At 36.1% G+C, this 72089-nt stretch overlaps 1 long non-coding RNA gene across 1 annotated transcript; it reads left to right on the forward strand.

The window, feature by feature from the left end:
- The first annotated feature begins 12342 nt into the window (after positions 1-12342).
- LOC115945916 (uncharacterized) lies at positions 12343-51549 on the forward strand. The gene is made up of 7 exons (XR_004080104.2): positions 12343-12373; positions 32874-33032; positions 34033-34172; positions 34269-34497; positions 44322-44439; positions 45357-45431; positions 50902-51549. It is a non-coding gene; the product is annotated as an uncharacterized lncRNA (long non-coding RNA).
- Positions 51550-72089: the final 20540 nt, after the last annotated feature.

The raw sequence follows: 72089 nt of genomic DNA on the forward strand, positions 1-72089 counted from the left end.
CCTGACTGGAAGGTGGTTCAATGAGTCAGTCTGTATTTTCAAGCACAGACCAACAAACCTGGCAAGTGATTATTCAAGCCAATGGGGTTTATATTTTTATAGCTGTCATACATTCAGTGCTTTTATGTCTAGCTACATCTGTTATCCTTTTCATATCCCTAGTAAAGCTCTGATCCAAGAGCCTTTGGAGATCATTTGATGATTTACAGGCATGTGTGCATGTTCATTAATGAAGTTCTACATTTCCTAAAATAAAAGAAGCTCCATCAATTTCATGTTGCGACTCAGATGTCACACTCTCATTAAAACACATTTGCATTATTGAAAGACATAACTGCCACAAGAAAAAGCATTGTTAGAACTATTGTCAGAGAATATAGTTTTGAATTTAAATTGTGTAATGTCCAGCACAATTTCATAGGTTAGTGTTCAATCATACAAAAAAAGGGAAAACCTGAATTTCAGATGTTCTCTTACAACACCATTCCTGTCAGACATACAAAGGAAATTTCTTGCTGGACAGGCTTTAGATTATACTAAGATAGTATTAAATGCCCTTGTCCCAAAAGGGTGAAAGTAAGTTTTAACAGATTTTGGTCAATCATACTGCTTCAAGCCTTATTTCTTCTCTTACTTAGTGAGGAAAAAACTAAAATTAAAATCCAGGGACAGAGGAAAAAGAAAAGCAGTTTGTGCTGCTGCTTTCTGCTATAAAATTACGGATTATGAATTTTAAGTTTTGTTAAATTAAACACAATTAAGTTGTGGAGTAATTTTACCTCTTTCCTTACAGGAGTTTTAGATAGTCATACAGTATAACAAAACCATCTTGCATAACATTTCCGTGTTTCTGCCTATTCAGAATTTAGTCATTCTGGAAACAAGATTCAGTGGCTTTGTTTTCCCAGCATTCCTATTTCACAACAGATCTCTGCTGGTTCCCTTAAAAATCACCAACATTATTCTAAAAGAACAATAAGGAATGTCAGAGATTGGTAAAGGAACCCAACAGAAAACTCTCCACTTTTGCAATTCCTCCACCTGCAGCAAGTTTTGATCCATATAAGCACAGAATTGAAACAATTAAAAAAAAATCAAGAAAAAAAACAAGCAACCGAGCAAATAAAGAAACCCCCAACAAAACAAACAAAAAAGACCCCACAAAAAAACAAAAACCAAAAAACCTACAAGCCCAAAACCATGACAAAAATAGAAAGCAAAACCTGTTAGGGCATATAAAATATTTGGATTTATGACTACCTTAAATTGTCATTTCCCTATTAAAAAACATGTCCTCTCCTTAGGGGAAAAAAATATCAAACCAACAAAAGCAAAAGAAAGCAAAAGAAGTCTCTGTACTCTTAGCATTAGGTAATATTCCAAGCCTGAGAAAAAGAAACACTTGAAATTTCCATTGCAAATAACTTTATTCAACATCTGTTATTATATTTTCACTGTAATATTTCACTGAAACCCAGAAACTATCAGCTGTTATAAGGCAGACTCTTCCACAAGTACAGCAGTATTTTTCTCACCTTCAAATCTGAGTCTATTACTTCTCCCCAGACATTCACCAACCAAAAAGATAGAGACCTTAATTTAAAACACAACTCAACAAAAAATTCTACATCCAATCTGAAATGAATCACTAGTACTTACTATGAGAGCCTATCTGATAGCATGGCCACTAAGCAAACTATCTGAAAGACATATTACCTAAAGTTTTGATCAAACAAGAAAAAAAAGTGATCAAAGATCACACAGGTGGCGGATCAACGTAAGGGGCAAAATACATGGAGGAAGTGAAAAAAATCTGTTTCTGAAGAACAATTTTTAGCTATGAAAAACAAAAGAAACATTCAAAATGGTAACTAAATTCAGTGGTCAACAGGAATGCTTTTAAAAGTTTCAGTCATTACTTAACCAAATTGCACCAGAACTTCCCCATTAAAATATACTCCCATTCTTGGGGAGAAACACTAAACTTGAATCTGTGATTACTTCAATGCAGACTACAAGAGCAATCCCTAACCCAATGATAACTCAAGTACACACTTTCTCCACTTCTTCAGATGCCTGTATCAACAAAAGCAAACAGCTGGTAAGCCCTATGAAAGCATTTCAAAACCCAATCATTTTTTATGTAAAGAATATAAAAATGAATATGAAAGCATTCAATAAATCAACGTTAGATGATACAAAGAGAGAGTTTAAAAAAAACAGCTTTTATAAACATCAACAAATACAGAAGCATATTAAACAAAACTGCAAATGCTTCTTATTGCCATTTCCTACCTTTCTTAAGCACTTCAAGGGTGTAGTTCAAAGCTCTCCTGAGCATTTCACTCTGTGATTTCTTCCCCAAACCTAGGTGTCCCAGTAGTTTTGAAACTCTCAATATTTTAAGTGATTCACAACAAAACCCCAAAACTGCAAAACCCCAAAACAACAAATACCCCACCAACCCCAGCATTTAACAACAAATGCTAAAAACACAAGGTAGCTGTTTCAACAGGACATTCAAAGCTTAAGGAGACTATTAGCACCCTAGCAGGTGCAACAGATCTGTCCCTTGACGTCTCAAGGTCTTACTCCAAGGAAGCAAAAGGAAACAGGAAGCCCTCCTTATTTACATAGGCACATGAATCTAATTAGGTTCAAATACAATTAATTGAAAAGCATAAAACAGTCTCAGTAAAGAAAAAGACACTTTAAGCAGTGGACAATTGAAAAATGCAGTGCAAATTCTCAAATACTTTATGGTTGCTGTACCAGTGCTGCAGATTACCTGACCCCTGATAGCTGAAATCCATGTGAGGCTACCAGAATTTATGAGGACAGCTGGTCAGCAGGGAGGATACAAGGCTGGTGCTAATAATGCAGAGATCAATGGATCATTCTTTAAAGACCTAGGGAATTGATTTACAGCATCACCAATCTGCAGATAAAGGTCCTGAAAGTTCATTTGTTTAATTTTAACAAGGATCCAGAAACAGCCTATACCGACTTTTGGTAAGTATTTTAGGATACTTCAATAAAAACTGAGTTTGTTCCCAGTTGCACCAACTCCCTTTCATTCCTATATTTCTATTAACACCAAAAGAAATAAGGATCTTGAATAAAAAAATCAATAAAACAGCATAGGCAGCAAATATACCTTACCTCTATGAATTAGCTAAATTGCATCAGGTGCTCTTCTGCAAGTGTTTCAGATTAACAGCAAGGAAAGGAAATGCATTACCTATTTTGAATCCACTTTGCATAATGGTGTTTGAACACTAGAAGACTAAATGTAGCACTGATCACAACCTAAATAACAGTGTTCTGAGTTTTTATGTAGCTCAATGGTTGGTGTTATAAGGCCTTATTTCTCTAGTGACCATGTCACCATTTTACCCTGTAAATTGTGGGCTGTTGCTAAAAATATCATTATCAGAAGAAGGAATTTCTGTGGTATGATAAGTTATGATACTCACACCTTTCCTATATAAACATATCCATCAAATTACAAGTACAACAAAACACAAATGCATATGATGATATTAATGAATTACAGCCTCTGAGAAAATCCACAGATTCTCCCCTGCCCCTGCTCCAGTACCTAATACACTAATTAAGAGTGGGGGAAAAGACATTATGAAAATCAGACTATCCAGGAATCTGGAGATAAAAAATAATAAAAATTAAAATAAAATAATTGAAATAAAATAAATTAAAATAAATAAAAACAAACCACAGAATAGCTGGTTTTGAAAAGGAGAGTGAGCCAAAACAAATTTTGGAAAAAGAAAGAATTAACTTTAATCTGGAGATGCATTTTAACCAAGGTTGATGATTTTAAACTAATCTTCTATGCCGGCTCAGCAAGCCTTACTAGCTTATTAACTAATTCAAGAACAAAATAATGAATATAGTCAAGGTCTACCTCTTAAAGTGTTTTATGATAGTGAAGAGCATATTGTTGTACTCATGGACAGGTAAAAAATTATAGTATATGAAACAAAACATAGACAAAAAAACCCAAACCTTATTGCTAAACACAATCAAAAGCAGTTGATACAAATTGCATACCTGAAGAGAAGCTTACCTGACATATAATGCCATCCATTGTTTCATGTAGAAAAAGCAGGATCCACAGCAGCAGTACTCTTTTCCCCTGGAAGAGTTCCCCAGATAATTTTTCTTTAGAATGGCCAAACTTTTCCAAACATTTTGCTGAGCAAACGCCAAATTTGAATGTAACTTACTGGGGAAACGGTTTGGTTCAAAGCATCTCCCAGGAAATGATGTATTTGTACAAACTAAATAGCATGACAGAGGGAATTCAGTTCTTGTGAGATGCTGTAATAGTTATTTTCCAATATGGGTGGAAACATTATGTCTATTAGTTTATAAACAATACATTTGCCGTCTACAGGACGGGAAATGAAAAGAGCATATAACTGATATTTTTTGTATTACTGTGATTAGGATATTTGTCTTAATAAAACAGGCATGCATCTGAGATATTTTGACTCTGGTACTTATTTAAATAAAGACTGTCCTCACCTTTGTGTGCAAAAGCTATATCCACAGCAAAATAAAATGGCCTACAGATAAAAAACAAGATCTATGTACCCTGAGATTAATAAAACACATATCGTGATGTGATGAGTGATGTTTTTTTCTTCTGCACATGCTGACCTATTCATATAAGTGTTTGTAAATCCCATGTGATAGTTGAAAATTTGCCAACCACACAGCTTAATTATTATAAACCAATAGATAAAAAATAACTAAAGAGACTGCTCTTTGCCATCTCTTTTTTATGCAAGCCAAATTGAAGGATATTTTAAGAACAGGAGATTTATTTTGGTCTACTTAGAAATTAATACACAGATGCAGACACTCATGCTTTTGGAGCAGTGCATAAGGAACACAATAATAATATATTTTTTTGCAGATGATTTTGAGAAAGGAAGATGCAAACTGCAGTGAAAGGAATCTTTCTTTAGCCTGATGTAGAGCTGCTTGGATTTGAAATAGTTTTAGTGCCCTGCCTGATGTAAAGAGATAAAATGATCTAGCTGAGAGGTGGGGTTTTTAATGCTTTAGAGATATAAAGCTATTCAGATTGCTTAAAAAGCTCATCTCCTTTTTTTCTGACATAGATATATTAATTAGAAATGACAGTCTGCCTCTCCTTAAAAGCAAGCACATGTTAATGACTTGTTCCTCTGTTTTCTGCTTTCTTGGGGAATGGAGATTAATACAAGAGCAGTTTCTCCAGCAGTACCAACACAAGCCTCTCTGAAACATTTTAAGGGTAGCTGATAATGAAGGACAGAAAAAGCTGCTGCTGATAAAAGAAAAACTTGATTCCAATAATGTTACTGTAGTATTTACTTTGACCTTTGGTAATGTGAAATGTGTAATCAAATCTGTAAGGATCTGACAATGAAATTGAGAAGGCTGGTGTTCTTTCCTGATGATGTCTTTTTCTCTTAGTGGAAACGATCCCAGAACCACAGTGTGACCTGTGAAAGTCCTGTTTTTACTTGCATTGTGGGCAGTATACAGATGCCTGCTCTTATTTAGTCTCAGAGTCTAACACATAAGCATTTAAAGAGTTTAGTGACTTTAACAGCCAACAGTGTCTTTAACATAAAATCAACTCAACTCGAACCAACTCATCACCTCTCCTGTTATTTTGAGGTGAACTTTATTCATGTGAGAAGGAAATATGTTTCTCAATACATGTCAGAAACTTTATTTTTCTTAGTTTCTTGGTCTTCCGACTATACATACACATAAACCTTATCAGATTTCAACCCCAGGGGAACATTTCTGACAAAACTTCAGCCGTTGAGGGAGTTCTTTATTCACCTCATTTTATGATCTTAAAGTAATAAAAAGACATCCTGGAGTGAAAAACAGACCCAGAAAAACAGAGCAGATCAGTTTCAGTCCTGATTTTCATGCACACTTTTGTGGGGGCAGGAGAGGAGCCTTGAAGAACTGGTTACATAACACAGGAGGATTTGGGAACATGAAGAAAAAAGAGAAATTGCAAGAGAAACAGAACAATTAATCTCAACCTTCTCAAAACCAGTAATTTTCATTGACTAATTATAAAATTTATGAAGTAAAGAAACCAACCAGCTAACTAAGAAGAATTAACTTTTTGTGAAAAGGAAGATGTGACTGCATTTATTGGAAATTTTCCCAGAAATTCTAAAAAAAAAAACCCAAAATAAAAAAAAAACCCAAAACCTAAAATTCCCCCCAAAACACATGCATCCTAGCATATGCTATGCAAAAAATAACCTCAGAAAACATTATCTCCTTTTCATAGCAATCTTAAGATTCCTCACTGGGCAATATGTTCACTAAAACTGCAGTGAAGTACTCTACAGCATCACTTGTCAGACATGCTGTCTATGTAAAAGAATAGCAAAATGACCTCATTTCAAAGACAGAACAAAACACATCTGAATAATTCCAGTAACTTGGGAAGGTCTGGAGTTTCTCCTACTTGACTTGCACTCCATAAGATATTTCCCAATATCCTGGGTATCTGAAGAGTACTGCTAAGTCTATAATAGCAAAACAGACACAAACCTTTGTTTAAGAAAACAGCTGCAGTAGATGTTTACAGCAGAAAACAGCTGAAGGACACCAAAGGAAACCATGGTTTCACTCTGACTTTTAAAGAATGGAATGTCCACCATAGTTGGTCTATTTGTACATGGGAAATGCAAAACCTGAAGAAAAAAAAATCCATAATCAGGGCAATACAGGTGGTTTAGAGGATGCAAAATTAAGTGCAGATGTTTAGTCTGATAAGATAACAGCTAGGAGTAACACCTTAGCAGAAAATATTCAGAGAATAATATGTATTTAAGCTAAAAAAAAAATTCATAACAAAAAATGTTAGTAGATTAAGCACAGTAAGACCTGAGTTTCAAACTCTTTGTTGCCTATAGGTTTCTTTTCCCTCTTCAGTTTCTGATATCTCATGGGGTTGTACATCTCTTCTTTTAGAATTGATAGAAGCAATATTTACTTTTAGGCTGTTTATTCTTTTTTTTTTTCAGTGCAACATTCTCCATTTCTCCTATGATATATGATGTATTTCTTCACACTAGTGATGTATTTTGTCCAAGATACAAACACTATCTGCATTTGAAAAATAAGTCAGTGATGTCAATCACAGCAACTTTCTTCTTTCTCTAAATACTAACATATTTACTTGGCTTAGATTCTATGCATTCATTTTGTGAATTCTGATTTTGAACTTTTAGTATTGTTATATTATTATGCAGTCTCTTTATCATGTTGAAAGTGTCATAATCTTTTTTATCATCCTTACATTTCCACCCATGCTATATGATTTTCTTTGCTGAAATTCAGCTGTGTGATTTGAAAGTAACCTTAGATCAGTTCAAAGATTACTGAATTCAACATTTACTGAAGTACTGAAGTCCACAGGGAAGTTGCTGTTCATTCTAGTGAGTTTTGTTTCAGATTGTTAATTGGCCCAAGTATTCTTCATTCATCTCACCAACAAATGTGAAAAGATGAAGGAGTATTTTTAGATAGAAACAGATTAAGCTGAAAAACTGCTGCATTCAGTTACAGAGCTTACTGATCCCTCTAAACAGGAATGAGCTTCAGATTGAGCCTTAAATCATCAGATGTTTCCTGCAAAAATAAGCAAGGACACATTTTATTAAATTAGTCTCAAAACAACCAGGTATATTTTCTTATTACTTTACTGGATATACACAGTCAGGATCTACAACTTCCTCAGTGAACCTTGGATTTACTTAAAAGACAACTTCTTTTTTCAGTGTTTATGTTCTAGACTCTGTAACACTGGGGAGAATCCAAGCACATGAAAGATGTGAAGAATATGCTTCATTAACACCTTACTGTCATTCTTTTATTTGCTGGACTTCATTGCATTCATGTATTTGGAGAGACCTGTACAAATATTTCAAGATATAAGGTTTTTGTTACTTAGTGCTTTTTTATAATACCTCTTTACCTATAGATCTGACAGCAACTTGATTGATGACTTGCAGGTTATCCGGTCCTAGGATGGGTGATGGCCTGTTTTGCTGTGTTGAAATACTACAGGAACAATTTGTGAGAGCAATGCATTTTTGCAGTTTTAAGAGAATCTGTGTTCACATTCATTCTCAAAAAGGGAGACAAGATTACCACCATAATATGGTTGTTGTGGTTTAAAACAAATCCGCACAATTCGCTCATTCACTCCCCCCCTTGCTCCCCCAACTCCCGGAGAGTTAGGAAGGAGAATCCAAAGAATGTAGTCCCCACAGATTGAGATAAGAACGGTTTAATAGTTAAGGTATAACATAAATCACTACTGCCACTACTACTACAAATAATAATGATACAGCAAACAACAAGCAAAGAGAATACAACACCTCACCAGCCACCGACCCATAACTCACCCCACCCTGCCCGGCTGAGCACTGCGTGCTACCTCCTCCATTTCCCCCCAGTGCTCCCCCCTTCCCGCTCTCTCCCAGTTGCATCCTGGGCATGACGTGCTGTGGTATGGAATACCTCATTGGCTAGCCTGGGTCAGGTGTCCTGTCTCTCCTTCCTCCCGGCCTCCCCTCCTCCCCAGCAGAACATGTGCTCAGAAAAGGCCCTGAACAAAAACACCCGAGCAGTACCTCAAAATATGCTTGCTATCAAGCAACTGTTCCCAGCCCAGAAGTCAAAACACAGCACTGCACCAGCTACAAGAAGGAGAAAAATGACTGCTATGGCTGAACCTATGACAATGATAAAGAACAGGAAGAAGTTAGGAAATTAAATGGTTAAAAGTTTTAGAGTAAAAATCTTAGGTATGCTGAGTACAAGGATAATTTTAATGTAAGCATTTAGTAATGTAAGCTCTCCTTCTACAAACCATTCCTCCACTGTCTCAGAAAGAAATACATTTTATGATATTTTACCCTTAAAGACAAACACTAATAACAAATTTTTAAGACACATGCGTAAAGAACAACAGGAACAGAAAGTGCCCTTATGTTTGCATCAGTCTATTGTCATTGCCTAATCACAGATTTTAACTTCTTTCACGTACATAAAGATAGGTGAGAAACTCCATGCATGCAATGTTATTTTAAAGGAATTACTCATTTTCCCAAGCTGCTCACGTATGGATGTGCTTTGAGCTGTTTTCTTTTAGAAGATCAAAACCAAGAGGAAAAACAGACACAAATTAACAACTGTGAATTTGTAAAGTTTAAAAGGGCAGCTCTGTGAGACATTGGAAAAGAGATTGGTGGGGACGACACCAGAGTCTGACCCCTGTCAACACAAAAAAGAGGTGCTGTTACTATGGCAACCAGCTTTGATTACAGGTGGAGGTAGTTGACATTTTTCCTCTCTCTCTAATCTCCCTATAGGCTACATAAGAACTCAGGAAAATACATCTTTTATGGAGGTACAGAATTTTGTTTCAAAAAATATGGAGCAATTTTATCCATTGCACAGCACTGTTATTCCTGACTGGAAATGCAGAAAGTACAAAACATTCACCTGTGGGGCTGGCAGGATGACGCACAATTCGGAGAACTTGCATTCATTTGTATTGTCTGTGAATTTCAGCCAATGTCTGGTGTTTTTGCAAATCAGAGGATATACACTGAATACCTAAGCTTACATTAATTTCTTCTGCCATGTCTTTTAAAAGTATCTTTTCAATATTGAATATGCCATAACTCCTCTTTTATTTCTCCCTGTGCTTCATGGAAGGGACTCAATAGCACTGAAATAGTTGATAAACACTTTCCTGCAGCATAGACACATGCACAGGCACCAATCTATCCCTTTCTTGGACAGAGTTAAATGCCCTATGAGTTATATTTGCATTATCATTGTGAAAATGGGTTTGTTGGCTTCTTAGCTAAAACAGTAAGAAGGATTTGCTTTATTATGGAACTTACTAGTATGTCATTTATGAACTTCTCTTACTTAAATGTATTCACATTTCAGAGATCAAGCTTGGCAAATGCCATAAATTTTCAGAGGAAACAGAGGACCCTGCAACATAGTTATGTTTTTGAACAAACTCAGCTTTTGGCATTGAGTAAAGATAATTTTAAGTGTAAATGCTGGTTTAATGCTTATCCGAGGGTTAATGAGCTTCAGATTCCCTATATTTAACATATATATATTTTGTCAAAGTAGCTTCGTTGCTCAGTTAAAAATGTATTCTACGTGATGCAGGCTGAAGATGGGAAAAACAATGGCTTAAGTTTTCATTTGTAAAAAACCATTTCATTTAATAACTATGATTTTCAGGAAGTAACATGTAACAAAAATAACAGTTTTCCAAGGGAAAAACATCTTAACCTTTCACAGTAGTCACTGCAAAATGGAATTTAAGATAATCTCTGTGAACAGTATTTTTTAAATTAGTTTCAAGTGCAGGAGTAGGTTTTTCTTAAACATTTCTATTAATATTTAAGTATTTCAGATGCACCAGAATTCTAAATGTAAGACCCAATTCCTTTGCTCTTTAGTTGATTCAGAATGTTAGACAGCTTAATATAAAGTTGTAATCTGTAGGATTTTCTCCATTGTTTTTCATTTGGCAATTCTTCTTTTATAAGACTCATAAAGGCAACAGTCTGTAAAATCCATTTCAGGTTTTCTTGCTCAGTTGTACTAATCTTGGTATCTTTTTCTTTCTCAAGAGGCTGGTGTCTTTTTTGTTTGTTTTTTTTTTTTCTTTTCAATTAGAATTCTCTGAATGATTCTTCATGATGTGGAAAGTCTTCATCTCTTCAAGGAATCTGATTTAGTTAACCTAAAGTGACCTCAATTTTGAACACAATAGAAATAATTTGTTTTCTTTACCTCTACCTTTTAACACAGTCATGCTTAGACGATCTTTTCTGGTAACCTCAGTAAGAACTTTAAAAAAAGGATTTAGGTAAAACATTATGGGAACAGAAAAGCTAATTGAAATTTCAATAAAAAATTAATTGCCACATCCCACTACAATAAAGAGGTCAAATCATCCTCTCATGCTCATAGTGCACATTGTCAGAAATACACTGATGCAGAAAAAAGACCAGTAATGGTACCATTGATCTTGCATTCATTTGCAAACATTTATTAACCCTGTTCTCATCACGGCCCTGTGGGCATACCCAGAGGGATAGGAAATGCCCAAATGTATGCTATTACATTTACAGTATTTTGCACACATTTATATAGTCATATAAGATGTAATTCCAGGATGCTTCTAATTATGAATTTCTATCAGTTAAGTAAAAAATGCTCTGGAAAATTCCCTGAAAGTTTCTCCTGTATTTCCACAGCTTTTAGACACAGCATGATGGCTCCTTTCTTCCTAGCTTTTGTTTTTCCCACTCAAATACATGTTTGTTCACCGCAGAAGATTATTTTGGAAATATGTCCATACTGCTTATTATTTTTCCTAATCCAAACTAATCTCAAACTTATCGTAGCTTCATAACCTTGACACACTTAGATATTTCCCATATTTTTTCCCCACCAACCTGGCCCTGTTGGTTGACAATTTCAGGAATTCTGATGGACATTGATGGACATATATTTTTCTTATATAGCAGCTATAGTAGTGATGGAAATCCAGTGTGATCAGTCTGTAATACTAATGGTCTACTTCTACTACAAAATGAATGTAAAACATCTGTGTCACATTCTCCATGCCTGCATCACTTACCTTTTTATTTTGTGCTAATAATGAAGTCCTATCTTGCTTGCTTACTTAATCTGCTTACAATACACAGAGAAAGAACTGTGCAATCAAGAATACAACCCAAGAATACAATTTCTCCTGGATATTTTACTTAATTACACCAAATGTGCTGAATGCAGATGAAGATTTCATGAAAGATTTAACGTCTTTTCTGTCAAATTTTGATATCTGGATAGAACTACAAGAAGCGTCAGGAAAATCATGACATAGAATCATAGAATAGTTAGGGCTGGAAAGGACCTTAAGATTATCTAGTTCCAACCCCCCTGCCATGGGCAGGGACACCTCACACTAAGCCATGTCACCCAAGGCTTCATCCAACCTGGCCTTGGGCACCGTCAGGGATGGAGCATTCACAGCCTCCTTAGGCAACTGTCATGGGTTCAGCAGTAGCTCATGCTCTGCCAGTGAGGAGGGAGAGATAGGGCGCCTGGTCTGGGCTAGTCGGGGAGGTATTCCATACCACAGCACGTCCTGCTTGGGGAGGGGACTGGAAGCTAGCCGGGAGGGAAGGAGTTAACACGCCGGGCTGAGCTCGGGAAGGGAAGGGGAAGCTCGGGCTGGGGGTTCCGGCTGCTGGCCTCGTGGCGGCGGGTGGTATCGTATTCTCTCTCTCTGTTTGTCTCCTCTAACTTTGATTTGTTATTGGTACCGGTAGTTTACTTCTGTTATACCTTGATTGCTGGACTGATTTTACCTCGATCCGTGGGAGTTGTATCCCTCCGGCTCTCCTTCCCATCCCTCCGGGAGTGGGAAGGAGGGGGGGGGGAAGGGGAACAGAGGGGGAACTGTGCAGATTTAGTTTAAACCGTTTTTATCTCAATCCGTGGGGGCTACATTCTTTAGATTCTTCTTCCTAACTCTCCGGGAGTAGGGAGACTTGATTTAAACCTCAACAGCAACCAATTCCAGTACCTCACCACCCTCACAGTAAAGAATTTCTTCCATATATTTAATCTAAACCTCTGCTGTTCAAGTTTCAACCCATTACCCCTTGTCCTGTCATTACAGTCCCTAATGAAGAGTCCCTTCACCAGCATCCCTGTAGGCCCCATCAGATACTGGAAAACTGCTATGAGTCTCCACACAGCCTTCTCTTCTCCAGGCTGAACAGCCCCAACTTTCTCAGCCTGTCTTCATATGGGAGGTGCTCCAGTCCCCTGACCATCCTTGTGGCCCTCCTCTGGACTTGTTCTAACAGTTCCATGTCCTTTTTATGTTGAGGGCACCAGAACTGCACACTAAGAATCTAATATGTACCCTAATATACTATTATGTACCAGATTCAGATGGTAAAAAATTACATGAAAATCATTGTGCAGCAAGAAAATCATGACATAGCTGTCACCACAGGAATATGGTGGGACAATTTGCTTGATTGGACTGCTGCAGCAGATGGCTACAGGCTCTTCAGAAATGATAAGCAAAGAAAGAGAGGTGGTGGGTTGCACTGTATATCAGGGAGTGTATTGACTGCCTTGAACTCAGTGTTGTGAGAAGGTTGAACATTTGTGAGTGAAGATAACGGGAAGGCCAACAAAGCAGATGTCCTGGTAGAAGTCTGTTCTAGACTACCCAACCTGGATGAAGCTACAGGTGGTGAGGCACTGGAATGGGTTGCCCAGGGAGGCTGTGAATGCTCCATCCCTGCAGGTGTTCAAGACTGGGTTGAACAGAGCTAGGGTGATATGGTTTAGTGTGAGGTGTCCCTGCCCATGGCAGGGGGGTTGGAACTAGATGATCTTAAGGTCCTTTCCAACCTCAACTGTTCTGTGATTCTGTGATTCTATGAAGTGTTCTCCAAACAACTGGGAGAAGTTCATATGTCTGCTGGGAGTACAACACAGCAGAGAAGAAACAATCCAGCAGGTTCTTGGAGGGTGTGGAAAATAACTTCCTAACCCAGCTGTTGAGTGAGACACCTGGCTAGGTATCCAGCATCTGCCTATACTTTTAGTGACAGAAATTTTGCCTCAGTATTTTTAGAAACTGGGCTGTGTCTAAACTGTTGAGTAAATAGAGAATGTTGTAGAAATATCATCTTGAAAATTATTGTACATCTTTTTGCATGCACAGGTTTGTTAAGCCCAACTGGATACTTTCAAACTCTATTATTTTAAGAGTCAGTATTCATGTGCTATATGGAAAAATCACAAATAATCAATAAAGGAAATAGAAAAGAGGTCAGAAAAGGACTCACCTGATTAGCAAAGAAGAGCTGGTTGAGAAAAAATATTTCCTTTATTTTTTCTGAGGCAAGTCTTACGTGTTTTAAAAAGTCATTGGTTCAGCTAAATAGCATTGAAATGTAAGATAAATGGTATAAAAATCGGTACATATTGTTCACAGCTTGACATTCAAGACTGAATCAACAGCTAATTGCACCAACATCTGACAGGGAGGGCAATACTGCACTTTGTGAGTAAGACGTTTCCCAGGGCTAGATAGTAAAGGTAGGAGGCTAACTACTGGGATTAACAGGTTTTTGTCTCAATAACAAAGGAATAGGGAATAACAAGGTGATTTTGGAGCAACCACTGGGAACATTCTGTGTTTCCTGATCTTTTTCCTTCCCCTGCCTTTACTCACTTCAACAAATCTTGAAGATGGGCCTTTTCATCTCAGTCTGCATTGGAAAAGCAGCATGGAACACTGAAAAGACAATGGCTTTTGCTGCATCCCTTCATGTTTAGGGAAATATCTATTTAGAATTTTTTTTTCTTTTTGAGAAAAAAAGTTTAAATCAAAATCAGCATTGGTTTCTCTTCCTGATTTGAATAAAGTGCAAATTTGAATAACCTTCAGCTATTTTAACTGTTATTTTAAGCCTTCTTATCTTCCATAGCTAATAAACCCATTTCAAGGAAAGAGATGTACAATTAAACTTAGACTGTAATTACACTGCCCCAGGAGGAAAATCTGCCTGCTGCATGTAGAGTGTGTTAATATCATTATCAACCTAGAAGAAAGGATTTAATAGATTTCTAGACAGTGGCTGTATGAATGCTAGGACATTGCTGATTTCAGCAGGAGGAGCTGTAAAGCAAGGCAGAAAATGATAGTTAAAATTTCAAATTGAGAGAATCAGAGAAGCAATGAATAAATCAGGTTGGGGAAGATAAAGAAGGTGAGGAAATTAGAATGGATATATTGGGCAACTTTTTTAAATTGTATTGTTAAAGAACTTAAACCTGGTTATGATCACAGCATGATGTATCAAAAATGGCTTTAACAAAGTCTGTGTTATACTACACAGTTTTGAAATTGTCTAGGGCAAAACTATGTCCTAAGCACTGTATCTTCTAGGACTACAAAAAGAAAAACAAAACAAAAAAAAAAAACCAGCAAAATCTGTGTTTTGATTTATCATGTAGTTAGTGATGGTCAGTTATTATTCAGTTGCAAGCACTATTGCAAGGAATATTATTTATCACTCAAGATATAGTGAGCTGATTCACTTTTCTTTTGTCTATTTACATTTAGAAAGCCAAGGGAGTTTTGAACAATTGTTTTATATAGACTTATTACACATTCTTCAGAGCTGCCACAATACTTACCCTCAAAGAATGTGTGTATAAAGTCACTTTATAGGGAAGGAGACAAAGTGAGAATATGAGATAGATTTCCAATCCCTTTCTATTAAAAACGTAAGCATTTCTTTCACAAGTATCTGCCAGTTCAATGGAACAGTAGCATAATACACCATCAAGTGCAATCAATGGTATTTGCTGACATGAACATTTAAATTATGCATTACAGAAATGTAGTCACATTTGGAGGATCTTTATACTTGTAGCCTCAATTTATAATTATTTCAACATCTATGATTTCCATATGTCATAGCTTGATCAATTGAAGGGCACAGGAAGTCCTTATGTGTACATTACAATGACACAGTATCTGCAATAAAAGTGCAGCACCCAGGAATCTTTCTCATTGTACTTGCAACACAATTTAGTCTGTGATATTAGAAGTGATGCTATGGTACCTAGTGATAATAGTAGGCCTGGCCACAATTTCCTTGCAAGGACTAACCAAATACAATGGCCAAGAAATAAAACTATAAGATGTCTGGAAGTGTCAATAGACTTCAAAACAGCTGTGCCTGCACTGAAATGATTTTCTCATTACCACAGACCTTTTGCTTTCCACAAAGGGACACTGAAATCAGCAATGTTTTCCACAGCCACACAGACAATGTGTCCTTCCATCTCAACACTATTCAATTCCCAGTTGCCAAACTGGCATCCTGTGTAACACAAATGAGCTTTGACTATGTAATTCGCAGATCCTTCTGTAACAAAGAGGAATATTAATATTGCTCAGCAGTACAACCTGTATGTTTAACATTAAAAGGGATTCAGGAGATGTAATCTGCCACTCAAATCAGATTTCACTAGGGCTGTGCAGGGCTCCAGAGCATAAACATGAGTTTGCCAATTTGAATTTGAGTTGGCAGCAGCACAGCAGCGACAGAAAGCAGACTGACAGCAAAAGTCAGGTGTGATGAGTAGATCTAGAAGGTGTCAGTTCAGCAGTGCTATTTAGCAATATCACCTGTAAATGGGACAAGATGAGGTGGACTGAAGACAATCTGTAGGAGACAGAGGAAGGAGAATGAATCTCAGAACTCTAATGTAAACGGAAAGTAGAAGCTGAAAAGAAGTGCTGCTTTCATAACAAGAATAGAAAGGAAGCTAGCAGAGTATACAACACTGGACTAGGTAAAAGAGGAGGAACTGACATTATAGTATTTCAGAGAAAGATTAAGGTTATGAGGCCTGAGAAATATTCCCAACATTGTACTGCTATCTTCATGTACACTAACACAATCTCGTAGGGAAAAAAAAAATGAAGCATGTTTAAAAGAAAATTGAAAAATCACAATGGCATATATATTTTACAATTGTTCAAATAAATTACTATTTTTTTACAACAATAAAAAACCAAACAATTTGTCTTTTCATGGCAAAACAATTTGTCTTTTCATGGCCCTTGACATGGGCCAGCACATTGTACAGCAGATCCCTGATAATATATGACATTTTACTAGTAACACTTAGCATGTGTAACCACATAACTCATTAACAGAATTAATGTAAATTTCATTGTCTCACACTGGAAATAGGGTTCTGCATTGCCTTTCCAGGTGAGTGCTGCAAGAGAAATTGCATTTCCTCAAGCTTTCTTTTACCAGTCAGTGGAACTTGAAATTTTTTGTCCAAACTGAGATTTTCCACAAAAGAAGTCATATCCCAGACACTATATGTGAGCCCTTTAATTGGGGTGTTCTCCCAGAAGACAGAGGATGTGGACTGAGACCCACCTCTGAAAAAGGAGGCATTAAAATTATCTCCCCTGCATTCTGGGCAAATGTGCTATCTACCAAATTATTGTGGAAGACTAAGACCACCTTTGGGAACGGAGATGCTGAAAGCAAGACTTTTGAAAGAAATCACCCAATAGAGAAACACAACTTGTGAATCCTTAGTGAAGATTTTGTATAGTCTTTATTAAGGTGCACAACCTCAGGGAAGAGAAGAATCGATGATACATCCACATAGTCTGTGTTTTTCGTCTCCCTCTAAACGAAGCAGAAGTTAAAATGATGCAACCCTGTACACTAATGTACAAAGCCCTTTTCAGTCCACCATAAGACATCTAAGGGTTTTTTTTTGTTTCATTTTAAATTATAATGTAACAGCAACAAAAGAATCTAATTAAACAAAACACAAAGTGAATTCTGGTTTATATTTTAAACTGGTTCTTCAGAGTGTCAACAATTCCTGTGATTTCAAATAATCTATTAGATCTAGGACATCTTTCTTCCTAACTTTTACCTAAAAATGTTGGACCAGAACTAATTAACAAAAAAGGGGCAGCAAGATGTTTCTTATTTCAAGCATACCCACAAGCATTTTTTCTTATTTATTTCATTATAAACACTGATGAAAGTTAACAGTTTCAGGTGCTTTGATAATCTTTTCTTAGAACTATTAACAAGGAAAAAAGTACGAAAACACGCTGAAAGGAACATGAAACAGTCCACTAAGGATTGTTAGCCAGGGTTGTGGGTTGAGGTTTTTTTCCTCTGAAAAAATTATTGCTTTGCCCTTGTCTTAGAGCTTTTACCTTCTGTCCTTTCAGTTCACTGATATCTTGATACAGAAAACCTATAGCAGGAGCTAAAAATAAAATGTATGGTTATTTATTTGAATCAGGTGAACTACAGGGGAAAAAAAATGCATATTGCATTCAGAGAATATTTGATGGAAAGCAATGCCAAATTTTAAATCAGTTCTATTTGCCAGTAACAAAAATAGCATGTCATGTACTTAACCCAGTGATTTATTTCTTTACCAGTCACAGAAAAATATCATGCCTATTATTTTTAGCTAAAGATATGTTAATAAATATCACATTCTGAAAGGATAAGATAAAATAAAATACAGTGCTGTATATAAATATCAAGTAATGACTAAGTTTTAACAGGCTTTGTTAAGCCTTGAAATGCTCATAAAACAGGAAAAATAAGAGTAATATAAAGAAATAGTTACAAAGAGTAATATAAGGCATAGTAATATAAGGCATAATATATGTCAGAAAGAGTAATATAAGGCATCAAATGTGCTGTGGCAGCTATGGAAGAGCATTCACATGTAGTTGTAGCAGAATTTTAGGACAGAGTTCAAATACAAGCCAAGCTCTATCCCAAACTCATGTTTTCCTGGCAGACAAAAAGCAACATTATATAAGAAAGATGAGCTGGAACATAAGCCATCACATAAACAGAATAATGACCCAGGCTCAGAGAGAAGCAATCTAAGTTCAAATTTCATTAACACCCAAAGAAAGGTGATAGAAAAAAAACACATCACAGGAAATTTAATGGTACTGTTTGCTTAGCAATGTGCTAGTCATCATTATGAAAGGATTCAGAGCATACCTCTTGGGAAATGTCCATATTGCCACAGATATAACATAAATTTGGAGATATTAAAGTTCACCCCACCTTCCAAACCTGATCTTGAGAGATTTATTAAATTTTATTCTGGAGAAGATGACCTTAAGAGACACTTTAATTAAAAACACACTTGCAGGAAAGCACATACGCAGAAAGAAGGGCACAATCTAAGAATCTGGGTGTACAGCTGCAAATAATATTTTCTTCCTGTCATGACCACACAGAAAGAATGAAGGCTGCTTCTGGTTTGACCATGACTGACATGTTTGTGGTTATGTATAGAGAGTAAATATCTTACTTATTCTCCTTTTCTGCTCTTCTTCCATCCTCCAACATCTCCCTCTAAACTTCTTGCCTCTAACTGTAGGTTACCTGCAAATTCTTTGTACACTGTAATTCCTTGGAGGGGGGAACCAACAGAAATAAGCAATGTGAGGGAAAAAGGAATGGCATTAAACTGGCACGTAACAAATCACCTTCAAATTCCCCAACTCAGCCTGCAAGTAAAGCAAAGGCCTATCTCTGTTTCTTCTCCTGCTGTCTTCCATCACATTGTGCTCCATCCCTCTGGTTTTATCACTTTCACATCCTGTCTTAGTTTGTTTCTTCTCGCCAGGTTTTAGGGTAGCACAAGCTCCAGCTCCCCAAACTAAACAGACTCCTAGCCTTCCTTCTTGAAAAAATTGCTCCAAATAGCTGTTCTCCTGGTGAGTAATACATTTTCTCTGTAACCTGCCACTGATTTTCACCTAAACACACAGAAAGTTGCTGACATCTCCTGCATCTTTTGAAGCAATTTTGTCTTTTAGTCCAGCAACTTCACAGAGTAAATGTTTCTATTCATATTTTATTACTAATCTCCTTATACTTAAAGTATGAATTATCTGGAAGTTTTTCATTGTCTACAGGTAGGAGTATTTGCCAGTAAAACAAAAATGCATTTTTGAAATGGTTAGTTAGCAGGCAAATTTTAAATTTCTAGATGTAGAGCTTGCGTTTGCTTTGCCTTATGCAGTAGCCACTGAACAGCACTGAACAGCACTGACTGTAAAGCACTGTGCCTTAGACTGTCCAGAGAAATTTCTCCACTCATTTTTTAGATCTTTCTCAAGTGGAAGAAAATAACTCAACTGGCATTAACGTTTCAGGTAAAACAACAAGTACATGGAAACACTATGTGTGTGCTCACATATATGTATATGTACATACATACATACACACTTATATGCGTATGAGGTATCCAGGTGTGCTAACTGTTCAGTTGTTACTTTTTAAATGCATAAACGCAGCAGAGGCAGTAGTAGTTAAGTCTGGGTTTGAGAGTTAGCATGAAAATCCAGTCAGCTGGTTCTGTAGTTACAGACAATGCTTACTCCATTTTAAAAACTACTTTCAAGAACTGTTTGAGAAAGAGTTAAGGGTTTCCATCTTAAGCAAATTGGATTGATGGCACATCATTTTCAAACAATTTTACTTTGATATCACTTTGATTTAAAAAAAAATAAGAAGAAATTTCAGCATACAGATTTTTTTCACAATCCTTTAATAAAGTTATTATGAAATACACTAAAAATGTTTTAAAATATTCTAATATAAATTAAAACTGATAAACTCAAAAAAGAAACATTGTAAATTGTCAGAACATTTCAAATTACTTTGAAAAAATGTTTTAAAACATCATCTTCGTGGCATAATCCAAGAAAAAGTCTTCCATGTCTTTTCCCTTTGCAAAAGAACTTATCTTCCCTAACAAAGCTACCCACGTCATGCCATTCACTGGGGTATCACTTCCACAGGACAAAGGAAAAGAAAACAAACAAAAATAATTTCTAAAATGCATCAAATTCCAAACCTCAGGATATGTAGACTGATGTAGTACCTTGGGTGCCTTAGTGCTATCGCCTCAGTAGTGCTAAAGCCCCATTGTAACTCTGAAGCCTCTTTCCTCAGCTGTTGTAGCAGTCTCTTCTCAGTGCCTCTGTGGCACTGGTCTTCTCTTGTGCTCCCATGTTGCTCTTGTGCTTCCGCTCCCATAATCTTGAACCTGCAAACTCCTGGTGATCTTGCTGTGGCAATTCTTGTGGGAAGCAAACACCACTGGTGGGATGTTGCCCTTCTTTCCTCTGCTTTTCTTTTCCTCCTGTTTTCTGGTTTTTGCTTATATGAGAGGAAGCCGAACACAGTACAAAATAAGGTAGCTAACCATTGAAATGCCTTGGAATATTATCCAATAACACAGGCATATAGGAACTTAATGGATAAAAAGGATGCCGTGTTTGCACCTGGTTAGCATACAACAGTCATTGCTAACAGCTTCATAAACAAGTCGTTGAGGGTTTGAGCAAGTCCCAGTGCAAAGCATCATGCTTGGAGGAAAGCATGGCAAAAAAATCATCATCACCTTCATCCTTTCCATCTACTGTACTGGAGAGTCCCCGGAGGCTGACCACTAGGAAGAGTTTTACCTTTCCCTTTTCTCTTTCTTCTTTGTTTTTATCCTACTCCAGAACTATCTTTCTCTGTTCTAACATATACCATTAGCTACAGAACCCACTATGAAATCTCTCATGTGAACCTGCCTCAATATCTTTTATATAACGATAATATTGACAAAAAAGATAGTATAGTTTTTATTTGGTTGGGACATTTTATTTTGAGGATTTTTTTTATCAGCCTAATCTGAAATAAGACAGTAATAATGGCAATGTGCCATTGTTTTATCTCTGCACATAAGCAGAATATCAACTCAGGTAAGAAATTTCCTTTAGCTGCCCCCTGCCACCTGCTAGCTGCTGTGACAATAATTTTGATATGGTTTTGGTTTTCTTATGATAAAAAAAAAAAAGCTGAGCCTACCCTAAGGTACAAACCTGCCTTTGAAGCAGTAATTCATGCTGGAGCCCATCCATACATGCATACAAACACACACACATATACTCTCCAGTACACTAGTGATTGCTGTTTTAAACGGAAGAGATAATAACAAAATCAGTTCTCTTTTCCCTAACAGCATCTACTTTATATAGCATTAAACAATATTTACTGATGAATTAACTTACCAGAAATTTTGATTTCAGGGTTGAGGTGAGCAGGTCTTTGTTTGCTCTCTAGCATTGTCAACTTGCAGATGTCACTGTTGTAACATATGCTACATGTGCATCATGTAGGAAGCCAAAAAATCCCCTGTTAACAGAAATCATGACACTTTGCAACTGCTGAATTGATCTGATGCACTAGTAATATAATGAGTTTTGGACTTCTTTTTAGTGCCAGATATTTTTCTAAACCATCTAAGTTAAACCCATGACATGAGAAAAATTAAGATGCCAGTCAAGACAGCAGGAAGCAGACATGGCTTACCACTGTATTCAGCATAGACATACTGATTATCCTGCCATCTTTGTTTGATTTTGCTGTCACTTTATAGTCTGCTATTGATACCCTGATATGCTCCAACTTTCAGAAACATCTGTAGACCTTTACACCACGTGTTGGGTGTAAATAAAAGACTCATGGCTGTAACAGCTATTTACTCATTATTTATTCTTATTACATCAGAGAGGTAGAGGAACTCATGTAGAAGTTAGGCTTATGGTCACTTCTTAAAACAGAAAAAAGAAAGAAGCTATATGCAATCTTGACAGGAAAGCCAATGACTTAAAACCTTTTGTTTTCTGTGGTTCAGTTTCAATTAATTATTCCAGTTTGGCTAGATCAGAATTAGAGATGTGCCCCTTCAAGTACCAAGCTTTCAAAAGAGGATTCAATTCTTACCATAAAATGTTCATGACCAATGGTGCCTCTTTATTCTCTTTACATTTTCTTGAATTTATTTCCTTACTTTGCTTTTACATTAGCTTTACTGCTTTTGCACCTCAACCTCCATCACCTTAGATTTTAAATCCGTTTAAAGAATTTTGTAATGTCTTGTATGGATTCCTGAAGAAAAACTGATGTGAGTTTTGATGCCATCTACTTGTTAGAATAAAAAAATATGTTAAATAATAAAGTATGAGTAGACAAATGACAGAAAAATGTTAAAAAGGTTAATACAGAGAGTTTCTAGGAAAGCATGGAGATCTGATAATGGCAGATGCCTTTTCATAATAGGAAGTCATTATTTCCATCATTACTATAATTTCTAACATTTGTATCTGTTTCAAGTTGTTTCTCAAGGACTTTGTTTACATATATATGTAAGCTGCAAAGAAATTTTATTCCTTCCTCAAAACATCATAACCTAGAAACAAACATTCACATATTTGCTGATTTAACTGGTTGCAATTTCAGTCTCGTTTAGTGCTTCTTACCCAGTCCACATTTATAGTATTCCTCATTAAGCATTGATCAATGCAACGAACTGTGCAGCAATGCACTAAATTCTTCAGCAGGTCATGCAATAATTAATTTTGTATTTAAATTACAAAACAGAAAGAAATATTCCTGGTAGCTGAATAAGCAACATTCATAAAACATTTGTAATCCACATGCATTTTCACAGACTTCACAATGATGACTGACACCATGCAAGTAACAAAAACTCAAACCTGCAAGAAAGCAGGATGACAGTGAATGACAGGTTTATTTTGCCATAACTTAGCTTGCTTAATGCTGACCTTTTCCATATAAGCAAATTCTGAGCAGGCAGAAGCTTAAACACTGATAGTAAATTTACACTGTTCATTTCAAACATCTATTTTGATGATTGTTTTCATCTCTGTGGCCATTTATTTTCTTATACATTTAATTCAGAATGTCAAACTAACCTTTAAATTTTGTAAATATTGAAAAATTAAGCACATTGGTATTTAATACAGATACCAAATACATTAATAAATCTGTCTAATGATGAAGTTACTCCAGAGACTAGCAAAGCTTCTCTTGAACCACAACTGTCTTTGCTTTTTCTTTCTAAATGATAAGGGGTTTATCGGTTTATCATTAAATTAGAATTTAGAATTTAAACTTCCTTGTATAAATACCATGCTCACATTTACTACTATTACAAATACTACTGAAACCAATATTGAACCAACCTACTATGTACTCATTTTTGAGTGCTCAGAAAATGGTTATATTTGCAGACTGAAGAGCAGAGTATTAATAAGGAAGATACAAATGAATAGATATATGAAAAATTAAGAAAGTTATATTCTTTCAACTTTTCTTCCTCTTATAATACTGTGGGGTTTTGTCATGAGCAAAAAATCATGGATTAAATACAATGCATAAGGCTGTAAGTGATTCCATTCTTCTTTTCTGGCAAACCCCCAGATTTTTTCCTTTTAAGTGAAAGATTCCCCTATAACTATTGCAGGTTTTGTATCTGATCCTGTGCATCTGAATGGCCTGCTTCTTTGTCTGGAAAAACATAGCCTCTGGATCTTAGGCATAATTTATTTTATTTTAATGCAGCAGTGAAGCTAAACAGGCAGCAGTGTCACCAGGTATGAGCAGTGCCCTTTTTCATTAGAATGAAGTGTAGTAGAAAAGTTGAGCCACCATAAAAATCAGACATAAAATACAATCACAGGGTACCACTAATTTTTGTTATGTTAAGGTTTGTGATTTTATGTACTGCTTACTCATTGTTCCTAGTATTTTTTTAAGTACACCAAACTAACTCAATCAGGAATAGTTCCAACTTACTCATAAAACATACATAAAAATTTATTAAGAAATTAATGGGGATACCTATGTGTAACATCTTCAAGATTCACTAGGATGATTAGATGTTAAAAAACCATTAAAGTGAAAAGTGTAGCATTAGTCCATATGTCTACAAACTGAAGAAAATTTTAATAGTCATTAATTGAGTAGCGAAATTTGTTTCCCCACCATTTATTCCCATGCTAGCTAAAACATATATGATTGGCAAAGGTTGATATTCCTTGTGTTTAACAGTACTCAAAATCCTAAAGTTAAGCCTTAAGAGTATTCCAAATAAAATAAAACCCTTAGGCCAGTGTTGTGGTTTAACCCCAGCCACCAACTAAGCACCACGCACACCCCAAAACTTGGGATGTAAGCTTGCTCACATCCCACCCTCTGATTCAACAACGGAGAGAATTAGAAATGTAAAAGTCAGAAAATCTGTGGGGTGAGATAAAGATATTTTAACAGGTAAAGCAAAACAAGGAATTCAGTCACCACTTCCCAGGTGTTCAGCCTTCTCTTGGAAAGCAGGGCGCCATTGCACTTAATGGTTAATTGGGAAGACAAACAACATCATTCCAAATTTCCTCCCCTCCACCCCTTCCTTCTTCACACAGCTTTTATTGCTGAGTGTGGCACCATACGGTATGGAATATCCCTTTGGCCAGTTGAAGTCAGCTGTCCTGGCTGTGTCCTCTCCCAGTTTCTTATGCACCCCGGCCTCCTCACTGGTGAGGCGGGCTGAGAAGCACAAAAGGCCACGACTCTGTAAGCGCTGCTCAGCAGTAATGAAAACATCCCTGAATAATCAACACTGTTTTCAGTACAAATAAAGACCACAGCCTCACTAGGTACTATGAAGAAAATTAACTCTACCCCAGTCTTAACTACCACAACCAGGAACAGATTTTACCTCTGTGTTTCTAAAAGAGCTCACCAGCCCCTAGTTGGGTATTACTGCTATGCACAACCCTAATGGAGAAATAATCGTGTGAGAGGTCTAACATTCTTTTCAGAAAAATCTGACTAAAGTCAAAATACTTTCACCAGGATTTAATGAATTCTAACAGATTTCATATGATCCTCTCCTTCAAAGGACCTTCAGAACAGTGACCTCTGGCATGTAGAACCATTCTGTACTCTTAAAAGAGATTTAAGCCTTAAGAAGTTAGATAGTGTAAAACTGAACTGAGAATGAATCAAGGTAAGTGTTTTAATCAACATGAGTAATGAAGCTCTAAGCAACATGGGCCCAGTTTTGACAGTCGTTATGCTAAGCTGGGCTAACAAGAACAAGCTACACTGCAAAAAGCACTGGAAATAAAATTTATCAGAGCATTACACAAGTGGTGATTATTTAATAAAAGCATTAGAAAAACTTGCTTAACTGCAGATAGGTGTTTCTATTTCTGTTCATTACACAAAGAAAAAGTTAGTTTAAATAGGTGAAAAAATAATAAAACAAACTTCACACCATGACAGTGTTTCTCTGGTACCGTACATACATTCACACAGAAGTACCTATTGGCAGATACAAACATCTCTAAAATGTAGGTAGTTGAGAAAGAATTTTTCTCAAAAATGAGCCAACTGTTAGTCATTTGCAATGCATTTATGTATTTTTTTAAGCACAGAAAGTTATCCACAAAGAGCAAAGTCATTTCCAAAGAGAACATCAGTCTACCATGTAAGAAAGTTACTTTCTGAAGCTTCTACTATAAATGAGGGAGCTAGGTTTTGGTTTTTTGTTGAATGGTGGGTTTTGGTTTCTTTTCTTTTTTTTTTGTAAGATTTGAACGTGTCCGTATCAAGCAGCATATAAATATGACATGGACACGACTTACCACAATGAGCAGCTTTGTTCCTTATGTCAGTGCTGCTTCCATTTCTCTCAAGCATTTGTCCTGAAGATTTCATTCAATTAAAAGCTTGTATCAAAACAGTATCAGGTTCACCAGATGTTGAAATATGAGGGATCAAAGAGGAAAATGTGATCAGATCTTAAATTCTTTACAAAACCCCACACCCTAAAGCAATCAAAAACTGGTATTTCAGAAAACCTCATATTCTTATGAGTAAGGAGTGAATGCCTGACAGGTGCATGGCACATACCGTATATTTACAGCTTCACTTCAGCTTGAAACATACAGTAAATAATTAGTAATTCTGGGCCAATCCTTTAGAGAATTTAAGCATGGTCTAATTAACCCACGAGCTGTTAACAGCAGTAGGCACTATAAAGTTTCAGCACATCCATAAAACACTGAATGAAAAGCCAGTACTTCAGTATATAATTTTATTGTAGTACGTCATTTTGTAGTTTAGTATTTTCTTATTCTTGTACTTTTTGTTGATTATTCTATTTATCGTTTTATTTTCATTTTAACTCTTCCACCAAATATTCCACTATTTCAAAAAACTCACATCCACAGAAAAAGGGGAAGAAAGTGATAATATGAAACCCAATCAGGGTGCTGACATGCTGACAAGCAGATACCCTTCAACCCTTTCATCTTTATCTATATGCAGGTTCTCAGCTACTTCATTATTAAAAGCTATACACTATAACTTTAGGGGCTTTTCTACTACAGATAATACTTGAGAACACTCCTAAAAAGCAGCAAATAAGAAATAAACAAATAACATCTTAGTCACTCATCAAATCTCAGTCCACATACTGAAATTAATGACTGGTATGGCCCTCTGATAACTTTTGCAAAGCCCTTTCTATACCTAAACATAAAATCCTCTGTGTCATGGGTTGAGCAGTGGCAGTCATTTTTTCTCCTTCTTGTAGCTGGTGCAGTGCTGTGTTTTGACTTCTGAGCTGGGAACAGTTGCTTGATAGCGAGCATGTTTTACTGCTTGGGTGTTTTTTGTTCAAGGCCTTTGTTCTGAGCTCATGCTCTGCCAGAGAGGAGGGGAGGCCGGGAGGAAGGAGAGACAGGACACCTGACCCAGGCTAGCCAATGAGGTATTCCATACCATAGCACATCATGCCCAGGATGCAACTGGGAGAGGGAGCTGGCAGGGTGGAGCTCTGGGGGGAAATGGAGGAGGTAGCACGCGGTGCTTGGCCGGGCAGGGTGGAGTGAGTTATGGGTCGGTGGCTGGTGGGATGTTGTATTCTTTTCGCTTGTTATTGGCTTTATCATTATTATTCGTAGTAGTAATGGCAGTAGTGATTTGTGTTGTGCCTTAGCAATTAAACCGTTCTTGTCTCAATCCGTGGGGGCTACATTCTTTGGATTCTCCTTCCTAACTCTCCGGGAGTTGGGGGAGCAAGGGGGGGAGTGAGTGAGCGTATTGTGCGGATTTGGTTTTAAACCACGACACTCTGGGAAACACCATTCTGTTTATCACTTCACTTGTAGGAAATATGTTGTTTATTAAATGTTAATATAATTTTGCGTAATATTATTTGCAGTTCCCTCATCTCTCTATTAGACTGTTTTATTGATAAAGCTTCAAATAGGAACTACCTTTAAGCATTTGATAAAATTCTATTCACACAGGAATTTTGCCAAAAATGTCATGCAATAAGATCACTCCATTTTTAAAATTCTAATTAAAGACATCAGAAAGAAATGACCTGAGGGTAGGAAGAGCAGTTAATAGATGTTGCTTGTCAGAAGTTGTGAAATGTGTTTTGCCAAAGGGATTAAACATATCCATTGAATCCATCATGTCATATAAACATTCATTATTTGCCAGTTCAACCTATGAGAAGGAGAAATATTTCTCCATTTTTCATAGTTACAAAGCTGCTATTCCTATAGCAACATAAGATCAGAAGCCCATCTAAATTAGGAGAGGCCATTTCTATGTACCCCTTAAAGCCCATAAATTAGTTTCCTCTTTGCTAAACTTCAGCCTTCCTAGGATATTTTTTTGTTAGCCCAGCAAGGAAAACAGGATGAAGAGCTCTTCTTGGTGGTGAGTTGCTGTACTCACCTGCTGCATGTGCCTGACATAATATGCTAGGAGCCTGGAAGATGACTTGTTTCCCTGACCAATGAAGGCATTAAATCTCTTGGTATTCATGACATATCTGGTATTCATGACATTGTTGCCCTTCAGACTGAAGACAATATGTAAAAAGTGGGCTTGCTATGACATTTTTAAACAAAAGAAGTATTCAAGGGTTGCTTCCAGAAAAAAAAAACCTTTCACATCTGTATATGCTAAACCCAGTTTGCTCCTCCCTTGAAGTCCTGAGTCACTTACAATCAAGAATAAGCTTAGGATAAGATATAAATAATTGTATTGTCATACTGGCTGCTCCTCTTCATCTGTCAGGGGTTTGGGTTCATTGTGAAGTGTTTTCCTCTGCACACATTGAAGGCTAGATTCTGGGTAGACCTCTAGGAAACAGAGCCCTGACTGCTTTCCATCCTTATATAGTTGCTGTCAGCACCAGTTTCCCCATTTGACTCTAAGAGTGTTTAGTTGTTGTCTATCACAGTGGAACTGCACTTAGAAATGGCAGGATGGTGAGCCCCTCAGAAAATAGCTTGGTGGAATGAAGCAGGAGGACCCATAGAGGACCTCATGGGGCTCCTGTGAGCAGTGACATATGACAATGGCAGAGACCAAGCTCACATACCAATTTTGGGTAGTGAATCACCACTGAGCACTGTGTGTTTCATGACTCCTGAGGTTGTCAAGACAATTCTGGACAAATATGATCTCATTTAAAGCTAAAGCAGAAACGGAAATTCTGCAAGATGGAAACACTAAAGTTATAATAATTCAAATATTTAAATAATAATCTGAGTCTCATGAGTAACCTTCATGTTTAATTTTATGTATCATGTGGAGACTAAGTATATTACTGTGTATCAATCTTTCTTTGAGATTTATTAATACTTTTGCAATGCCCAGTGGACAATGATAAATCATTGCAATTAAGATTGGGCTAAATTAATCTTACAGCTTCATTTTATATCTGTTCTATCTCACTTTTTTTGATGATCAGGTTTTAAATTCGGGGTGATGGCAGCGAATAGGTAATGTCACAGCACAGCTAGAAATCTTGCATAATTACATATTGCTTTTAATGTCATTTGCAAGGTGTGAATTCACTATGCCTGCTCCTTATGGAATCAGTCTCTCCTGCTGGCTGATTCATCCCAAAAGCTACCTGCAGGCATAGCAGAGACTCCTGAAACTTCAGGACAGTAATTTACAGCTGATCTCTAGGAATCACCAGCATACTAAGGAATGCTAACCAATAGCCAGTAATTTGGGGACTGCTGATCATCCATACTGGCCATGTGTCACTCCTGAATGTTTCTAGTCTCTTCCAGGGACTGGATTCATGCAGTCTAGAGTGGAAACCAACACTGAGGCTTTGCAGGCAGTAGCAAGGGTAACTTCAGTCTATAGCTGATTAAAGGGTATCACGGCAGACTTACCTGCCCAAAGACCTGACTAAAAATCTTTTAATTGGCAGCTTTTATATTGAAATGTGCATTTTCTTACAGGTTTGAGACTCAAGCATGTGCATATTAAAACCAGATCTATGTATGCATCCCTCTTCAAAGGTGTCACTGATGCTTGACAGACTGTCCCAGAATTTCATGAAAGTCTATTTATCTCTTTACACACAAATAGTTTTTCTATGGACTACAGAAAGCCACTAATAGTTTATTAGCCATGATCTATCTGTTTATCAGATCCCGGTACAGTTTGACAAATATAAAAATTAGGCATTGTCTTTTTCAAGCCCCATTATACCTTTTATTTTTAGTTAAATCCCTGTTTCTTATTTGTTTGTAGGTTTGTAGGCTATTGAAAAAAACACACCTACAAAGAAGGCAAGCTTGGTTTTGTTTTGCCTATTGTTCTAACATATATGCAAAAGTTCTCCAGGTTTGCAAAAGCTGGCATTGGCAGGTCATCTCCTGACAGAGCTCTCAAGACAGCATGTGTCACCTGAGAATAAAAGTCAAAAAACAACCTCTGCCCTTTTCCTATATTGCATCTGTTTTTCCTATTCATTTATTTTTGCATTGCATCTTAATAATTCCAAGCAGTAAATGCATAACAGCAAAGAATATATATCATTGAGAGTTACAAGCTAGTATTCCCAACATTACAATTGAAAAACTAGTCCTAAGAATAATACATTACATATTTGGTACACATTATTTGTGAACCATTTTCTTTGAAATACACCATGCTTGGTTTGTGTATAACACCTGCTGGTTGATATATAATACTCCCAATCTAGAAAGAGTTTTACAAACCAAATTGTATGAAACATAAAATAAAAATAAAAAAATAAGAAATCAAGCAAATAGGTCTTGCTTGAGGTCTATTACCACCAAACCCTTCCTAACACTCTCTCCAAACCTCTCCTCAGTGAACTTCAGTGAACTTTCAATGCATATGAAGTTAAAATCTTGCACACCTACCACTGATGTGGACGTTGCACATCCACAAAGCAATAAGACCAATAAATGAGTTTTAGAAAAAGCTGACAACATATATCCTGAAAAAAGCAGGTATAAAATGGACATAAAGTTACATGAAAAAATGTGTGTGGGGTTTCAGATTCTGAATTTTTAAACAGCTGTATGGCTAATGCAAAAAATCAAAGTCCATTATGCACAGAAGCAACAGCACACAGTCCAGAACAAAGTGGTGTGGATGGGTAAAATTGATGAGGAGTTGTACATATGTTATAGTCTTTTGAAAACAGAATATGATAAATGAGTAATAATATGCTAAATAATACATGGGCCAGCATATGGCTTAGTGATTTTTTAGATACCAGTGTATGTGTGTTTATGTATGTGTATACATATGCATATCTGCTGCTGTTTTAGTTTGCTCATGTAGGCAATAGTACCTTCAGGCTTATTAGTAGAGGGTTAAGTGCTTTTGACTTCCTAGATGTCATGAATTGATATTTAATAAATGCCAAGAAATCTCACCAGATGTCAAGTGTGCTTGGTTGACTTTGCATTGGCTCTTTAACACATAACCCCTATTCTGTGGTAACTCTAACACATAACCCCTATTCTGTGGTAACTCTATCGTTGTCTAAGCAACACATCATCTATTTTTGATAAATTAAGAGAACAGTTGTAAAACGTCAGAAAGGAGTGACAAGTCTAGCCCACTCTGGTACTAAGCACTGCGTTACTACTTTACTGAAAAAATGGTCTACTGACTGAGAAAGCTTGAATTCTTGATAAAATCAGCTGGCTACTTAAAGAAAAAAATGAAGTGTGTCATGCCAGCAAAAGCCTCCAAAATATGTAATTTGGCTTACAGCTGTCTGTGCAAACACAACAAACATTAATACTTAAGAGTTCATCAACTCATGTGGTTATGTCATATAATTATAAACATTTAGAAGAGTTAACAAGAGTTCATTTTTTCAAAGCCAGGAAATAATTGTTTGTTTGGGGTTTTTATTATTGTACCTCCTAACAATAATGAAAAAACAAATCTAGTAAATATTAGGCAACATTTTAGTATATCGTAGGCTTTGATTTGGTTTATTCTCTTATGAATCTAAAAAAATATACAAAGCCTAAAAAATTTAGAAAGAGATGGAATAAACCAGTCTATTTTATTTGTTATTGAGCAAGAAGCCATTTTCACTTGCATCTTAGCTGGAAAAAGGGAAATGTTTGCTTCGAATACTCTTAGGAAATTTCAGCTCATTCAAGGAAAATACATTTATATTTTTTTAATTATGTGAGCATTAAAAATGCTGCTTTACCAGGTTGTTTTTTTTTTAAAAAATAACATGTGACATGCTTCAGAACTGCTTGCTCTGCTTATTTGAAGGAAAAAAAAAGTATATTTTTATTTCATGTATTTACAAGAATACACAAACACAGGAGGTGTATTCTGTGACTGTTTCCTCCCTCATTTCTCAAGTTGCCTCGGTTACATCTGGCATGCTAGGATGCTTTTTTTGGTTGCTATTTTTGTAACAGTAGAGAGGGGATTCCTGATAACCAGCCTTGGACTGGAACTTGCAATGAAAAGGGCTTGGAATTTTTCCATGTCCTCTCTGAAGATTTTCTCAATGTGCTCTTGTATTGAAGTTCGTATTCAAAGTCTGGTGTAGCAGTTTCCATTCTGGCCACTTTCATAAGTCAGATATTAAACCCAGTCAAATATTTGAGATAGAATCACTTAAAAATAGATGTGAGTTTCCACATTTAGAACTTTGTCAGCAGTCGTGATCCATACTTTTATATCTAACCATTGGGACAACTCTTCTTTCTTGGGTCTGGTTCCTTCAAGGGAATACACTAATCTCTTACATCTCTTCTGCACAGTTTAACGATACCTTTATTTCCTCATTTATACTTATGACCTGATTTATTTATATGAGTGCAACATTGTGTTCATGGAGTCCCCTGAAGTGCTTTGCATATTTTAGGATCTTACACTTTTGAGCATCTAACTTAAAATAACTTTTTTGCTTGCTTGTTGCTTCATCATTTACAGGAGGATGCTCTGTGTTGAGCTGAGGCAAAACAGTAAGATCATACCCACCCCAAGGTGAAATTCATTCCACAGAAGCAGGAAACAAGAAAGAGAAAAAGACCTGGAAAATCTCCTCTTGCGGTCTGTGGACACTATTATGACAAGGAGTCATAATCTACGGTAAGGTATCCCTGCCCATGGCAGGGGCATTAGAACTTGATGATTTTAAGGTCTTTTCCAACCCTAACCATTCTATGATTCTATGATACTCTGAGTGCAAACAGAAGGCAATCTATGAATGTCATGTTATCATGCTTATTATTCTTCATTATCAATGAGAATGATATTAACCTCTCCCATCAGCAGGGTTAAATCTTACCACCTATACACCTGTACCACTGCAAGTTGTAATAACTTTTCTCTTATTCCCACTTCAGATAGGCATTTTTCATTAAATTTTAAATTCTGTTTGATTCTACCAGTAAAATTAAAATTTAAGGAGCTATATGAATTAAAATTTATATAGCACTTCTGATACATTTTAAAACTATACAATCAATGAATAACAAATCAAGAAATATTATTTTATGCCAATGCAAAATTTAACCAACCATATAGAAGTAATTTTAAAATGAGTGTTGCTTTCTTTAGTTTGCTTAAAGAAACACTGTACTGTTTTCCTTCTACCTTTCCTAGTGAAAATTAAGTATATCCCCCAACAGAAGCTATAGGAACTAGGTGACCTTGTTCCATGATTAACAATCCCATGCAAGAATTTTTTTCCCCAGCAGACTTCTATTCCACAGAATAAAAAGTCCTTGTTTAAGCTCATCTGAAGTACTTACATATGGTATAGAAAGAGAGTGGGACTTCAAAGGAAACCCTTTCTCAACTTCCCCAGGTTTGGATAACTAAGGAAAACAAAGGGATGGCATACGATTAATAGATTACAAGAAAAGATATAATAGATACCTAATGATTTTGTAATGGCATATCCTGATTTATTGTGAGAATCTTAATTGCATGAGTTGATAAAATTTGAAATTCAGAGGAATGATAGTAGAAGCTACTTTTCAAAATTCATCTGCAATCCTTGCACTTGCTCCTGTAGAGTTTTGTTTCTAACTTTTCTACAGCTCCTGCCCATGTTGGTCATAGTAATTTATTCTTTATGTTTCAGCATTACATGTGGCCTTTAGTTAATAATCTTGGGTATTTTCCTCCACCAAGTGAACCTAGACCCCCAGATCTTCTATACGGGAGAACTGAGAAGAGGAATTTTCTCCCACATGGAGCAACTTGAGCTACAAGAGGAATAAGGTCACATGCATATTTTGTCCTTGCACCCGAAACTTTCTGTTTTCCATGGAGAGGATCTAAGTGAATCAGTATTTCCTTTTCACTCTCCCTTTACAGATAATTGTCTTCTCTCAAGGTCAAAAGTGATGTGACATTCCCCAGGCAAGTTTCCATTTATCCTTTAGGAGAAATTCTGTGACAGTGTGGACTGAAGTAGCTTTGTGGCTAATGGTGCTACAATGAGAATGGACTCGGCAGTGTCAGTATGGATGCAGAATAGATGTAACCGAAGGCAGCAGGCTGTCATGAGGCAGCAGACAGAGATGCCTTTCTTACTATGTTGATGGTAAGCTGACAATGAATGGATATGGACACAAGCTGTCAAGACGGGTGCAAATAGGGTACTCATTAAATAAAGTAATGGTGATACTTATAGCACCCTGCAGTGAGTCATCATATAGATAAATGACCAGATATGGGAGCTGACAGATGGTGAATGGTGCTCATATAATTGAAAAGAACATTTGAAGCCTGCTGAGAATGTTCCAGCAGCAATTTTATTATTTCATTCAGTTTTGAGAAACAAATGAATGATTGGAGTTTTTCATAAATTTCACATTTGCTTTCACATTTTTCACATGAATATTATAGATGTCACTGTGTGTAATTTGCAGTTGTTACTTCTTTCTAAAATAATTTTCATATTCTGTAAAGGGAACTATGAAATGCATTTTTTTGAAATTTCATCACTGCGCTCTGTAAAAGTATAAATCTTTGCAATGATCATAGTTCTAAACATAACATCAAAATAAATTAAAACAAATTTAAATTAATGCTGCAATTCTCCAAAGATAATTCATTGTCTGTTTCCCCAAAACGTTCTGTCAACCACTTAAAAAATAAAGCCAACAGAGCTAGAGCATTTACTAATCAACAAAAGAAATTATACTATCCATTTTGCTCAGGGCAGTTGAACAAATCAATATCGCTTTATCAGAGATGCTTGGATCTAACTGCATTCTAGATTAAATGTATTGTAAATATTAAAATGCTTGCTTAAATAAACTCTTTAAATTATACTTCAGCTTTTTCCCTAGGAAATTATTTATACAATTACAGTATGCAAGCAAAAATGCATAATACAGAATTTGAAGGGCTTTGATGTGAACAAAGAAATAGAAAATTGGTCCTAATATTCAAGGCTGATGAAGGAATTTTCTAAAGAAACCATCAATATGCTTGGAATATATGAGCAAAGAAAGAGAACCTAGCATTCAGCTTGTAATGGAGGGCTTATGCAAGGATAACACAGTAATGAGGGTCATAACAACTTACAGAGTTGTTTTTCCTTGAGCAATCTGCACTTTTTTGTAATGATCACGTCTCATTTTTCATGGATCTTCAGTCGATGCAGACCTTATCTATGTGCCAAGAGTCTTTCTATTGCTTTACATGATTTTTGGAACTACTGTGTTTATTTTCTTTTTCATTCAGCAGGAAAAATGTCCTTAGAATGTTTCGGAACAGCACTCTTCCTCTTCTCAATTCATTCATTTACATAACTGTTTTTCTCATTTATAGCATAGAATGCTCAAAACCTACAGGTGGGTTTTGCAAGACTGATTTAGAAACCATCTGACTTTAACATGTTTCAAGTTTTAGATAACTTTCATATGCTCTTTTTACAGCTGAGTATCTGTCCATTTTTCTCTAGTGAGAGGTGAATTTTCTATCTCCAGATTTACTTAGTTACCATGTCTGCTTGTGATTGCTGCATAAATCTTACAGGTCAGACTTCACTAAGGATGGAATAACTACAGAATCAGAAACACTGCTTTATAGATTCATAGACTGGTTAGGGTTGGAAAGGACCTAAAGAACATCTAGTTCCAGCCCCAATCATCCAACCCCAATATACAATTTTCCAAAACAATTGAGTTCAGAGTATCATCAGCTGAGGGTCAGGCCCTGGCAAAGGAGGTTAGGACTTTCCTCCTTGTGAGAAAGAGAAAAAGCAGAAATTAAAAACCCTAAACAATCTTTTATTACTATTATTATTAAACCACCAAAAAGCGACACTTTAGACAGTATAATACAGTAGGAAAGCACATTTAAATACAATTGGTAATTTGTGTGGTGGTGATTTGATCAGACTGAGCAGAGTGCAACAATAAACAAGAATAGAAGCCTAAACACAAAAACCTTTATATAGGACAGATTGTGTTTCTAGCACAGGCGGTATCTGATTTAAAGTTCTATACCTTGTCAAGCAGTAAAATATGATTCAATTGAATTACACTGTTGGAAAATGGGTATAAAAAATGAACAATGAAGTAATGTATTAGCAGGCATCTAGTAAAGAAATAAACATCCACATATGTGGCCAGAGAGTATTCACACATTTCTGTCCATGCATCTGAGAAGCAGAATGTACAGAAATGCATAGGGATACAGTTCTGCTCATGAGAGAAACCCAGTCACCATCAGATAAGCAAGTGCACTGAAGGAGTTACATGAAATAGAGTTACTGATATTTGAGGTGTCTGATTATTTCCCTCAGTCACATTGTGCCAATTTCTTCTTTGTAATGGAATGACAATTGTTTTAGGAATGAATAAAAAACAACAATTAAAAATAATGGTTGTATAAAAAAGACACAAAATCTCTAGTAGTCTATATAAATAACAGTACAAAAGATACTTTTTCCTCCAGTTAGCAGTCATCTTTACAAAGCTTTACAAAACAGGAAGCTTGTGGATTTCTCTCTAGCTTTATGCTAAAGGGATTTTGTTCCCTCTCAGCTGGATATAAACTGACACCATTTCACAATGGTTGCCCATTTTTCTGCCACAAAAGCACAAGAAAGATTGACGGGATCTGTAGTGGTCTGCAAATACAAGATATGTCCATATGTCTACAGTGCATGTCTACATTTTTTCCTAATGCACTTGTAGCATGGACTTTAAAGTTAACATTAAGAATGTGCCAACTCTCTTGCTATAATTTTGATATGAACTATTTTAACACAAATACTAAAACTAAGGCTGTCCTGAAGCACACCTATGCAAAGCTTACTTTCTTCCATTTATTTTCTTTTCCTGAAAGCATAATCTTCTATTTCTGTGCAGTTACAATTAAACTGATACTGTGAAAATAATTTTACAGTAAAACAGAGAAGAAATTGTTCAGAAGAGGTCATATGTTCAGAAGAAACACTTTGTTTTCATGAGAAAATCTTTATGCTTCTTTAGTAAATAAGGTTTTAAAATACAGTAGTAATTGAAAACATCACTGAGATGCTAGCATTTGTACTAAAAGTAATAAAGGTCAAAGAAGAGACATGGACAGAATGTGACAAATCAGCATAACTTTCACATGTTTTGTTAGGCTTCCCGAAGGAGGATTAGCAGCCTTGTAACTAACTGATAATGAGTCCTGCTATGTTTTTTGTGAGTTACTGTTTAAATAATGTCTTTTTTCCTTAAACTACCATGTGAAATTTTTACTTCAGCTTTAAAGAGATTTTTCAGAATTAAAATCTTTCTTTCTCATTCAACATTGCATTTTATGAGCTTTGCATCAGCATGGATCTTCACAGATTATGTAGTTGATGGTAGAAGTCACCAGCAGCAAGACTTTCCAATCTGTTTAAAAAATACTTAAAAAAAAAGTTAATTTCCTTTCAAAGAACAAAACACAGCATGTCTTCCAAAAGTTGATGGTGTTACTGGTTTTTAAGTTCTAACTTATAACTGTCGAGATACAGTAAAAAGACATTCCTTTGCACACAGCCAGAAGCATTAGAAAACCTGCCAATCGTTTATGGTATCCTTATGTATTGCAGCAGTATTGGCTTTTGTTTGTTGCTTGGTTGGTTAGGTTTTTTCCTTTACAAAAGGAAAACCATATGGGAGGGGGTGTCTTTTATCTCACTGATTTTTTAGCATAAATGATACTTGTAAATTATGCAACTTTAGCTTTTTTTTTTTCTCTTGATTGACATGTGTTGTTTAAACTGTAACTGCTAGATACCTATAACACATAATTTACTGGGTGCATTTAAACACTTATAAAATTGTTCTAAATTTTTAAAATGAGGGGCAGCTGAATGTTATGGGCTTTATCAGAATGCTCTGCATTTTCTCAGAATACTTTATATCTATCTCACTTTCAATGGCATGTTTCCCTGGTAGGCCAGTAACACCCCACCTGAACAGTCAAGTTGGCCAGACACCCCTCATAATTATGTAGCTGTCATGTGTGCCAAAAAAACCTAGTCAAACTTTAACTATGTACTTTGAAGGCATATAAGGGCATAATATATAGGTATATATGGACACTTGGAGTACTGGGTGCAGTTCTGGTGTCCTCAACATAAAAAGGACATGGAACTGTTAGAACAAGTCCAGAGGAGGGCCATGAGGATGGTCAGGGGACTGGAGCACCTTTCATATGAAGACAGGCTGAGAAAGTTGGGGCTGTTTAGCCTGGAGAAGGCTGCGTGGAGACCTCATAGCAGCCTTCCAGTATCCAGAAGGGGGCCTATAGGGATGCTGGGGAGGGACTATTCATTAGGGACTGTAGTGATAAGACAAGGGTGACAGGTTCAAACTTAAACAGCAGAGGTTTAGATTGGATATAATGAAGAAATTCTTTACTGTGAGGGTGGTGAGGTACTGGAATGGGTGGTCCAAGGAAGCTGTGAATACTCCATTGCTGGTGGTCTTCAAGGCCAGGTTGGATGAAGCTTTGGGTGATATGGTTTAGTATGAGGTGTCCCTGCCCATGGCAGGGGGGTTGGAACTAGATGATCTTAAGGTCCTTTCCAACCCTAACTATTCTATGATTCTATGATTCTAAAGAAAAGCATTGTCCCCTCTGACAGGACAATGTATTCTCTACAGATTCGTGGTGAACAACTATTTATAGTTGATAATTAATGGACATGCAGTAATTAATGAACATTTTGTGATTTGACAATATCTGTCCAAATTGTTATAAATAACTGTGTAAGTTGGGCAGAAAAATCTCGGTGTTTCTTTTCTTGAAAACAATAAAAGGAAAGAGTGATTTGGTGAGATCATGGATTATTTCCTACTACTCTATTAGCAGTGCTTGAGAAGAACAGCAAATGAAAACCAATGCTACACACAATGATGCAAATAAATGCACCTGGCTGGTGGATGACAAATGCAGATAAATGTGGACTAATGAGTTTGGGTCAAAGAAAGAGACTGTGTATAGCTGCTAAGTGGAAAACAAACATCAGGGCATTGACCCAAGAAGAGATCTGGGAACAGTTATAGACAAAACCTTAGCCCATTAGGTGGTTAAAAGGAGAAATACGAATGAGATACTAGGATGAAGCTAAAAGTGAGCAGAGTATGTATATATATATATATATATATATTCAAAGCATATATATCAAAGTATAAACTTATTTTAGTTAAAGAAGTTTCATTCACAACACTTACTACACTAATTACCACTAAGAGATAGGATCCCAAATCAACCCCTAGGCAGGACAACCTTTACAAATGGTGGATAACAGTTAGGTTTCTGAATCCATATTTAGATCAAAGGGCAAGAGACTTACAGTCAAGAGGGATGAGCACTTACTTGGCAGCTTCCATTCAAGTAAGCTCAGATGCCAAATCTGAGTTTCCAGCCTAGAGAAAAGAAGGCTCAGGGAAGACCTTATCGCTGTGTTCCAGTATTTCTAGGCTGGCTGTAAAGACTGAGATCCTCTTTTACAAGGAGTCCCATGGAAAAGATGAGGGGTAATGGGCACAAGTTAGTCCTAGGGAGATTCCAACTAGACAGAAAAGGAACATTTTTCACAATGATAAAAATTAGCTATTGGAATAATCATAGAATCATAGAACCTACCAAGTCAGAAAAGACTTTCAAGACCATAAAATTCAACTGTTACCCCGGGACTGCCAGGTCCACCACTAAACCATGTCACTAAGGGCCTCAGCTACATGGTTTTTGAAAACTTCCAGGGACAGTGATTCCACCTCTTCCCTGAGGAGCCTGTTCCAATGCCTAAATACTCTTCCAGTGAAGAAATTTTTCTTAATATCCATTCTAAACCTCCCATGGCACAACTTGAGTCTATAGTATATAAAACATCTATATCTGTATACTGTATTGTACACATAAAATAATACATTTAGAATAGTGATTTTGCAGAAAGCTCATCCTTTTTCAATGTATATATTCACCAAATATTCTCAACAAATCATTTTCATAAAAGAACTGTTTGTGAGCAGAAACTACTTCTGACATGTAACTGGCCTTTGATACATTTTTATCCTAATGTTTTAATATCTTAACCCTAACCAAATTAATAAAAAAGGAAAATGCCAGGTTTTTATTAAGAAAAACTAAAAAAATATTGTTGTTTTCTTATTTCAGTCAATAACTCTTACATTACAAACGTGTCAGAATTTCCATACATATTAGTAGTAAAAAAAAAAAAGAAATCAAAGTACTGCAAAGAGTGCCCTCCTCAGTAAGTAGTTCACAAAACTAAACCTTTCTGCCTAGCCTGGAGGTCAGACCACTTACATGAAAGACACTGAGGATTTTCAGCCAGAAAATCGCTGAACCTCACCTAACAGGTAACAGTAACCACTAGTCTCACAAATATAACTTTACCAAGACCAATCCAAAGAGGAATTTCTCCATCTGAACCAATCCCTGTTCTTTGCATGATTTTTTCCTCAAAGCAACTCACTCCTAAGTTCCCCAAGTTAAACCTTATGTATCTTCTCCCCTCCCCAGGATTCTCTTCAGAGAGGGATGCATTTATCAAGCTGCCTCTACCTCTCACTTCTGAACTCTGTATTTTACTTCCACCAGTCCCCCTAGTTACCCTCTTTGAATCTCTTATCTAAGAAGGTATAGTCTTCAATTACCAATGTTACCTTCTGCTACCAGGCTGGGTATATGAAATCATCTGCCTGGGCAAGATCTGCAGCTTTTTCAACCAAATACTTCTGAGATCACTAAATTTCTGTGTCAATTTATATAAATGACTAACATATTTCTTAATCCCACAAAAGAGCTCATTTTAAAGTAGCCAGAACCCATGTCTCTCATTTTGTATGGCCATTATGGAAATGTTAATTTCTCCATACATGGGGAAAAAAATTTTGTCTTCCAACTTGTAAGCTCTTATTCAGAAACTGGAGGCTTCCAGCACACGCTGCTTCCATTTAAGGATAAAGCAAGAGGTATGCAAGTAACATGGCTACTATTCAGCAGGTTAATGAGAGGAAGCAGGATACTGTCTAGAGGAAATTACTATTTTAATAACCAAGATAGATTTAAAATATTTCTATGTCACAATAAAAATTTGCCAAATTGACAGAATTCAATTCACACCTGCATATCATCAAAGTTAAGTGCATATGCATATAGATGTATATCCTAAATTATCAGATAGTATCCTCTAACATAGAACCAGCTTCAATTCCCATCCATCTGTAGATGTCACACTATGTTAACCACTGAGACTGAAAATAGCTATCCTATCTCTAATGGGACAGTTGGCATAATAGGTAGGCATACTTTCATTCAGTCATTGAAGCCTCAGAAAATTATATCTGAAGCTTTGGGTTTTGAAAGTACTTGTGTTTAAATGCAGCCCTTTTTGGTAATGATTATATGTTAAAGCATAATGAAGGAGTGTCTTTATAGTTTCAATAGGGAAGTGAAGTACACTATGTGGAAACATTAAAAGTATTCATCTCTAAATGTCACTCAACTACAAAGCTCAACAATTGCACCCAAAGAGCAATACAGGGAGCAATACAAAATCCTCATATTGAACAGATTTTGAAAGGCGGCTTGGGACCACAAAACCACATTTCAACTATTGTCTGATTCTCACTACATAGTTACATATGAGAGCTCTGTGGGGCAGTAAAAAAATATTAAAATACAATGTATCCTGTTCAGAGAAGCAGGGATGATAGGCTGGTCCTCCAATATCTACACATCTTTACAAATCCACAGTGTCTTGGAGAAAAAGGACATCTGCAAAAAATAGTTTCATATTGTATATGCTTTAACTGGCCAAGAAAAATTCTTTGTACACATTCGTAGCTTTACACTTGAACCATCGACTTCTACTGACTTTACTCATATAGCTGAAGTTAAGAACACAGAGATATAGCTTTCCTGGATTCTTTATTCAAGTCCTCTTCCTTATCATAAGCCTTTGTATGTAACTGCCATTTTTAAAAAATTGGATTAAAAACAGGCAACCAATGTAGCAAAGCAACAGCCTCATCAATATATCTGCCATTATTACCAATGGAGAATTGATTTCTCCCATTTTTCATACAAATGTCTCCCTGAGTAGCAATATTCTATGATCATACATTATTGAGATTTAATATGAGTTTTGCTATTGATTTCAGCAGGAGAAGGCTAGTGGTAAGAAAGGAAAACAAAAAAGAGTAGTGTTCTGTAGGTACTGGACCAAATTTCATGCTGAAACCAATGGGGTTATACATGGTATAAATCCAATACAGAATTTAGTCTGTATAATTTTGAGTAATTAGAAGTACCCAGATTTGCATGATATCAGTCTTTTATTGATTTTGTCATTGCCTTACAACGTGTGTTTTAGTAGCAATTATATTTTCTGGCAACCTTTTTTTTCTCTCTCAGCACCTAAACTGTTGCTTCTTGATTAGTCAAGAGGAAAAATCAATACTCTATACATTCTACTTTCAAGCTTTAATTCAATTACCATCTGTGAACTAATCAAACATTGATCTAGCTATGTCAGTAAGTAGAAGGCACTATCTTTCCTTGTCATTAAAGGTTACTTTTTAGTTCATTCACATGTCTAAATCTCTACTGTAGTTGGTAAATAAATAAAACAATAATAAAAAATAAAAAAGTAATTCTCCTTTCAATTTTAATTTTATTTAATTAGAAACTCATAAAACCATTTAAATCCTTTTGCCTATTTTCTGCCATTCATGCTCCGCTAGTGAAGTATTTCCTTCACAATAGTCCAAAGTACTTTTCCGGTGTGATTTTAATAGACTGAAACAATAAGAAACAACTCCTTTTTCCTTGTCATCAGAAATTACCTTCAATCATTCCATTTCTATTGGCACAGACTTCCTCCTCTCTTAATTGCTGTTCTGTCTATCCAGCTAAGCAAAGGATTCTAGGATTTTTTTTAAAATGAGAAAATCCCTAGAAATGTATCTTTCTTTCTCTTTGATGAGCATCCTGTCACTGATAATAGCAACTGGGTTTAATGTGTATCTGTTGTTAAATGTAAAATAATTTTATCTTAAAGCCAGCTACTTTCATTTTTTAGAAAAGGTGGGGTTAAGTTCTTATTTACTCTATCTGTGGAAGTAGTTACCAAGTGGTAACTCCACAATTTTTATTACCTTTGCCCAGCCCAAGGGCTATGATAGTTGAAACAAGTAAACTAGCCATAATGATCAACATTATCACTGTCACTATTATCATGTTAGAGAAAATTTAAACAGAATAGACAGCAGAAAACAAAATTGAAGGGCTCTTTCACAACTTGGATTAAAAGACTTCAAAAAACACAGAAGTGCCTGCCCTGGAGAAGGCTGAACCTAACTATCTTGCCTCCTTTATAATTGATCACTAAAAGTAGCTAAAGCAAGAAATAAAATAGGTAAACATCCTGTAAGTTAGTTAACTCTGCCTTACACGAGCTAGATACTCTGCATGTCTTATAAGAGGACTAGTGGCTGTAACCTATAAATAATTCCTAAAAAAAACGCTCAGCACTTGTCAGTTTCCTAGCAAAAGCACATAGGAAATTGCCTTGAAATAAGCAAATTATTGAACAGCAACAGTCCCAAATCTGAATTAAATTTCTCTGTTCCTTCCTTTTCACCAAATCTTAACTTATGCCTCCCTTCTAAGCATATGTGACCACTGAATGACTTGATGTTTCATAGGAATTGTTTTCTATAGCATACTACAACCTCAGTAGCACATGTCAACTTTAACTAGGTTTTTTACAATTAGTCTTTTGGAGTAATTTAGTTTTTCTTTTCAGTAGTAGCTATATTTTTTACTCATTTAATTTTCTGTGTAAGCTTTTACATTTTGTTTGAGTTTAATAAGTGCTTATTTTTCTTTCATTTCAAGAAACAAACTACTGGATTCTTACACCAATCCTCTCAACTTCTGAAACAGTGTTAGAATCCTCTGGAAAGAATGCTCTGAGTTTGCTGTACTTGGAAGCAATTTGATTAAACCTTGCCAGGTAATTACTTTCTCCAGTTGATATCCATATTCTTACAGTAATAACCAGTTGTATTATCAAATGACCTCGATATATTTTTCATAAATTATGTAATTATTCTTCTACAAGAGTATTATGAAATTATTACATGAAGGTTATATAAAGATACACAGCACTTACATCTTAAAAGGTTCCTGTCATCGTAGCCATAAAAAAGAAACAAGATTTATTATACTGAGAGGAAATAGGAGTCAAATAAAAACTAACCAATGGTTTTACTATGTTCTTTTATTGAAAATACTTTTCTGCAAATGAGAGGTCTTTACTTATGGAAGGAATGGAAACAAGTTCTTTTTGTAACAGTATTTACAACCTTAATTAGGTTCTCAATACCATTATGTTTGCTTGTTCCTCAGTAGAATACCCTTACATTGTTTTGCACTAAAGCTATTTCAAAGATCAGTTTCAACCTCAGTTTTTCAGCTAAGAATATTTCCAATATTCCAATTCAAATACTCCCAAATTATGCAGTTTCTGAGGAGACACACTTTATTAGATGATTTCTGATGTTTTGTGTATTTATGATTTGCAATTACGGAAAAATTCCCAGTAATCAATATTTATTCTTCAACAGAATATAAAAAAAATCAAGAATTAAAGTGGCATGTAAATCATGAAAATCTGCATATTGGGGTTTACATGAAGTCTGGTGGTTTATATAAGTTTTTGAATTACACTTTCTCTAACATTGATTTAACCATAGACTGGGACTCCAGAAACCCACTGACATCTCTAAACCAGTAAATTATTGCGATAACGTGAACAACCTAAACAGAATCATCTACAGTAGTATACCTGATTATAATTTCCAGATAGTAAGACAACTGCTGACTCATTTTTGAAACATTATTACACATTTCACTCCTCCGTCCCCCCAGAAACCTACCTGAAGTGGTCTGTAGTATAAAGATTGCAGAAGAGAGCACTTACACAGGGAGTTACTCAGCTCAAAGGTTAGTGCATGTTTAAACGCTGTTTTGAATGGGTATAGATTTAAACATTTCTATACATGTCTTCCTGAGAAGGTATCCCCAAGCATTAATAGTCAAGGTGGGTTCAATTAAATAACTTACATGAACCTTTGTTCAAAAGAGTATTTCTAGTTAATATACTGGGTAAAAAAAAGTCTTGTGAATATTTTTTCCCCATTTAGACGAGTGTTTCAACTCAGTACATAGTTTCTACTCCCAGGTCTGTCTGACTAGCTGTGTGATTGGCACCGAGTGGCACTGCCACTAAACAAAGCTGAATCCTGCATTTACTGCTCAGGAAAATCCCATTAAAGCCAGTGGTGCAGAATAAAGCCCAGCATGATCATTTCATTACACATTTTTTTAGATATATATTTCAAAGCAATTCCTGTAGAATTTGCAGTTAGGAGAGATAGTTCTTTGTGTTAGGTTTCTCAGTTAGGATTTGCTTTCAATTCTCATTTGTTCTATATTTCTGTGGGATCAGCAAAAATTACTCAAAACAACATTATATAAGTAATTTTATGACTTTTCCTGAGTATACAGTGGCACACTTTTTTTTTAATTTTTTTTTTTGGCTAATATGATAATTATTCCAGTCCCTGTAGACTCACTGGATGAATTCTTGGGCTTTAAATTTTAATACCCAGTGCTGACCTCTATGCTTAGCCAGTTCTTCATGCAACACATTTTGTGGGATAAATTCACAGACCTTCTTTTGTCCCAGATACAAATAATGAGCTTGTTTCTGTTGTAATTTTTTTAATAGTAAAACACACTCACCTCCTGCCAGGCAGCTTATACAAATTACTACAAACATAATGGTAAATGTTATTTTAACAATTGCTTTGGACTCCAACATAGAACTATATTACATATTTTATTAGCTCATTTACCACCTACTAAGTTACGTTATTAGCTAATTCATTGAACATGATATGTGTTAGGTAGATCTGGCTACCACTTTAAAGCGACTCTGAGTCTGCTTCATGTTTTTGTGAATCTGCATAAGTTAGTCCATCTGTGGTTTTATAAATGAAAAATAAACTTCAGAGATGTGGGAAAGCATAAAACCAAAGGGGTAGGATCTGCCCCTGTCCCTCTCACACAATACCTTGTTATAATAAAAGTAATTGATTTCTCATTGCCATTGCTCAATAGTTGTGATTAAGGTTAATGGAAGCAAAAGAGCCATGAGTGAAACCTGAACTTCATTTAAGTCCTTATTAACACTCACAGTGACTCTATGGGACTGAGATTTAAGTAAATATCATAGTGGTAAAATCTAACTCAAACAAATCCCTTTGATCTTGAATTTTGATGTAAAACCTGATAATTCCCAAGTTCTGCTGAAAATCCTCATCATAAAGGAAACATCTACTGAGACTTTTAAAACCTAATGCTACTGAGCATTAATTGTAAAACCTTGTGTTTGTGTAAGCCTGCTTCAGTTCAGGTTGTCAGTAATAACCAGGTCATGCATGCTACTGTTTAACACATAGACATTTCAGGGACTGTCATCTCTGATAGCTGGTTCTATATTAATAAGGCCTGAGGCTGTAGTACTAAAGAGCACTACTTACTTATATTTCATGTAAAGAATTTGTGAGTCGGGGGGTGTTTTGGGTTTTTTTTGCCTTTTTTTCCCCCCTATATCTTAGATTAATTGAGTTTTTATAACTTCATATACCTTATACCATAATATCTGTCAAATATGTTTTCAACAGCAGCTCTGGACTTTTTTAAAGGGTGGCATTGTGATCCACAAACACAGCGGACACTTTAGTGGCACTAAACAAGCTTAAGAAATCCCTTGGCAAACCTTGATATTATTAAGAAAAAGCTGCAAATAGATATGGTGACTGGTCTGAGAATGGAAAATGAGGAGCATTAGGTAGAATAGGAAAAAGAAAAACAAGCCTCAGTAAGAAAGGCTGCAGTAGCCACCATCAAGCAGAAACATTATGCAGTTTTACAGTAAAGAGGTGAAGACATTGCTATGCCATAAGAGGGAGTCAGCTTTATAAATAACATGAGGTTAAAAATAACAGAAAAGAATAAATATAAGTAAAAGCCCAAATAAAATGACAGCAACATGCTGAAGAACTAAACTATGAAAGTCCCACACTAGCTAGTAAGCTGGGAATTATTTGATAAAATGGGAAGAGAAGCTGGAGAAGTTGTAAATAAAAAGCAGTGATGACAATATAAAAAAAGAGGGATCACGCATCTTGAATGTGTGAAGTGCCTTTTACTGTGGGAAGAAACTACAGAATGAAGACACAAAAGGAGAATCATATTTAGAACAGAGCCTGAAGGAAAGAAATGTTCAAAAAGCCAAAGCTGGTAGGAAATCAAGAATGGACTGAAAGAAGCAAAAGGTGGAACCCACCAATATTCCCCCAGTTGTTTAGAGAAAGAGACAAATCCTCTTCTGGCCTGTTTGATTACAGTACCATATGGTAATATCTTGACTCACATCTTAAAATAAATGCAATTTCTGTATTTGCCTGCTGTTGTGGCCATGTTGCTGTGCATTAGGATATTACAAAGTGAGAATTATAGAGGGAGACATACAAGATTTTTATCTGATGGCCATAATCTTAACTCTTGTATTTCCGAGGATCTATCTGTGGCTATTGAGTTTTCACTGCTACTCCATCATTAGAAAAACATCTGCCCAACATGGTGGCAGAACTGCTGTTCTTGCTGGATTTATACTTACATAAACAAAGCTGTATAAATGAAAGAAAAAGCACATAGCTAATAAAGCTGTTAAAGTGTATTACCTGGCTTGCAATCCCTTTTTTTTATGCCTGTTTGCAAAAGGATCCCAGAGCTTTGAAGCAGATCTGCCTAGATATTTTCCTGGTAGAGAGCAAAGTGGTTTTTAAAAAGACATTTGAGGTATAAATAAAAACAAACAAACAAAATACTTCTTTCACCCACTTCTTGCTGATTAGGTCTTGCCTTGGAGTCAGGATACTCAATGCCAAAATTCTTCCTACTCTCTAGGAAGTGTCCTTGTCAGTGAGAAGCTCAAAGGTCTATCCATATCCTCTTCCCAGCACCTCCCAGCCTCCCCAGCTCCTGACTCCCACCTGTGATTGTTTACTCTCCTACTTGTGCAAGACTCCAGGTACTAAACTTCCCTTCACAGGCATGCTCACCTGCTCCCCTCCTGCCAGAAGTCCCACTTCACCCAATCACTCATTTTGTTTGAAATATTTGGGCATAAAAACCAAAACTGAGAAAAATAAAGAAATCCTGTGACATTTTGTCTGTCCCACCTGGAGGACTGAAACAAAAGTTAAGAACTTCAAATACAGTTATGTGTGACAGAGAAGCATTCTTCTCTCTTTCAGGCACAGGCAATGAAGAGTTCTTCAGCATTTTCACCTCTTCTACAAGTTTAGCAAAGGGTTGGCAGAAACCAGAGGTCCTGTAGAGATGATTCTTCTCTAATAACGATCTCAAGAAATATTGAAAAAAAAGAAGGAATACAGGGAAACAATATTCAAGGAGATGACTTATCTCTAGAGCACACCCACCTATACTCAAAGGGTGGCCAGTTGTAGTTAGTGGAATAAAATCTGTGTCCAAAGCTGTGTTGTAATGTAGTTGACAGCCTTCATCTTCTCAGGGCAAAGCTGCTGTCATGGCTATGCTACATATTAGGATTTTCATAATTTAGTATGACAGAGATAGACACTAGGGAGTTTTACCTGCAAGACAGACCCTTGTATTTCCAATACTGACCCAAGAAGCTAAAGGCTTGTTAGCTGTGCCATTCAGAAAACCTCAGCAGTGGGTTTCTGCAGCTTCCAGCATAGACTGTGGCTATGAAGAAACACAAATTCTTCATGGCAAACATTCAGTGAAACCACTTGGAATTATGAAAAAGGGCTGGACTAACCTTCCCTTAATTCGCAACTTGTGTTTAATATCAGTCATGACAATAGTATAGTCATTTCTTAGAGTAATATGATGGTTGCTCAGACAGGATTTGTTTATCCAACACTATTACACACTTTCCACTAATGATTTTTCTCACCAAAGTTAGTCAGGAGTAGAGACTGAGAGACCAAAGGTGTGTACTTCCAAGCTTTCTCCATGTGAAAGAATTAATTTCTCCATTTTAATACTATCTTCCCATCTGTTTTGTGGGACACAGCAGTGTGTATTAACATGACCATTATCCCATCAGTGCCAAGAAAGATCCACTTTTCTCTTTGGCCTCTCCTTGGCATGTAATCAAGACCAATTGTCTTTTTGCCTTGTAACTTCTTCTATGGAGATGAAAGTAAAGCCTTACTGACACACACAGGATGGCAGTGTGATCACCAGAATAGCTTGAATCTATTGATACAGGCATGATTAAGCTTTTCTCCTGTCATTTTCTTTAATGTATGCCAATTTGGCCTTGTCAGTCATTTTATCGAGTCTGACAGGAGCTTTCATCCAAATAACATCTCCAAGAGCAATCCAAAAGCACTGTGAGTAGAGCTGCTCTGGAAATACTTTTCCTGTACTAAGAGCTTCTTTTGTTCAATTAAAAAAATTAAGTGTTCTCCATTATTGAATTGTAAAATCAGCTTCAAATTTTAGAAGTGGTCAGAATGTCCACAGTAGAGTAAATTAAAAAATTAATAATAAAAAAGTCAGTATCAGAGTTAGTTCCCTAGTTTTAAAAAGAAGCATACTCTTCCTCTAATGCTTTCAGGTGAGAAAAGAAAACAATTGGGTTTTTTGGCTGACAGGTTGATAAAAAGTTTTCACCTTCCTTCTACAATAGCCTTTTCTCTGCAGTGAGGAACAATACATCTGTGAGGTACTTTTGCCATATGGTTAACTGATGTTCTGTGCATTCTTCTGGCTGTCACTCTAATAAAGATAAAACTTAATTGCTACACTATCAGACATAGCATCTTCAAGTCTGTGCCCTCATTCTTCTTCATCAAAGCTTTTTATTTAGAGGGGAAATTGAAAGTAAGGAAAACCACCAAAAAGACTAACCATTAAGAATGAGAGGTTTTTTGGTGGTGGTTTTCCTGATGTTTAACATTTCATAGTCAATATGCAAATCTTCATCCTTTTGCAGTTCATTTTCAAGTAACTTGAGTTAACTGGAAAGCTCTACGATTTACTTGCCCATTCTTCCAAATGTTTGCCTTCTGCAAAGAAGAGTCCAAGACATAAAGCATCATCAAATGCCAGGTTACACTTCTTTCAGAGGGGGGATGCTTTTAGTGCCTTTTTTAAAAAAATTAATTCCAATAAGATTAGTAAGGGTGATAAGAAATCTTAGGATTTTCTCATATTGGGATCTCTGATTGCCATAAATAATATCTTTCCTCTTTAATGCATAAAAATGATAAGCTGTTGAAAGGTCAAGTATGCTTGAAGTTGATTACTGTTTCCTAATGTTTTATTGTTAAAATTTCCCTTGCAGACTGGGGCATCTGCTGAAGACTTGAAAAGGCATTCAATTGTCTGGACCTGTTGCACTACACAGTGAAACTAAAGATATATTTGGGGGTTAAGGAATTCTTCAGAAAGAGAAATAAAAACAACTCTGAAATTAGAAAGCGACCCCTTCAGACAATAAAATGTGTTGGATGGTAGATAACTTTTCCATTTATTTTCAATTTTTCCAGGATGAATTTTGCACAATTCTGGATCCAGCTTTTCTAAACCACCCCTGGGATTTTGAATTAAATACAGAGGGCAATGAATAGGTAGCTCAGAGGAAGAATTAGTCATAACTGAGTCCACTGTGGAAGACTAGCAAGAAGAGAAGGCAGTTGAAGAAAAATTAGTATTTCCTTGCAGGCTGTGAAATGTGTACTCATAATAGAATACATTTACTTAGGTCTCTAATCCCTGTGACATTCTTTGGAATAAATTAAGCAGAAAATGCTGACAGCATGTCCTCCCTTTTGTGCTTATGGATAAGCAGACATATTATGATCACCATGCTTGCAAAGGAAATAAAATGCAGAAAAGCACAGGAATGATCCCTCCTATTTTTAACATAGAAAGGAAGATAATATAACAAGCTTAATTTGTAAAGGAGCCTGAGGTTTTGAATCTTTTGCTCAGTGACATACACATAGCTCTTGCTAAGAAGATAACTTTTAATATCTGAATCTTTTAATTGTCTTTAATTATGATTACAGTAAAAGATACTGCACTTTCTAGGCTGTTTTGTTTTGTTTTTTTCTAAACTGACAAGCGAATCCAACAACCCAGAGCACTTACTGATGTGCCTTCCAAAACAGAGTGGCAGACACTGTATTTAACCTTGTCTCTGGTTGTTCAGTATGCTTTGCCAGCTGAGCTTTCTAATCAGAAAAGCTGAACAATATTTTTTGGTTGGTACCATCTGTCAGTTATAAATCTTATTGTTCTACTGTTTCCTTCCTGGGCTAAGTATTTCAATATTTGCAATTCTCCCACTTTTTTAACAAGTCTGACCTATATTGAAACATATTAGGCTAGATTTAAGTATTTGTGAGTCTTCTTTCCAAATGTTTGTGGCCAAAGCAAACCAAAGTATTATTTATACTTCAATAAAAACAGAATACTTGGGGGAAAGGGCTGTAAAAAAAGCAATATACTCATCTGTCTTTCCATTCCCCATGGTTACCTAAGCAAGACGAGATAAGGCTTTTTCCTGTCAGTGTTACAAGCCATGTCTACAGAGTAGATGATTAAAGCACAACGCTGCTGTTGGAAAGTAAGATAAGAAAACATCCGTGATGGTTTGACAATGAGCCAGATGAGGTCCAAAGGATTACTGCTGTACACAAATAGAAAAGCAGACATGCTGCTCACAAAGTCCTCCCAGCACAGCTCACATACATGGGGCTATCACATATAGCCCTGATTAAAGATCACTCCACCCCAAAGCTGTCACACCTGTGAGTCAACCATGCATTACACTTGCATATATCTGTACCAATTACTCACCTCTTTGCAGGGTGTCTTCCCTTCTAAATTTGCTATAGTTCCTTTGATGCTCCATGAGGACAATTTTTTCTTTTTCTGCTTGTGACCTCATCTCTTACCACATCTTAAGTACTCACTGAGGATTTTTCCATAAAGATCTAAGCTACGCTAAATACACTTCTACAGTAAACAGCTATTCTACAGGTGGGACCCATTATATTACTACAGAGTGGCTTCAAATCTTCTCACCACCTATTTAGTTTTTCTGTGTGGGAAATGGATAATCTCAAATGATTCACGGCCTTTTTCATGTCTTGGAAACAAAACTGGCTGTTCTAAATTAAACTGGACCATACACCCTAAAGAACCTTCTCTGGGGGTTTCTAGTATTTGAGACCTTCCAAAATGCCACACAGCAAAGTCTTTTGTTTCCTCCAAGACACCATTATTAATGAAGAAAACTGTCTTTTTCTGCATTTAAAGAAATATCAACTGCCCATTCTCCAGACTGAAACTTGCTTCCATTGAAGTAGCTTCACTGCTACAGCATAGTTTACACTATAACTGACAAAGAAGGAAATATCCCTATCTATTTACTCCATCATCTAGACATTCTTACTGTATCTGCCAGCTAATTTGTTAAAATGCTAAAGGGATTATAATAAAACAGTCACACTAAAGTGTCTGGGCAGGCAAGGGTCTGGGGGACAATAAGAGGAAAAATAATTTGTTTGGTTTTGACCAAATTCATAAAGCATTGGTTCTGTAATGGATATGCAATAAAAAAGATAGTATGTAGCATAAATTCAAGAGAGATTAATGGTCACATTAACCTTTTGAAAAAACGATAGAGCAGATTTATCCCTTTGCAATTGATGTGATAAAGTAATAAAAACATAGTAAAATAGACCAGAATTCATGTCTCTTTCTTTGTGCAACAATCTGACCATCAAATAAACAAGTAAAATAATCGAAGATTTACAGCATGAAAAAATGCATATAATAAAACCTTACGTGACATTTTATCCAAGCAATGGAGAAGCATAATTAGAGATGATAAAAAAACATTCTAAAAAGTGCTTGAAAATTGTTCTGAAACTAATTTCAGTATCAGAAACATTGTTACTATTCCCTTTCACAAAATTTAAATGCACAGACACATCCAAATCAATCTTTTTGAGGGTACTAAATTGAGAAACAATTTTTGCTATGTTAGTAATAGACTTTCATGCTTGGCACTATCTACATAAAATGAAAGCAAGCTATAACATGAAAGAAATCGACCATAAATGAAAAAAAAATGGTCATGAATATTTTTGCTTACCACAATTGCCACAGAAGTTAATACTTTGGTGTAGTGTTGATTTCATGATCTTTAAAAATTGCCCTCATAAAAATCACCTCATCAATATCACCATCAAAAACCAAATATTTTTTTAATGAAAAAAAAAAGAAAGAATTTACATGTCTCTTAAATTGTGTGTGCATTGCTCCCTAACATAAATAACATCTATGTGACACAGACTAAAACAGCCTGGCCAGGAGACCAGCTGTGTGGTCTGTGTGCCTTCATCTGCTTCATTCACACTCCTTACTCATATCCACTGGATTGGACACTTTCCAACAGGGGAAATTTCGTGTTGGTAGCCAAATTTTCCAGGACTGCATAAGACAGACCAACTTGGACACCAAAATTCTGAACAGCCATGCTAATGCCAATTATATGCTGTGCCTGGAAGACATTTCACCAGACTTTGGATGACTAAAAAATGAAATGTCCAGTTCAGCGGTCATCCTGGCACTACTACAGACAATGAAAGACACAAGCATCTGGAAAAGGTGATTCAACACTTTTGATGTGTTGAATCAACACTTCACATCAAGTTCTGTCTTGCCTGCAAAGAAAAGGCAATGCAAGTGAAGGACATCAATGATGATTTTACGAAGTAAACCATCAAAAATTATTTACAAAAATAGCATGAATTGTTATTGCTGCTGTTTATAGTCTCTCTGCCCCATAGTTATAACTAGATTAATCAATACAGACTTCAAGATAGCAACAATACTTTATGATCTGCAGGATATACATTAATCGTCCTATTAACAAGGAACCAAAATCTTGAAGGCAAAATGAAAACCAGATCACCAAAAAGAGTGTTTACAGAGTAAGGTATGTGAATTTCTGGAATTAATATGACAGCTTTTGTGTTTGTTTGGTTTATAGAAATACTATTCATTTAAAGCAAATGAAAAACTGGAATTCAAAACCAAAATAAAGCTTCTGATGTAGTAAAAAAGGTCAAAAAATTGTTAAACAAAATTGGTATCATGTAGTATCAAGTCAATACAATCAACTGACAGTTATATTCCACTGTTTCTTTGAATTTAATTTATAGAATTATAGAGGGTCTGGATTGGAATGAAACCGAGCTTTCATTCTTTGTAGCCCTCCATGTTGTTGCACTGGAATGTTAAAGTAATGAGTGAAATATTCTTACTACTATTTCTTGCAGAATTACACACTGTATAGCAGTCTACATGTAAAACAGTGTTGCCACATTCTGCTATCTCTCTGGGCCAATTAACTTTCAGGAAAAGGACCTGTTAACACCTTGGGACAGACATCTATTATTTTTTTTGCTTGTTTTTTTCATCACTGTCTTTCTTACTAGGCTTCTAAAAATAAAGTGTAAATACGCTAAGACATTGATGCAGACCTTCAGTCATTGCCTGGTGTGAGATGATTAAAACAATAAGAAACAGACTGAAGTATCACTACAGAAGTGCACAAGATATTCCCACCAGACATTAGGGCTATTTCCCACAGTCCTTACTCCTTTCTCATGTTCCAACAAAGCTCTTTACAAATTTCAAAAAAGTTCAAACACATATCTTCTGCCTATTTTATAGAAGGCTAAAGGATCTTCTTTCTTATGTCCCTTTGATGTAAAAAAAAAGTGTTGTAAAAAGCAGTATGCTGCTAGAATACAGAAAACTTCAGAAGGTCTATCATAAACTAGGAGTATTACCTAGACATATTCAATACAACATTTTATAACATCAGGTCTTCCTCCAGTTCCTTTATGGTGCTGATGCAACCTCATGAAGTTCAACAAGGCCAAGTGCAAGGTCCTGCACTTGGAGTTGGGGCAACCCAAGAACAAATACAAGATGGGCAGAGAATGGATTAAGAGCAGCCCTGAGGATGAGGACTTAGGAGTGCTGGTTGATGTGAAGCTCAACATGAGCCAGCTTCAGTGTGCGCTCGCAGCACAGAAAGCCAAGTGTGTCCTGGGCTGTATCAAAAAGAGAGTGACCATCAGGCTGAGGGAGGTGATTTTGTCCCTCTACTCTGCTCTCGTGAGGCCCCACTTGAAGTAATGTATTCAGGTGTCGGGCCCCCAACACAAGAGGGATGTGGATCTGTTGGAGCAAGTCCAGGGAAGTCCACAAAGGTGAGCAGAGGGATGGAGCACCTGTCCTATAACTAACAGGCTGTGAGTTGGAGAAGGGAAGACTCTGTGTAGACCTTATAGCAGCCTTCCAGTACCCAAAGGGGGCCTACAGGAAAGCTGGAGGGGGTCTCTTTACAATGACATGGAGGGTAGGAAAAGGGGTGATGGCGTTAAATTGAAAAAGGGTAGATTTAGATTATACATTAGGTTGAAGTTCTTTACTCTGAGGGTGGTGAGACACTGGAACAAGTTGCCCAAAGAAGTTTTTTCTGCCCCACCCCTGGAAGTGTTCAAGGCCACATTGGATAGGGCTTTGAGCAACCTAGTCTAGTGGAAGGTCTCCTGTCCATCACAGAGGGTTTGGAACTAGATGATCTTTAGGTCCCTTCTAACACAAATCATTCAATTCTTCTGTGATTCTATGTTGTCCCTAAAATGCGCATTAAAATTGGTCAATTATTCTACCATAATTTCACTGCAGCTAAGTCAGTAGGAAGAAAGACCAGAGGAAAATGTTTCTTTTCTAGGAACATCATATATAGAAAAGGGACACTTGTTCATGTAAAATGTTGTATTGAAAACATTGTGAATATTTCATAGCTTTTAGAATAAATTAATATATATATTAATGCATTTGTGTTCCTTATAGAACTAACAAATAACAATTAAATATTGCTTTAAAAAGTATTCACAACTGCAATATACATTATATTCTGGAAAAAAAAAGCTAAAGATATGCTATATTTTATGTATTCAGTTTATATTAACTCTGATTATTTTTAATTTTTTTAATTAAATATCTCTATATTAAATCTAGATATTTACATACACAAAACACGTTCATTCTCTTAGGGATTATTCAGATGGTTTAAAAGCTAAAATCTTTCCTTTTGAAGCAAGGGAAAAAGAATAAATTAAAATGATCAGAGAAGGGTCAATGGAAATCATAAGAAGAAAATTAGGAGAGGCTTGTCAGGGGAAGAAAAGAAAAAACACAAGTACAAGACGGTTTTGCTTCAAGCAAAATTCTTGGCAGGTATGTCATGCATGCAGGAAATGATAATTCTGACAAAGCCAGCAGTGGCCTGAAAATGGCACAGGGAGTAACAGCATAATTTCTGTACACATGGGCTTCAGAAGGCATCTTGGAGGCATCCAGTTGACTATCTTCTGTCACAGATGAATGAAAATTAGATATAATTCTTTGAAGAAAAGTACTGTATAGAAAATTTCTATAAAATCTCCACAGTAGCTAACTTCCCACCAAGACTTTTTAAACCGATACTGGCATTTTAAAGTCTTTTAAAAGAGTTTATGACTACCTGAAGCAAACACCTGCTGTCTAATCCCAATAGCATACATCATAGGCAGCACTTAAGTATTTGAAACAGATCAGGCAAATAATTTAGCTACTGCATAAAAGGTAAAGATTTACTCCACCACCAATCATAATTTGCCAGAAATGCAATGCCCTTCTGTTCCTCTGTAACAAGCCCTTTTGTGGGTTTGTGGATTTCATTTTGCAGATGGAGAATAGACACGAGGATGGGTCTTCTAACATGGCAACAAACAATTTTTTGTCCTAAAAAGATCACAGAAAAGATAATGAAAAAGTAACACACACACACTCACATAAACTGCTGTCAGATACAGTGTATTTTGAAATACCTCCTTCAGCATTTATTGTATTTATTAGTTACATTATTTTACACTATGGATTATATAGTACATTATGTGGTTACTAATTGATAAAAATAGCTGTCTCTCTCAAGTAATATCACTGAAGTGTAAAAAAATAGTTGGAAGCACTCACACTGTGTTAACCCCTCTGGGTGTTGTCCAAATTCATTTTGTTTAAATGATGTGCCTAGGACTATTTCAATTACATAAAACCATCTTAATTATCAGTGTGGAAGAGTCCATGGGTATCACAGATTTTTCTGCATGACTTATAGTTGGTGAAGTAGCTGGTGAAGAGATCGAGAATGCTGGTGAATGAACAGCATTTGAGCTATCTATACTATCAGTCTATTTAAAAACACATAAAACCAGCAATTTCATCATCTCTGTATCTTAGACCAGTGACTCACATTATGATCTGTAATACAAATGAGTGGGACGCTTCATAAGACCTTAGCATTAGGCAAAGTAAAAAAAAAAAAAAAAAAAGGAAGTGAAGAGAAAGGTGCAAGTAATGTATCTGGGCCAAAGGAAAAGCTTAATTTGGAGAACAAAAGCTTATCAGAATGCAGGCTTGCTGACGCAAATACCCAAGTTAAAGAACTTTTAGGACATAGCAGTAGTTTTGTGATAAAATGTTGAGAATTAAATGGCTTCTGCAAATTTCCAAGAAAAAAGAAAAGTGCTAGAAAAGCCAGCTAGCATAAAGATCTGTGGGGCTATTGGTCATTGCTGGCACATCTCCTGGAGCATCTGCATCATAGCCAAAGTTCGCTCCTTGGCATCTGAACAGTGAACCTTATTTCCCTGCTCTCCCCTATGATTGCTTAATCCTCTTCTCTCATCCATAAGCTGGAACAGAAGGCACAGAACAGAAGCTAATGCTATTATGTACAGTATAAGCTTCCACTCTTTTTCCCAGTGAGTATCCAAAAAAAACCCTCTTTCCCTCTACACGTTGCCATTATTTTGCTTCATTGCCCAGCTGCCCTGTATGTGGAGGTGCTTAGCTCTTTGCTGTCCCTAGAGCATACAGTGAACACTGTGAATAGTTTATCAACATTTTGAGAAATATTTAGAAATATGATTAATGGATAGACTATTTCACCAAGCAAAGTTTAGACGAAAAGCTAGGAGCTGTGGGGACAGCTATAGAAGTAGGAATTTGCCAAGTATTTGGCGAAGTTGAGGGGATGGAAGAGTAGGGCCTTTGAAGCAAGTAGAGAGGAAGAGAGGACAAAGAAGAAAGAGAAGTCAACTATCAAGCAGCTGCATGGTCAGGTACACTTTTATCAGCCAGTTTTACTAAAATAGTCCAAAGAACCCTGAATAACATGCAAAGACCTCAGTTTTAACAAACATCTTGAATAACTATTGAGGTTTTTCTTCACAGAAAACCAAAAAAATACAATGTTAGAGAAACAGAGGTGATGTTAACTGATCTGTTTAGCTGAGTTTATATCAATATTTTTTTGAAAAATGGTGAATGCACCTTTTATTTTTTAATAATATTCCTTTAAATAATTACCATGTGTTTTGTGAACCTTCCCCACCCATTGCTTCATATGAAAAGTCAGGTGCTGATAAATCAGGTGGCTTTTTAACCAAGTATACCACTCCCTGCCTGTTAATTGAGATGAGAGCCTGATCGACATTTATGTGGTTAAACATAATTTGTGCTTTCTGCTTTTGAGCTGCAGACATAGATCATACTGTTATTTATCTTGTTTACTTTAGCTTTTTGTGATGAATTATTAAAACATGCCTGGAAACATGGAGCCATTTTGGAAGAAGGGTCTTAGTGGAGAGTAGAACAGATAAAAACACTGAAATAAAACAAGCAACCTTGTCACCAGCAGATGTAAGCAAAGCTGCAGAGTAGAAAAAGACCATTTTGTTGGTCAAATTCTGCTTACAGACACACTTCAGTGAATACAGTAAACTGCTTAAATTCATCAGCTGCTTAGAAAATGGAATAGTGACTATCCAAAGGCGAAACTGCCACATGAAGCATGGAAATATAATTTACATGGTTAGTATTCCTGCAATTCCTGCAAGACACAGGAATGTCTTCAAGATGATTGAAATGAAACTAATCCAGGGGAGGAAAAAAGCTTCCTCTGTAATTGGAGTCTTCATACACTCTCTTTTTCATCCCAAGAGACAAATTACAGTGGGAATTTTCTCCCAGGTGAAGCACTTAAATGGTCATGTTATTGTGTTGGGTGAAAGTATGCCTGGCTTTTAAAGTAATCATGAATTTCTTTGGCAAGTGTTGCTACATCTAATCATATTATTTTAATATTATTTATAATAGTCTCTTTTTTTTTTTGTTTAGCTACAACTAGTTTGGCAAAACTTGAACAACTAATAGAAAATTTTGCAAGCCATGTGTCCCAAATTAAAGGCAACTCTCAAGGCAAAAAAGGCTCAATCATTTATAAGAACAATGTCAGAAAGAAATATGTTTTTTATGTCCTGTTGGACACTTAGAACCACTTCACAGAGATGTCCCAAATTCTGCAGCAGAACATGAAACTTGAAAAGAGGACAGACTAGAGACAGAGATCTGCCTTTTCTTAAAGATCTTTCTATATAATAAAAAATCAGTTTGTATATACTCAAATAATGTGGGTCAGAATGTAGCAATTAAATTCTGCTAAGACTTGCCTTCCCTGACTATATGGCTGTATTGATGAAAGTAAGAACTGAGGAAGTTATTTGGAGTCAATTTTTGTTGGTTTGCTTTATTTCAACCAACCAACCAACCAACAAACAAACAAACAAACAAACTAATCTATTTTACAACAAGATTTTTTTTAAAAAGCCAAAACCCAAAACCAGACACAAAATACATTTTCAAAGTGTCTCCTCCCGTTTATGGGATGAAAATATATTCTGAATGAACCCAATTCTATGAGAACACTTATTGATTCCTGAACTGTATTTTTAGTAGATAAAGTACTTGACTAAAAACATTATGCTAGCACTAGAAAAAATTACGACAAACTCTTTTGAATGGAATTAACAGAAATAATTATTTTCTATAAGCACATTTTTTTAATCACAAAGGGAGTAGGAAACGATAGGCAAGTGCTAGCAAGATATAACTATTTTAAGATTGTCAATTTAGCAGTTGAGAAAAGTCAGATTCACAGTTATCTTTCATAGAGCCATAGAATGATTTGGCTTGGAAAGGACCTTAAAGTTCACCTAGTTCCAAAATCCCTGCCAAGGACACTGTCATGTTCCACTAGACCGGGTTGCTCAAAGCCCATCCAAACTGGCCTAATCTTTGTACCTCAGCACTTTAGTACATTAGCACTTCACACAAGTTGCGCATAAACACTATGTAATCCCATTTCACTTTATGTGAATCACCTCCCAAAGGATGAAGGATCTCCAAGGTCCACAGAGACGCATTTGTCTGTAATTAATAATAATAATTAATAATCATAATAACTAATAATAAAGAGTATTAACAAAGGCTTGGTATTCCCTTTTAAATGTGAGGATGATTGGATGTAGTGCTGGATTCTCACCTGGCTGCTTCTCTCCAGCAATTCAGTAGTTTGAAAGCATGCTCTTGACAGGCAGCTAGAATTTATGTTTCTGTTTTCTGGGAACCTTGCTTGAAATCCAAAGGCCTGAGCTGTTAAAACAGACAATTCAGTTGCAGCTGAAATCAGTGGGGGCTGCAGTTCTCTTTTCCCTTTGCAGGGTGTAAATCCCATACGTCACTCAGAGGACTATAGCAGTATAAATTCATCAGATATTGCTTGTGAATCATTCAGGTGCTATACTGCTGAGAAACCCAGAAAAGGTTATGAGGAAATTGATATTTTGTACTTAGAGATAGATATGGAAGATTTAGGAGTCAAAATCTCAAAACATATATTTCAAGATTAAACCAAACTAGAATAGTGACTGCCCTTCCCTCTTTTCATTTAACAAGCCCTATTCAACTGATATTCTGACTAATAAAGCAAACATTCTGGAAGAAAAAGGAAAAGTTATAATGTAATTAACTACAAAAGAAATATTGCACTGCACACGATGAAGCTGAAGGAATTCTGATGTGCCACTTTTGGGGTGCCTTGCTTTGATAGTTTTTATTCTTCCTGCACACACTGAAGGTTTTTTAAAAAATTAAGGTAACACTGAAGTAAACAAAAATTAGTAGTAAAATTATAGTACAAAACTGAAATTTGCAGCACTGTTGAGTTTACAGACACATCCATGAAGTAAAAAAACCATAAAAGATTTCAGGTTTTGTCCCTTTTCCAAATCACCTATGTATTTCAGAAAACAGCCAGACTGCTAGAAGATGTGAAACAGAATAATCTCCTTTCTCTTGGGTGCATTTCATACCAGCAAAGGGGAAGGAAAAGGGGAAATTTCAAAATTGAGTATTGATCACCACTGCATTTTACATGGTACTCAGTTCTGTATAGGTCTGAAAAGCACACTCAGGTGTTTTCTCTGACTGAGTCATCAAGACAATATAGTAAATGAAATTCTCCTAAGACCAGCTGGTCCTAAACATGAGTTAAACAGGAAGACAGATACTAACAGTGGAAGCTAAGCAATTAGTTTCCCTGTTTAATATATTGCATTCAAGTCTTCAGGTGAACACAGAGATACAGTAACACTGCTTCTATGAAGCTAAACTTCAACACTTAAATACTGCTGGCTAATGTGGGTTCTCTGCTATTAAAGTATTCCTCAAGAAGTGCTTTGAATGTCAGTCTAAAACCTATCAGCACTCTACAGCAATTGACTGTAAACAGATCACATCTCAAAGTAATAGTAAATAGTAATAGTAGTAGTAGTAAATAGTAATAAGTAGTAGCATACTCTAAATTCACTGCGGTATTTTAGCAATAGTGCTTTTCAGTAAGCAAGCTCATGTAAAGAATCATGTGAATGGAACCCAGTGCCATGGCTTTCTGATATGAAGGTCCATCATACCAAAGAATCAAAGGAGAGTAAGATGGTTTTTTAATAGAAACGCTACAGGATTATATCTTGTATCAAAGGGAACAGGAAAGAAGTGAGGTCAGTCACTATCACACAAGTTTCTGGCATGTGGTTAAATTTTTGAACCCTGACAGTTCAAATAAAGGTTTGTGAAGTGCCTAACTTAGAACAAATCTTTTCTGATTGTTTTATATGCTAATATTTACTGAAAGACAACCTAGGGCTCTTGCTCTATCTTAAATTTGTCGAAGTAAGGAGAGATTTCAACATTTTAGGATTTTTTTTTCCCCACCCACATTTGTGACAGGCAAAAATGCATTCAAAGAAGCAATATTTAACTCAGCCGCTTTCTGCAAAAGGTCAGTTTGATGACACATATACATGACTGAGTGAATCATCATTTGTTTATATTTTTCTGTTGAACATTGCAGGACATGAATAGAGCAAAGCTGAAAAGTTTGCTTCTCTTGCCTGTCATGAGAACATTTTTGTTTGAAGGACTGTAAATTATCTGATCACTTTCTATAAACTTCTAACACTTGGAACAATTAAATTATTCCTTTGAATTAATAAATGCATGATTTTATGCATTATTAGTCACCTTTCTACACTGTTATTTGTACAAATGATGCAAATTGAAGGGCTTCGGGGTTTTGAGGGGTTTATTTTCTGCACTGTTAATTTAATTAAAATTATTACTATTTTCATCATCTAGTAACAGGATCCTTACCTTGCTGGAAGTAGAAATCTTTCTTTTGGAAATCCATAACCATTGGTTCAGAATTATTGCCTCTGGATGCTGTTACCTCTTGGTGTACTTTATTTGCAAGCAGTCGGACTTACAACACACAATAATATAAAGAAAATGTCACTTGTAAATCCCACCAGGCATTCTTTTTTCCTCTCTTCCTTTTCCATCAAAGGACAGATTGCATCTAAGTAAATCTCCTCATATTTCTATGTTACATGCCTGTATTTTCATTTACTAATTTGAAAATAAATGTCCATAACTCTTCTGACTGCAGAGAATGTGAGAATATGCTGGGCAAGTATCCTGGATATAGTGTGCATATATTTTTCATGGAAAAGTCATGGACTTTCCAAGAGGAAAAAAAAAGGTCATAAGAAGATTGCACTAACCATTTTAATGAAGAGTCTTACAGAATACTGTTGTCCTACAAAGCAGTAAGCTCAGTTGCTGTACAAGTTGTGTGTAAACTTATTTCTTGCAGAAAAACTAGATCTTACAAATGGGATTTCCTCTAAAAAGCAATTGAAGTGGTCTATATTAGAACAGTTACAATGAAAGACCAAGTGTTTTATTTTCTTATTAAGGCATAGCACTTGGCTCTACTGAAGCTTCATTCAACGGTTTCTAAGGCCATACTGCAATTGTAATTGCAGTTAGAATAAGGATTGGTGGTATCTCCATTGGCTTGTGAAAGAGGAAACTGCTCAGCTTCTAAATAAAGTTCAGGCCCCATTAATTCATTTCCTGACAGAACAACAGGTAACAGCCCTTACGGGATATTCCATTGCTGATTTTGTTGATGCAGCAGCAGTCAACAGCTGAATGTTATGAAAATGTTCATAGTTTGAAACACATACGGGCTCAGAGAAAGGAATCAACCGGGAAGAAGGGTCTTTAGCCTACCAACCCTCCCTAAAAGAACTCCTTTTTCCTACATATTTTTCCATCTGCATTAATCCGTATGCACTATTCTTCAGAGCCTAGATAATCAGTGTTTAGATACTCTTAACCCTTGATATTACCATCCCTCTAAGAGTGCAGAAACAAACAACACCTAGATTCCACCTCATGAGAAATACTGCCACATTTTCAAATGCTAAGTCTGCTCATGTTTAAATATTCACTATACTTCAGAAAGAAAAAGTAATGGACAATAAAACAACAGCTTTGGAAATCAGCACAACCAACAGTAATGATGTTACAATGGTCGCTCAGAGCGCATCCATAACAGAAAAAAACCTGATCACTCTCCTACCACTTTGAACAGCTGTCAGGGTAATCAGATACTTCTTTCTAATGGTGTTATACAGCAATCATAGTTCATTGTGCAGGATTCCAAGTGTTGGAGGTTTCTAGAGAGCTCTTCCAGCACAAATGACCCCAGGTCTGTTGCTAGCTAAGTAATCCCCTGCCAGAAAGCAATAGATGCTGTAGTTTCAACAGCCTCAGAAAAGTGGCTCATGCTGTTCCATCATAATTTGACTGCTTTCCAGTTGCAGTAAGCCCTGAGAGGAAATAGTGACCCACCAGATCCCAAATCTGCAACTAAAAGAGGAGTTTCTCCCCTTGCACTTTCAGTCCAAGGCTCTTTGACACTACCATAGTATAGAGGGGCACTGCTAACCTATAATAATCCTTACACTGCTAAGAATAATCCTTAATAGAACTGGTAGACAACTGTCTCTGTCAATACAATTTCCAGTGAACACGGTATTTGACTCAACTTCAAACCACTTCAAGCCATGTAAGTGCATTTTTACAAACCAGGCCTTCAGATCCAATTGCTTCTGCTGGCTGAGAGATGCCATCAAGAGCATCCTACAAACAACTTCTTATCCATTTGTAAATATAGTGATTTTACTACTTTATTATTCCACCACAGAGGTACACTTATGTATTAATCAATATATTAATGTCAAACTTTGCTAAGCATAAAATAACCTGATAGCAAAAAAAAAATTTCTTCATCCTTAATTCCTACTGTTGAGCACAATTCTAAATAATTTTAATTTTAAACCTCTAATACTCTTTTCTTAAAAGTTTTTCCCTTGATCTTTATTCTTAAATTACATGTTTCATCAGAGATAGTTACTCAATGTATTTGTCAGTTCAACATACTTCAGAAAAACAAGCATGTCAATGAACTTCTGTCTTTATGGAATCTCTCAACAGAAAAGTCTACAAAGGCTTTTAAATTATCTTATTCGAGCATTCATATCCAAGACATTTGATAATTCATTAACAGCTCAAATCATAAGGAATACATGATTGGAACTAAAGAATGGGTAAATAGCTTGTCCTTCTCTTCTTTCAGTTCACCCTCTCCAGGGAAAAACCAAACAAAACAAAACAACAATAAAAAATTAAAAAAACAACCCCACAAACCCAAAACAAAACCCCAAATTAAATATACCAAACAAACACGAAAGAATCAAAACCCAGCAAGCAAACTTAAGGACACAATGTTAGGGATTCACAAGACCATTTTTTCATTTCGTTGTATATTCACTGGGAAGGTACCTGCTTAAGGATGGGTATCAAACATGAAGCTTTCCAAAGAAACAGCCACTTCCAAGTCTCTTCACTTTTGCTTTAGACTGAAAGGGATACGATAGGAGTACATTATACTTAGGCTTGTATTGTAACCCAGCTACGGTTAGGTCAAACAGCTAATTTTTATCAGATAGGAAGAGTAGAAAGCAAACTGACTCAGTGGGTTGAGCAAAACAGCTTGTACTTCCTAGAATGACAGGACTAAATATCATACGGTATTTGAATATTTCTTACTGCTAGAGCTGAAATACAGGTATTCAACTTCCTAGTAACTTCCCTACACACTGATAGGCACTCAGTACTTATTTTCATCATGATCTTTCTTACTTGGTGAGTATTTCAATATTTTTACAGATATGAAATGCTTTGTTCACCCTGAAATAGCATCTGAAAAGTTCCTTTTGCCAGAAAAAAATACATATAAAAAGTTTTCTATGTGCATGTATGTACATACATGTAAATTTCTTCAAATAAGTAGCTGAGACAAAAAGCTGAGCTGGGAGTTAAAACCTTTTCCTAAATAATAAATCCTTGGCTGCTGGAGATTTTTGACTGAAGATTTACTGGTGCTAAGCTACATCTTGAAGTTTACAACCTTATGCCCCACCGGTTTCAATAGAGTATCCTTGCCTCTCACAGGAAACTCTCCAAGGCAGACAAGTAGCAAGAGATATGTCATATCTGAACTATCAATATTGCAAATAGATGTGCATGCTGGACATTAGTTTGAAACTCCTGCTTTGCTCAGCTTTAAAAAAGACATCATCAAAGAACTGCTGACACTGCACATGAAAGGGAATAAAAGCGTAATATGTCACTACCAAAAAAGTTCTCACAGTATGCTGGGTACATTTATGAGTGGGTGACGCAGTGCATAAACCAGTCTGTATGAAAATATGTAAGTTAAATGGAAACCAAAATAAATCATTTAAAAACTTTCACCAAAGTTATAAATAAAATCTGGATCTTGAACAAGAATGACGTGTAGTTCAGAATTCCATCTTTTGATGCAAAATACATCCATCACAGCTTCAGAAACGGTTTCTCTGCTTGATTACATCAGAAATTGTCTCTTTTTCATCACTGCTGACTGTTTTTTCCCACTCAATTAGAAAAGCTTAATTCCAGTTTGGGCCATTTGATTTTTTCTTAGTATCTTTAAACCTCAGTTGTAATTGAATCAACAGAAGTACTATCTAATCATATTGTTCTGCTATTTATGAAGCTTTATAAATCTCTGTGCAAGTAAATTAGTGTCATTTCAAACTGCTGAGCCTGAATTTTGCTGGCAGAGACAGATGTAGGGCACTTTCCTTTAGCATGGAAGAGCAGATCCTGGTTTAAAAATAATTCCTCCCTATTCCCTCCCAGTCTAGTGTATGCAGAAGTCTTATGTGGGTCAACTGCAACTAGGATGAAGCAATCTTATCTACAGCTTTCTCAAAGTATATGTCACCTATTCGTTCTAACATATTCATTACTGCTAAATTAAAAACCGTATTTTAACTTCTGCTAACAAAATTCTATTAAATCATATTGCTTTACACAAAGAAAAACCACCTTCAATTACTTTTGACAAAAAAACAGTTTTAGTGAAAGAACATTTAGTGATGCCATAAGAGCAAATAAAAATCTCTATATATCTAGTGCAACCCATACACAAATGTGCAATCCTAATTTAGAAAGAAGAAAATTAATCTGCCGCACTGAAAATACTTAGCAAAATTTTATTAACTCACTTCTCGGAATATTTTGATACATATTTGCCTGTTACGCATTTGGTTATCAACATGCAAACTCATGTCCATTGACTTTAAGGACTGTTGACTTAATATAATTTGATTTTATGTGTCAAATTCTTTTACATCATCTTTTGGACTGTATTTTCCTTAGTACATATGCCTTGGGTTCAGCAGTAGCAGTCATTTTTCTTCTTCCCAGTAGCTGGTGTAGTGCTGTGTTTTTGACTTTCAGCCTTGGAACAGAGCTGATAACACCAATGTTTTTAGTTGCTGCTCAGTAGTGTTTTTCTGACCAAGGACTTTCTGAGTCTCATGCTCTGCCAGGCAGGAGAGGAAGCTGGGAGGAAGCAGAGACAGGACACCTGACCCAAACTAGCCAAAGGGGTATTCCATACCACAGCACATCATGCCCACTACATAAACTGCGGGCAATTACCCAGAAGGGCTAGATCACTGCTCGGGTATGTTGGCGAATGGTGAGCAGTTGTATTCTCTCCCCTTGTTATTTCCTTTATCATTATTATTATTGGTGGTAGCAGTAGTGATTTGTGTTACACCTTAGTTACTGGACTGTTCTTTATCTCAACCCGTGGGAGTTACATTCTTTCGATTCTCCTCCCCATCCCTCCGGGAGCAGGGAGGGGAGGAAAGTGGGGGGAGTGAGCAAGCAGCTGCGTGGTTCTGGGGTGCTGGCTGGGTTTAAATCATGACAGTGTAGCATTAAGATATATAAAAAAGGACTCTTCATCAGGGGCTGTAGCAATAGGACAAGGGATAATTTATTTAAACTTAAACAGTGGAAGTTCAGGTTAAATATAAGGAAGAAGTTCTTTACTGATGAGGCACTTGAACAGGTTGCCCAAAGATGTAGTAAATGTTCCATCCCTGGTAGTGTTCAAGGCCCGGTTGGACAAGGCCTTGGCCAACATGGTCTAGGGTGAGGCATGGGGATTGAAACTAGATGATCTTAAGATCCTTTCCAACCTTAACCATTCTATGATTCTATGATTCAAAGGGAGAAAAACAAAAAGATGCTGTTTATCTGGAAAAAGTACATTTATAATAATTATGAGATAACTTACACTATATTTTTTTATAGTAATTCTGAAATTTATGCAAGACCTATCTGATGGCAGCAGGGTGGAACTAGATGATCTTAAGGTCCTTTCCAATTCTAACCATTCTATGAGTCTATGATTGATTTTTTCAATGAAATTTTGCATGACAGAAGAAAAATAAAGAAAATAAAATCTTCTCTAACATACCATATTTGCAGCATAAGTAAATCACAATAACTAATTTCAAAGAGAGAGGTTACTGCTTTTAAGAATCTTATGCTGATAGACATAAAAAGAAACACACTTTACAGTATGGCCATCCTTTTCAAACAAGACTGCCTACAGCTAGTCTCTGTAATAAAGCTACTGATAACCTACAAAAACTAACAATGAGAAATCAAGAGTTCTGGACATTAGGCCACTCTCATTTAAACCATTAAAAACATATTATGTAAGTACTGCTAATGAAAATGGGGTTGGAACACTGTCTTTATTCACTTTTACATTAATCATATTTTAATACATTGCTAATTAATACATGCTTCTATTCTTGATTAGCTCTTTAAAACGCTTATGTGCTATTTATACACATGCATTAAGTATTGGCTGCACAAACTCCTCCAAATAAATCCTAGAAATTCATTTTTATATGAGGTATGCAGTCGGAAAATTAACGCTAAAAGAACATACTCTCAACCATGCAATAAGCACACACTATAGCCACTGCAGTTACTTACCCCAAGATACTTTCACACATTAAATTCAGGTGGGTATTGGTAGGAAAGCCACATGCTCCAGTGGACCAGACTTGCAAAGAACTGAAATTTGTAGGTTTTGGTTTGTTTTAGTTTTGAGTATCTTTTTTTGCTTGTCTTGTTTTTTATAAGTCTGTTAACTTCCCAGTATGTTTTGAGCTGTTTGTCTATATATCAAACTTTAAAATCACTACATTCACTTCTGAAAATATTTCACCAGCCTTTACGTGGTTTGTATTTCTAATGACTTCACTGTTTGTGCTGTAGTAGTATGCCTGTGCTGCTTTATCTGTCTTTATAAATACCTTGAAACTGCTGCTATTCTACAAGATACTTGAAAATAATTCAGAGTACTCAGCTCCCTTGACATTAAACTTTCTGATGGAAGCTTAGCATCTTTCAGTGTATGACCAAGACTGAGTAGTCAGAACAAGGATATTTATGACTACTTCAAAGAAGAAGCTAGAGAAGAAATAGAATTTTAAGAGACTATATAAGCAGTGTTGAAACAGAGTCTAGTAAATAGAGATTAAATCACTTATGGTAGAAGAAAACCTCTGTTAAGTTCTCTGGTTGAATCTTAAATTCTAATAGGTTACTATTTCTCTCTAGAATGCAGTGTAAAAATCAAGCTCAGCTCTGAATAAATTACAAATAGATCTGCCTGAGGGCCTAGAACTCTCTTGACAAGGTTCACTAAGAAATAAAAGGCTTCTTTTGTTCCAATTTTTACACAAAAAATATTTTAAGTGGTACACTACACTTATTGATCACAATTATAGCTCAAAGATTTTCTTTTCAAGTAATTCCTGTTGACAATAATTTTTCTCCTAGCACTGGTCTTCTGTTGTGCCATATATTCTGTTTATTTCTTCTGCATTACTCAAAAAAATATTAAGATATTCCAGATATTCCATTGGGAAATTTCTCTTTCAAACACAGTTTTTATATATACATTAGTATTCATACATGTCTTTATAGGCTTTTTGTTTTTAGTTTATATGATTTAATTTCATTTTCTTTAATGATGTACCATCATTTCCTTTTCTTTTTATCATCAAGTACTTTACTAACACATTACTGGATATCTAAGTTCTCCAGTTGTTTCAATGATAATTCTATGCTCTGTGTACTAATGTTGTGGGACATTTTGAGCATGGTGGGAGATAATAAATCAGTTTATGTGTACTAGTCTTAAATTGTTTTATAGCTAATCTCATTTTTATTTTAATCTCAGTTACAGCCATTGCTTCAACAAATCACCCTGCTATGTATTTCCCTCATTCTGAGCTTGACTGGGCTATCACAGGAGAGAGTTAATGAAAATCTTGTCATTTACTTAAATACGAGTTGAACTAGGCTTCACATATATGAAATGAAGCAAAAAATGTCTCATAACACTTCTAATTACACCCTGGGGAAAAATTCCACTGAAATCTATAGATAAAGAAATCTGCTTCATATTCCAATCATTAATGTTATGCTGATTAATAAAGATAAACTAAAAAATGTTCGAAGCTTGCTAGGAGAAACTTCAGCATTTCAATTACTTCCCTTCTTTCTAAGTATGTATATGTGGAAGATGCATAATAGGTATATTTGTTATCACTCTGCTTGATATTGGTGTGTTACTGTCCTCCTATATCCCTGGGGAGGATTTCAAGTTTTCAGGTAACAAGCTTCATCCCCCTGAGCCTGCCACCCTCCTCAGTTGGTGGGAGGTAATTTTATATGCTACATTTAGCCTAATGATAATGAATTCTTAATAATATGAATTTTATTCTATTTAGGGGATAGGGTGATGACATGGGAAACCAGCTCATTAAATGTCTATAATTCTATAAAGAAAAAATATTAGTTCAGAGTACAAGTCCTAAAATATTCTGCATTTCAAAAAAACACACCATTTGTTTGTCCTGCTTGTAAAAGGGAAGGACCCTGCTCAAAAGCCTTCAGTTGTGTTAGTTCTGCAAGTAATGATTTCAAAACTAACCCTGAGCAAAGAATTTTTATCTTGAAATAGTCTTGAAAACTGACCTGTAATGATTTGAGTACTTTTGAGGCACTACACCCAAAGACTACCTTTTATATAAAGGCCATCAAATCCAAACAAGGAAAGAATGCTATAGGTTTCCATATACTCAGGGCAAACATACTCATACATAAGTAGACCTCCCACACAGAAAACCAATGTGGCTTCACTGATAACTAGAAAAGCCAACAGTAAACTATCCAGTTGCCTGACCATCCTAAGCAGTACAGTTACTGATAGCAAGAAAAACATTACTAAAAGCAGTTGCAGAAAAGCTGATTTATAAAAATAAAGGAGAAAAAAAAAAGAACAGCTAGTGTGAGAAATTAGGAATAAAGATAACTAAGCAGCATCCTTGTAGGCCCCCTTCAGATACTAGAAGGCTGCTATGAGGTCTCCTCACAGCCTTCTCTTCTTCATGTTGAACAGCCCCAACTTTCCCTTTCTCACGTTTCTGGATGGGTTGTATGATAGCAGTTACCCAGTTTCTGATGCATCAGAAATAGCCACAAACCCAAGTGCTTTCTGCTAGGGAGTGGTGTTCATCTAAACAAAGATGGTTGTGGAAGCCAGGAGACACTGTGACAGTGCAGGCTCACTTAACATGCTAGGACAGCTATGCTGCTTCTGGTAGCCAGTGTGCTACATGGCACAGCTTCCTTTTCCTCTAATGTTTTACCCAG

This window comes from Melopsittacus undulatus, chromosome 7 (genome assembly GCF_012275295.1).
Source record: "Melopsittacus undulatus isolate bMelUnd1 chromosome 7, bMelUnd1.mat.Z, whole genome shotgun sequence".
NCBI classification, from domain to species: Eukaryota; Metazoa; Chordata; class Aves; order Psittaciformes; family Psittaculidae; genus Melopsittacus; species Melopsittacus undulatus.